At 49.2% G+C, this 72,089-nt stretch overlaps 2 protein-coding genes across 2 annotated transcripts; one reads left to right on the top strand and one right to left on the bottom strand.

The window, feature by feature from the left end:
- Nucleotides 1-27,627: 27,627 nt before the first annotated feature.
- On the top strand, nt 27,628-60,590 carry LOC123137191 (uncharacterized). The gene is made up of 3 exons (XM_044556817.1): nt 27,628-28,111; nt 51,367-51,447; nt 59,827-60,590. The coding sequence occupies exons 1-3, from the start codon at nt 27,769-27,771 to the stop codon at nt 60,258-60,260; spliced, it is 858 nt and encodes a 285-aa protein (XP_044412752.1). The 5' UTR covers nt 27,628-27,768; the 3' UTR covers nt 60,261-60,590.
- LOC123137189 (uncharacterized mitochondrial protein AtMg00810-like) lies at nt 45,367-47,449 on the bottom strand. The gene has a single exon (XM_044556816.1). It carries the CDS (start codon nt 46,753-46,755, stop codon nt 45,484-45,486), a length of 1,272 nt encoding a protein of 423 aa, XP_044412751.1. The 5' UTR covers nt 46,756-47,449; the 3' UTR covers nt 45,367-45,483.
- Nucleotides 60,591-72,089: the final 11,499 nt, after the last annotated feature.

Below are 72,089 nucleotides of genomic sequence, written 5' to 3'. Positions count from 1 at the left end.
TAGCGGCGTCGCAGCGAGCGCACAAAGGCGCAGGAGGGGATCCGACCACCTGAGGAAGTGCCTTATTATTAACGAAACTACTGAACTAGCCTAGTGGCCAAGTGACACTACCCGACAGCTGTTCCGCCCGGGTTCGATTCCACCTGTGCAGGGAAAATATCTCCAAATTTTTTGCCTCCGCCTTTATTGACATGTGGGTCCCCATTGTCATCTACACACACCACGTCCAACACTTGCCTAAACTTCGTCCCTCGTTTTCTTTGTGTTTCGCACACTCGACATTGTGTGGGCATTTTGAAAATAGCATATCTTTTTGACTGTGCATCATATGAAGAAGTACTATGCATGAATGTTGATCAGCATGATGTTAACTGGCTGGTAGTTCCATTTTCGACCATGAATAAAACTTCCATCATGATGTTAACCCTGTTTGAAAAGGCTGTGTTAATATAAATGCTCTGCCTCTGAAAGTTGCAGTTTTTTATTTGAAACTAAACTTGCAATTTCTTATCTGAAATTGAACTTGCAGTTTCTTATCTGAAACTGAAACTTGCAGTTTCTTCTCTGAGAATCACATTGTCTGCACTTTTATACTGCTATGAAACTACATTTTTTTAAGTGCTAAAAATAGATCTCTAGAATTCATAAAATACTTCATATGCTCAATACTGCAAATCTGAAATTCAAAAGACATTCATATCTGAAAGTACTCTCAAAATACACAACACAAAACACAATTCACAACCTGCAAATACTGACAACCCTAAGCTCCTCCTGACAATTCACAACCTGCCTGACTATTGGGCTGGGGGGGCAGTCCCCTCCGATTCCTCGGCGGCAGACAACCGCCTTGTGAGACGATGTGAACGGCGAGGGAGAGGATGGTGGGGAAGCATTGTCGGGCCAACTGCTTTTCTCCTCTTGCAGTTGGGTTCAGTCGACGAAGACTCCACCAGCTCACTCTGGCAGGACACCCTCACAAACGGCACCCTGTAGATGCTCGATCCTTCAATCTCTGGTGGATGCTCCATCTGGGATCAATACTCCCACCACCGCTCCCTCACGATCGGGTTTGGTGAATCTATTTGCTCCATGGCCCAGAGGAGCAGCTCTATGTACTCCCGCGCGACTCCCTCCAGGAGTATCGCCACCTTTTTGCTCTGTTGCAGATATTTGGCCATGGATGTCGCCGTTGCCGCTAGTTGGTCCTTGTTGTCAAACCAAGACTGCATCTCCAACATCCTAGCTAGCTTCACAGGGTCGCCGTCTGCGAACCTCACGTATCGGTTGTACTCATCCATTGATCTACTTCTCCACAGCACCTTCACTCACCGGCGGTGGTTTTTGAATGGAAGAGGAGAGGAGCAGCACTGGTTTTGGATTAGAACCGGAGAGGTGCGATGCTGGTTTAGAACTGGAGCGGGAGAGGAGGGGCGGTGGCTTTGGAATGGAAGAGGAGAGGAGTGGCGCTGGATTTAGATTGGAACAGGAGAGGAGCGACAGTGGTTTAAGAGGAGAAGAGCGGAAGAGCGGTGCTGGTCTTGGAAGTATTTTTGTGTTTTGAGTATTTTTGGGTCAAAGTTTGACCACGTACTGTATTTGACAAGCAGAATGTGAATGCATGTCACCAAAAATTGTATCGTTTGGTTCGTATCTGGATGTACTTTCAAATTATATTATTTTTGTAATGTATAACATATATTTTATTTGCAAAAATCATGGTCAATTATGACCCAGAATAAAAGGGAGACTAGTTAATATGGGGTCGCTTTCTTAATTGAAGGGTAAATTGATTTTCATTTTGATCCAGTCACAGCGCGTCGGCCCTCTCGTCCAATCCTAAATTGTTGCCACACGCTCCTCTCCCTCTTCTCCATGGCAAAACCACCTCCTCTCCTCTCCATCATATCCATTCCAAAACCACTGTCTCGCCTCTTCCTCTTCTCCATTGCAAAACCGCCTCCTCTCCTCTCCATCATCTCCATTCCAAAACCACCATCTCGCCTCTACCTCTTCTCTGTTGCAAGACCACCGTCTCTCCTCCCATCTTCCAAAGCTAGCACCGGACCACTCAGAAGGACATCTATGGAGAGGATGCAGCAGCGAATCAGGCAGATCGCCGGCGGCAACCAGGCAAAGTTAGCCAGGTTGAAGGAGATCCTTACTTGGTTTGACAATAAGTGGGAGATTTCAAGGACGGTGAGGGCCATGTGGCAATGTATGCGAAAGAGCAAGACGGTGGCGATGTACATGTACTCCTCGGCGGCAGTCACGCTGCAGTCCTCCGAGTTCATTGAGTATCTCCTCTGGGCGATGGAGCAGACAGATTCGCCCGAGGCGACAGTCAGGCGGAGGTGGTGGGCGTACAGGTCGAAGGTCGAGCACCCAGAGGATAACGAATCGATCGAGTATGGTGTGCTGTTTGTGAGGGTGCAGAGCCAGCCGGAGCCACAGGAGTATTTGTTCTCCCACCACAAGAGGAGGTCGGATGGTGCGACATCGCTTCCCCACCGTTCTCCACGGTTCCCTCGATGCTCGCCTCATTTCAACGGCGGCGGTAGTGTTTAAGGTAAGCTTCGCACTAACCTAATCTTCCACCTGCTCATGCTTACAATCAGTGTGACAGCTAATGAAAATCATGCTTACAATCAGTCTCCGAGTACTACGCCAATCACCCTAAAATAGCTCTGGACCTTTGGGTCAAAGTTGTGACACAGTGTACAAATAAAGAAAAATAGATTGGTGCTTCTTTCAGAAAAGAGTACTCCCTAGAAAACTGCCAATATAAGCTACTAGATTTGGTTAGAGGATTTGCTGCCGAGAAAGATCCGTCCACAGAGAGCGCCACACATCCCACTGGTGGTGGATGCCAATGCGTGCATGGAGCATGGTCGGTGTCGGTAATTTTTACTTGGCACACCTCGCACTCTGCATATATGCCGGTTCCATACGTACAGTTGTGCAGTTCCACCAAAATGCAGTTGAATAACCCTGTTTGCACAGATAATGAAAAAGCATGATTACATTATAGTGGCACTAGTTGATGAAACACACAAAAAAATAGAAGAAAATATTGCGATAGTATCATAGTATGCCATGCTGCGAGGGCGAGATGGGCCCTGCGACGCCTCATACGGTACACCTCATACTGGAAATCGTCCCAAGTCTCCCAGATACACCTTCTGCCAGTGATGAACATCAGTGTACAGAGGTAGTACAAGGAGGCACCTTGAGACATTCAAATCTCTATTTTTGTACAGATCAACTAAAATTAAGCACCCCAGTTTGCAGAAACACTTAAACATTAACAATGGGACTAGTTGATGAAACATACATTAACAAAGAGAAGCACTTTCTTTATCTACGTTGGAAATGAAATGATAGAGAGGACACTCGCTCTATTTTAACTGTATTATTACTTCATTTTATCAGTGACACTAGGATCGAGCAGGTGGCAAACAAGGTGTACCGTGCGTCACAAGGATGGAGGCCGGGGGTGCTTAGACTGGGATGCTGAAGCTGGCTCTTTCAGTCACCAACATGGATGATTCAATTCATGGGACATTTTGGTGCAGTTCACCTAAAATGAAGCAATGTCCCGTGAGCTAGCAGCTTCTTCTTCAATTTTTTTTGAGAAAAGGGCTCCAGCCCCAATTCCATTTCCATCAGAAAGCGAAACCCACAGAGCTTCTTCTTCAATAGTTGCAATAAAATTGAGCAACATCAAGGTTGGTTGTGAAGCTCCTAGAATGTTCAACTATAATTTGGATATCATTTGTGCAGTTAAACTAAGATCGAGCATGAAATGTATATTTCTGTTTGCACAAAAAAGGTGGAAAGGAGGGCGCTAACAAGTGATGAAACATGCATCAAATGAAAAGAAGCATGTTCCTTATCTGAATGGCAATCCTACAAGGATAGTAGCAATTTCTAAAGCAGTGGCATTGCTAGATATTAGTGTGGCCATTAGGATTAACTATGACAACCGTTAAATACGACATTACTTTGGGCATGGGAGAGTAGGCAGACCAGGACAGTTGCATTTCTAACGAAAAGAAGCAACTTATCTTAATGGGAAATTTAGCAAGACATGTAAAAAAGTGCCATTGATTCATATTACTGGAGGCATTACATTGAAAACAACATTGGTTTAACGTGTCCCTACTTTTAACAGTGCGACTGCTACATTTTACCAGTGGCATTACATAAGAGTTGCTCGGGGCAACAAACATCAAAACAGGATATCTGGGTTGGTCCCATTTTTGTTCGGTATAGCCACCTTATACTGTGTGAGGCTAGCAAATCTAGTGCTGGACTTACTCTATTGACTTGTCCCCCAGTCCCCACTTTCTTTCCTTTTTCAACCAATATATCAGGTTTATATTGAGTTTGTATTGCGTTTCCCTTTATTTCCCTATTAGACCTAGAGACCAGTTGGATAGCCAGTCTCTGCTACTTTTCGCCACCATTATCTCCTCTTTCGACCAAGTCCTAGATTCAGGTAACAAATCTTACCCCACCCCCACCCCCTTTCTTTCTTGTTTGAACCAAGTAGTACTAGATTCGAGTGCATGAACTAGTTTTACCTCTTAACCATAAAAAATTAGGTGGTTTTCAAACAGCCGATCGATCGTATCTACGAGGGGCCTGTGAAATAGTAAAAGATAGAAATGCAGCAACGTCGGGAGCTCGGGAAGTAGAGCAAGGCCGGTTTCCAAGGAAGTTATACCTGATGGTCGCCGGGATGTCGCTAGGTGGGCGGCGAGAGGCCGGATCTGCCCACACTACGGCAACGAGGAAGAAGGGGTCGGAGGCCCTCCCTCGCCAATGGTGCTTGGGAGAGAATGGCAAGGCACGCCATTCAGGACGCACCGGTAGTGGGTAAGAGCCGTTGCCGAGGACGACCGCGTGAACGTTGCACCTTCTCACCTTCCTTGGCGGAGAGGATCCGGCTGGATCTGTGCCAGCGGTGAGCAGAGAGAGAGAAAGTGTGTGGCCACCACTGTCGTGTTTAGATCTGGAGAGGACGAGACAGTGTGAAGAGAGCAACACTAGAAAGCAAGCGCGGAGGCTCCTGCCTATATAGTGGAGTACTAGTTTTCTTTTGTCTACTGGAGCCGGCTTGACCTCGTCAATGACTGTCGAGAAGTCTTCATGCATGTGGCCCGGAGGCGCAGTTGTCGTCATTTTGATCTAAAGCACCAGATTATAACATATAACACGAAAAAATGCCACATGACAAGAAATCATAACCTCACTGCCCAAAGGAGACAACATGAATCCCGACGGACAAACTAGACGAGGATCAAAACTCAAATTAAAGATAAACTCGTAGAAAAGGGGTTCGTCGATAGATGTCCTAATTAACATAGCTGGCTTGACCTAGATGGCAGCTGAGTAGTCTTCGTGCATGTGCCCCCAATGACTAGCCCAACTCAGGTGTCGTTGTTTAACCCTCGCAGTGATCCGAAGCACATGACACCTAATTTTGCGAGATGACAAGAAACCTTTTTTTAGATTTCTCACCAGAACTACAACCCTGTACAACACAGCCTGCATGATATGTAGACGATAGCCAATCCAGGCGTGTCTACTGGAGTCTGGTCACATGCATGGACGAACTGATCTTCCATGTCTTGCAGGGATCGTCCAGGCACCAACGTAGTGCTTCCAACGTCTAGGTGAGTAAGTCATCTTAGGTTGTGCACCATGACCAAGAAGGAGGGGAAAATGAGAGAACTTAATCTTTATTTGCTAATTAATAGCATTGCATGCAATGAACTGACCACTGCATGTTGTGTTTGGTAGTCTCAAGTCATTAAAAGCATGCACACCCCAAATCTCTAATTAGTTGATATGTCAAGAAACAAGAAACGAGGTAGAAGTTAATGCACCACGCCTAAGTGTTTTGGGATTATTTGGTTTTCGCAAGATGACTTACACACCTAGACGGAGGGAGTATAACACTTCTCTAGTACTATTGCTCGTCTCTCTCTTCTATTAAGTCACCCGACTTGCGGGGCCGGGGAGTGTGCCTATGGTCGGTTCTCAATTGCGGTCTCACATGTGTGTGCAAACGCAATATGACGCGCGTTCCATTCGGAGAGTAGCGTGCCAGACCGACTGGCCGTCTAGGGTGCGACGTGAACGCGACGGGTGTGCTGTATACTCCATACATGCGTACCGCCGTTTTCTTGAGGCTTTGCTCCATGGTGCAATCCATGGATACAATTAGTATACTGTACTATTTAAAAGTCAAGGGCGGGGCTTTTCCTGTGAGGTAGGCGGGGCAGTTCCACCTAGTCGGTTCGACAAAGACGCGAGAAGATGAGGGAGTAGGCTGCTGCAAACGTAGGGTTGTGTGATTTGATAGCGAGTTACTGCTAGATAGGTGGGGCCCCGTGATTTGACTTGCCATTATCATTTTAACTGCGGCGCTACAACCGACGTGAGTCTCCCGATTCCTGACCACCTCCATACAGGTGCCTCTCCCAATGCTCCACCATGTAGAGGCTCGCTCTTGCATGAGAGCCCACTTCTCCACCTTTTCCTTGCCTCTTTTCTCCACATATGCAAAAATGCCATGTAAAGCGCACTATTGTACTTACTTGCTCCTACAGGTGCTAAGCTTGCCACATAGGCATAAAGTCTGATGTGGCAAGTTAACTAAGAAGAGAGAGACTAGTTTGGTGACCCAAGGAAGAAACGGTGCTAAGCGCGTGTACCTAGGTGAAAAGACAATTTTGAGTCTATAGCTAATTAAATGAAGCAAACTTAGCAACAAAAAACTAAGCACCTATGCATTGGGGACTTGATTGCTACGCCATTTAATGCCCTTAGCGCCTCATCTAAGCACCATTTCATTGGAAGAGGTCACTCCTTGGCAAATGCAATAAATACTACAAAGAAAGACATAGAGAGAAGTGAAAAAATACACTTATGGCCAACCTTATAACCTTGTTATAGTATGAGTGACTAAGTGATGACATGCCAACATCAGATAGCCTAACGCACCGTGTTAAATCTCCAAGGGCACGACCGCGCGAGCGACGCGACGGTCGTGGTAGGCGCAACCATGATACCGGTTATTGGCAGCCCTTGGATCTAAGATCGAACGGTCGCATGCTAAGTTGCTGAAAATTTATAGAATAACCCTCCAGGATAGGATATTCACCCATAGGTCTAGAATCACGCCATGCAACTGTTCGATCTCAGATCCAAGGGCTCTCGGAAGCCCGTATCATGGGAGAATGGAAAGCCACTACCCTGCTATTCGCACGCTGGCAGTTCGCTCCTACTCGTCCCTGCACGTCCTTTAATATTATGGCGGTTCCCTCCTAGTCGTCCCGTCCTTTCACATTACGGCAGTTCCACTAATCCTAACCCTCCTCCCAAATCCAAGGCGTCCCAAATATCCATGATCGGCGGTGAGTACAAGGTTAGAACCATCACCGGCGATGAGTTCGACGTCATCTACACCCGTTCTTCCACGACGGTGAAAGGATGCCTTGCTCGCTTCAGAGGCATGTTCGGAAACTCATATGATGAGTGGGTCGCTGGGCTAGATGTTGAGTACACCACAGTCCTAGGACAAGAGAAGGATCTAAAGTAGGAAGAAAGGAAGAAGCCCGCCGTGATCCAGGTTTGCGTGCATGACTTATGCTTGGTCTACCACATATGCCATGCCGACATTGAATGCCAGGATTTTAAGAACTTCCTCAAGAGCGACCTAGTCAAATCATTACTGTAGACTTTAGAATGACAAAAGAGTCCAGGGTCAGATAGGCCTCGTTGTAGGCAACCCCTTTGACCTCCAGAAGAATCGGCTGCTGCCCTCCGGTGGTCAGCCTTCAATGCTGACCCTGGCAGGAGCCATGGTTCATCCTTCGTACGGTAAACTGGAGAAACCTCATTACACATTTCATATCATGCATGGTAGCAGAATGTACTAGATATAGACCACATCCACTACACTGCAATGGATGGCTACCTTTGTTTCAATATCTACAAGGGTTGGATGAAGAGCAAGAGCCAAGTGTGTGGTTCAAGCAAAGAAGTATCGGCCAAGAGGAAGAGGGACAAGGACGAAGTCGAGGACATGGACGAGGACTCCGAGTAAGGTGGCAGTGTCGTTGCTCATGGTGGTTCTAATGCAGTGTCTACCAGATTAGTTGCATAGTTTAATTTTAGGTGTGATTAGTTTAATTTGAGGGGTGTGTCATGCTGAGCCCCAGCAGAACTATGTTATGTTTCTTCTTGTTACTTTAACTCTTCAGTACGTACACACTAGTATTTCTTACATTTCATCTTTTAGTTGGTATAGTACTACCACTTGTTTCTTCACATTATATACGTACAATATATATGGCCAACATCATATAGCCAGCTGTTTAGTTGTCAAAGAATTTCAGGGTGCTTAGTTTTGTCAAAGAATTCCATGATGCTTAGTTTTATTTGAGGGGTGGATTGTGCTGGACACCGTTATTGTGACTAGCCTTTTTAATAGTACTATATGCATAATTTGGCGACGAGCACTCTCTATATGCACCACCTTTTTTTAGTTTCAAGTTTTGCTCCATGGCGCAATCCATCGATACTACTACTGTACAAAAGTATACATTTTTTAAAAGGCTAGAGGGCGGGGCAGTCTAGCTTGGTCGGTTTCACGAGCGGCGAGGGCCTTTGTGATTTGACGGCTTATTACTGCTGGAAGGCGGGGCCTTGTGATTTGACTGCTCGTATAAATGTGCCAACGAACTGAGGAGGAGCAAAGAACCATGCGGTATACTCAAGTTTTCCACTGGAGTAGTACTACGACGGAGGAGCATGAAACACGACAGCCTAGTGCCATATGGCGATAAAAAATGATCTAATTTGCTAGTCATCTCATTGTTAGCATTGTTCTATTCATGCCTCGCAGAGAACATGACACGTGCGGCAAAACACCCGAAGCAAAAGATGAAACACGAGAGCAAAAGAAGAAGGAAGATTATCACCCCAGATGATCTAATTCACCGCGGAGTCGTAACTGCTTCTTCATCGCCTCCACGACCTCCATCTCCTCGCACGTCTCCTCCACCATCTTCTTCATTCTGTCCATGACGCGAGATTTCTCGACGCGAGCCTTCATCATCTTTTCCACGATCGCATTACGTACCTTGACAGCAGTCGGGTGCTCGATGCGGAGCTTCGGCAACTCCTCCTTCTGTTCCATGACGAGGGCCTGCAGTATCTTCATCGAGGAAGTACTTTCTCATGCAGCTTCTTCCAGCCGGCGTTCTTCTCCTTCAACAGGTCGAGCTCGTGGCAGAGCTTCGCCTTGTCCTCCCGAAGTTGCAGGACTTCACTGATCGCCTTCTTCTCTGAGGCAATGCTCTTCTTCAGCAGCATCACCAAGCCGGCGGTCAACCCCCCCCCCTGCTTATTGAGCTCAGCGGGCATGTCGTCGAGGCTCTCCTTCAGCAGCTCCACCAAGCCGTGGATGAACTCCTTCTGCTTATTGAGGTGCTTATTGAGCTGATCGGGCATGCCGTCGAGGGAAAACGACTCCAGCGCCGCCAGATCAGCATGTTCGCCTCCACGGCTAGGGTGCTCCTGGGAGCCATCGCCTTCCCGTGAGAGATCTTTTGAGGTCTCTGCGTGGCGGCGAGCCCTATTTTTTTCGCAGCCTTGGTTGCCGCTCCCTTGTTACGAGTAGTACTCGACCTAGAGCTCTGCTCACCGGCCATGGCAAAGACAGACGAAGAAGAAGCACTTATGAGGAGGAAAGGTAGAGTAATTTTCGGTTAGGTAGTTCCCCTTTTTATAACCTAAGTACTAGCACTAGTACTAATACCTGCATAGTGGGAACACGTTCAGGTTTGGTACGTACTAGTAGGTGTGAGCAGGCTTTCGAATGGGATGGGAACAAGGTAAAGGTTAATTGATGGTTTTGGTTTCGAGGCCTAAAACGGCTCCCGATGAGTTTAGTGGAACATAAATTTCAAGTAGACTACACTGCTCAAATGCGTAAATATTATGTTACTATCAAAAATTGGCACAAAATACGAAGGAGACCAATGGAAGTACTACTAGCAACCCATGATTTAACTACTCGCATGCGCACAGTGGAGTAGTAATGTCTTTCTTCCGCCCTCACGTCCACTCAATTTGCATGCACTATATTAATTGACCATCAATGAAGTGAACGACTTTACACGCGTCAAATTATCACATGGGGTGGATCTTGGTACAAAAGCGTCCGCCCGTGTACCCGTGTGTGCGTGCAAGGGAATGAGTGTGTGCATGGCGTGCGTGCACATCTTCGCTTCGTGCATGTACCGACAGTATGGCTCAGGGAGGACGAGTACATTCTTCTGGAACCAGCAGCACATCACTGTGATCAATCCACACAAGGAGATTGCGACAACTCCTCCACAAGTGCCACGTGGCTTCATGAACTGTAAGAGAGACACTGTGTAGCATGCCATTGGAATTCTAATTTACGTGTTTTGCACATACTCGAAGTACTAGTAAGGTACACGTGCATTGCACGCATCAGATTTTGCAACCAAATTATGAATAAATACCACACTATAGCATGTAAGCTCTGAGTCATATATGCCTGATGTAGACCTTTGTTTAATTATTATAGTTCATCTCATTCAAAATCAATTAGTTTTTATAAAAGAGCTAGGGCCTCTTGGATTCGTAGGATTTCGAAAATGCGGGAATAGGAAAAGCATGGGATTATAGTGGAATGTCATCTTGAATCCTACAGGATTGTATGAGTGTTTGATTGTGCATAGAAAAAAAAGCAAAATTCTTTCGAAGAGGTTTGAGTGGATGGGATGTTTCCTATGAAATCTATTGCAAATGAATCATATGGAAAAATTCCTATTGTTTACAATCCTATGAATCAAACAACCAAAATAGGAAAAATTCCTAAGGATTAGAATCCTCCAAAATTCCTTTGAGAATCCTTTGAATCAAAGAAGCCCTTAATCTATTTTATGATTCATGGAATTGTGCATTGTAAATAATAAAGTAAAAACAAATAATGGCAATTCAACTAGAAAAAAAGTTTGGGCAGTTATGATACGGAAGATTCTAGAACAAAGGAGAACCACTATTGTTTTGAGATTTGTGCATTATGCTTAAGTTCAAATATGGAGTCTGCCAGATTGTACATGTGGCAAATCCGGTGGGGGGCTAGAAGATGGTGCGAGGGGCCGAGTGGAGGGAGATTATGAAGGAGTGCACAAGTGCGAGATCGATATTTAGAGAGAGCGGGCGAGAACGTGCACTATTCGCGCAGTGGCGGAGCCATGAAAAATAAATGAGCTAGGGGGCCAAGCATTGCTAATCCTTTACGAGGAGGGCCAATTCATGAACTTAAACCATTTTTAGCAGCAACTGTCTAATGATCACATTCATATTAGCCTCGATATATAGTGATGTTTGGGGGGGGCAGGGCCCTTGCTGCCCCCTGTCTTCGCCATTGTGCGTGCGTCTGAGAGATGAAGTGGAAGGCATGGATGATGAGAGGGGGATGTTGTATATATAATAAATGTGGGCGTATTGGCTATATATGTAGGGGTTGTTTGGTTCTAGGCCTAGGAGTGACACACTTTGCCATACAATGTTGCCAAACTTGCCTAAGGTTAGTTCTTCAAAATGACAGTCACAAGTTGGCAAGCCTAAGGGAATCTTGCCACACTTGTTGTGTGTATGTGACGTGGGACCATAGTGTGGCTTGCCTAAGATGTGGCTTGAACCATACACACACCTAAGTTGGTCAAATTTGCCTAACCTTAGGTGCGACAAGCTTTGGCAAACTTAGTCTCAAACCAAACAACCCTGTGATCCTATATAGATAGGTATAGATTAACGATGTGGACGTGGGAAAGAGGGTGAGACCTCACTGGATATATCGATTGATCGGTTTGTGTGGAAAACTATGAGAGACCTAGCTATACACACACACACATAGAGGAACATCGATCGTTGCGCATGCACGTGTGAGAGACAAAGAATGCCCGATATGATGGAGAGGGGGATGTGTGTGGGTGTGTGCCTTCATGGGAGACCGACCTGAAGAAAAAGATTGCATGTGTGCAATGGATAATGCCGACTGGTAATGTGTGTGCATGCATGCACGAGAGAAAGTTAGTGGTACAATTCTAAAGAGAAGACGACTGTGTGGGTGTAAAAGACTAGGTGAGGTCATAATCAATGTAAAGTTGAATTCAAATATTTGAACAAGAGATCATGATGTTTGAAACCCATGCATGCATGAATATAATGGAGATTTGCGCGTTGTGGTTTGGAAACGAGCATGTTGTAATGTATACACATTGAACAAGGTCAGACTGATTTGAATTTGAGATACTGATGGCAGACATCCTTTGGCCACATTGCATCTGTGCATGGGCACACTATTCTAATTGGAGATGATGGGTGGCTTTTGCATCACATATCTATATCTATACCCCTATATATATTATATTATATTATATATTTTTTATATTGTGTGCGGGTTGGATGAGGCGAATCCGATGGTGCAGAGATGGCAAATTTGAGCACTACTAGCCGTTGGATATTATCTAGATTCCACCAGATTTCGCCACATGTACAATCTAGAAGACTCTATGGTTGAACTTCAGCATAATGCACAAACCTCAAAACACAAGCACTTCTTCTTTGTTCTAGAATCTTCCGTACCAGAATTGCCCAAATGTTTTTCTACATGATTTGCCATTATTTGTTTTTTACTTTATGTCTTACAACGCACAATTCCATGAATCTTAAAATAGATTAGCTTGCTTATAAAAACTAGATGATTTTGAATCAAATGAACTATAAGAATTAAACGAATATCTACATCATGCATATATGACTCAAAGCTTACATGCTACAATGTGGTATTTATTCATAATTTGGTTGCCAAATCTCATGCGTACAATGCACGTGTACCTTAGTAGTCTAAATGGTGTTTGTGTGTGTGTTGTGCGTGTTGAGGTGCAAGTTGTCTTTTTTGGTACACGTTAAGCTTGTTCTCCCGAAATTTCAAGCCGCGCCTTGTTATGCCGAAATTTCAAGCTAGCGTCTCTGTCTATCATGCTGCGAAACTCCCGCATCTTCAACCCGCACCTTGTTACCCCGAAATATTTAAGATATATCTTTGTCTCGTTGTGCTCCGACAACTCCCTCCATCTCAACTCGCACCTTGCTATTCCAAAATTACAACGTGTGCGGAAACTCCCACCTCCTGTGAAATCCAGACACGCAAAATGCCCGTGGTACCCCTGAACTAAAAGAACCGCCTCAAATCGGTGGGGGTACTTTCATAACTTACCCCACATTTCGGACAAGTGTGTCTCTAAGCCATGGTTCCCCACTCCCATCCCATCCGCCCACCCATTCATGCACCGAGGCCGTGAAAACCCGCGAAGCCCCACACCCTCCTCCATTCGCCACCCATCCGGAGCCTCTTCCACGACGACGTCGTCCACATCAACACCTCGACGTCCCTCATCCACCGTACCGGATGAGGATCCGTCGTCGATCTTGTTATCCTGCCGGTTCAGCCACCCCATCCTCCACCTCCAAGGAGCTGCCCCAACGTTCCCCTCGTCTTTCGCGCCACCTCCATTCCCACACCGCCATCTTCACCTGCACCACCGGAAGAGCATCATCATCACCGTTTCCTCAGATGAAGCTGCGGCATAATCGGCGCCACCAAAGAGGTTGTACACTAATCACCGCATTTTCTTCTTGATTCAATCTCATGATGCTGCCGGTGCTTGGTCCTGAGCCGACACGGCGCGGCTCCATCCACGGCGGCATCGCCAGCCACTTCCTCCACGGCGTCGCTCCCTCGGCGGCGACGTCTACATTAGTAGGAGCTGCTGTTGCTTTAGCTCCCGCTCGCACTGCTGCTCTGCTCTTGCTCTCGTTCCCCTGCCTGGTCTGCTCTTGTTATTGCTCTTGCTCGCTCTGCTGCTCTCGCTCTTGCTCCTGCTTGCAATGCTGCTCCGATTTAGCTACACTTCAGTCGACTGAATCGACTTTTGGGTCAGTTAATTTTCAGGGGGTGGGGGGGGGCTCGCCGGAGTGAAGGAAGGACCAGCCGCAGCGGAGAGGGGGGATCGCCGGAGAGGTACCCACTTTCTATCTTAGGGTTCAGGGTGGGGGAGGTGGTCGGTGGCGGTGGTGGGGCGGTGGCATGGGGATTGCCGGAGAAAAAGCTCGGCACGGGGGGGGGGGGGCTAGAGGGATGGCAGGGGCGGCGGCGGACCGGCGGTGGGGAGTGTTTTCGGGGCGGGCGGGGTGGCGCACCGTCGGCCGCGGGCGGCGGGGGACTACTGTTTGGCCGGTGGTGGCCGGCGGCTCAGGGGGGTGGAGGTTGAAGATGAACTGCAGGCCCTTGATTTCATATCCAACGGCTGCAAAATCGACTGAACACAGATGAAAAAGTCAGTCGACTGACGTGTAGCCTCACCTTGCTAGTGCGTTCAGTTTCGACAGTAAAATTCAGTTTCGACAGCAAAATTCAGTTTCGACAGTTAAGTTCAGTTTCGATAGTTAAATTCAGTTTCGACAGTTAAGTTCAGAGATGAGCGGCTAGTTATTTTACATCTAGCACCTTGTGGTTATGTATTTTACGTCATCTATTGGAGATGCTATTATAATTCACTTAGGTTAACATTGTCTCTCTTGTCCTGCTTCAGTCTCGGCGTCGTACAACTCATCGGAGCTACTCCAACGATGAAACCCTCCATCACAGCGGAGCAGTTTCTCGGGCTCCATCTCCAGACGCCTAAGATCTTCTTCCCCTCCTCCGACAGCCAAGTCATCCGGAGCATCCTCACTGGCCAACCCAATCACGTTGAGATCGACATGGCTTCGCCAAGGAGGTTGTACACTTGTTGCATCTCTTTTTTACTCTACATGTTATATATATTGTCCACTTAGCACACGTAGTAAGGTGAAATACGATTATTTTATCCTACTATATGACAAGCAGTGACCAGGAAACTTAGCTATCCATGATGGACTCTCTTGAACACCATCATTATTTATCTCTGCGCGTTTGAGCTGTGCATTTGTCGATGGGCCTGGGAGTTGAGCTAGTAGGGCAGTGGCCTGGGTCCAAAGTAATAGAAGTAGCACAAAAACATTTTTTTAGTGTAGGATTTTCCTTGCTCAAGCCTGCCTACTAGAATCGCTAGTGCTTGAAAGGAAAAGTGAATGAAAAACATAGGAATTGGAAAGTTTCCTATGGTACTACTTTTCATGAATTTGGTGCAAAGGAATGGAGCAAAGGAAAACTGTAGGATTTGTTCCTTTAGAGTCTCCTTGAAAGAAAATCCGTAGGAATTCTAATTTCCACTTGTCCTCCTTTTCATATTCCTATTCATGAAGCACATGACTAAGAGATAGTAGCATAATAGCATTATAACCATACATTTTCTTCTGGTTTGACTTAATCTCACCATGCTTTTTTTCATCCTGTGATCTTCCAATTCTTGTGAATCAAACACCCAGATTGGCAAAAATCCTGTGTTTTTAAATTCTCTGTTTTGCATGTGCATTCCTATCCTATTCCTGTCTACTTCCTATCCCTGCATTCATAGAATCCTCAAATTCAAACAAGCCCTTACACAATTACTTCTGTTACAGATATGTGTCAAAGAAAACCTTGTGTGGTTTGTCCTGCTCCTGCGGTGTTGTGTTCCACCCCAGCTCAGCTGCTCCAACGATGGAAGGGTTCACCACAGCAGGGATCCGCTCTGTAGACTGTCTTTCGCCGCCTCAGATCTTCTTCCCCGCCGCCGGTAGCCACGACAACTGCATTACCATCATCAACTAAGCAGATGACCTTGAGGACTACACGGGTCCGCAAGAGAGGTCGCACTCTTCCGTGTCTGCTTACGTTATGCATCGCTTAATATGATCACATGCTACATTATCGTCGTGTTCACCTATTAGACTCCGAGTCAGGTACAAACTAATGCTAAAACTTGAGTTTTTTAAATGGTTGTGGGGTACATATTGGGGCAGCAATCAGTACTATCTGTCTACTATCTGGTTAATCTCGGGTGCCTATTATGAGTTTCATGTTGGGTGCAAACAAACATTAAAGGAGCCATTATCTGTATTTTTTAACTAAAGTTATTATCTACCTGCTATCATTGGTTCTGGGTCTATCCACAGTTTGCTACCATCACTCTGGATTTGTGCATGCACTCCTTACATAATCTCACTATGTTTTATTCCTATGCATGCCAGTTATTGTACACAATAGAACTGATCATGTAGAGCAAAAGAGACGGGCCTTGCATGGCAATAAAATTTCATGCAGACGTCGCTCCATGGTGGGCGCAAAGGCAGCCCCCCTCCACCCATTTCGGATCATAATCAAGAGGAAGATAACTGTTCTAAGGGGGATTCAGAAGGAGAAGACCACTCCTATTTACCCCATGAGGTCTTCGCTCTAACTTGGCATGTTGATGTTGGTAATATCATGCATATGGTGCCTTCCATTGCTTATTGTATACATCAAAGATGTCATCTGCTTAGTTTAGACATGCTTTGTGTCAATGCCATTTGTTTAGTTTCTTCATCGTATATGTGAATCATGCAATGCCATCTTGTTTAGCCAGGCATCATATATGTGAATTTTGCAATGCCACCCTGGTTAGCCAGTCATCTTATATGTGAATTATATCATGCCATCATTTTTTTATTACGTGTTAAAAAATTTCTCAACAATTTTAGTACATTCAATTACTCTTCTTGTGCATCAGCCATTCGACACGGGCATGGAAAAATCTGGAGTGGAAACAAGGTCTTCAGAGCAGACAATGCTATCTGACGAAGCGCATGTCTTGCTAGTTACAGATAGCTCCTCAGAGGAGGATTCAGAGACAGATGACCAGTCCTATCCCCCCCCTCCCGAGGTGCATGCTCTAACTTGGCAGGGTTATGTTGCTCATATCGTGCGTATGGTATCTTGCATTGCTATGTCATTTGCTTAGTTTAGACATGCTTTGTGTGAATGCCACCTGTTTAGTGTCTAATTACCATATATGTGAATTATGCAATGCCATCTTGTTGCAAGACATTATATATGTGAATTATGCAATGTTATCTTGTTGCAAGGCATTATATATGTGAATTATGCAATGTCATGCTATTTAGGCAAGCGTCATATATGTGAATTATATCATGCCGTCCTTTTTTTGTATTTCTCATTGCTTTTGTCGACAATGTTTGTATATTCAACTGCTCTTCCTGTGCATCAGCCATTTGAATTGGTGATGGAGAAATCTGGAGTGAAAACAAAGTCTTCAGAGCAGACAATGCTACCTGCTGAAGCAGATATCTTGCTGGTTACAAATAGCTCTTCAGAGGAGGATTCAGAGGCAGATGACCAGTCCTATTATCCCCCTGAGGTGTATGCTCAAACTTGGCAAGGTTATATTACTCATATCATGCATATGTTGTATTGCAATGCTTAGTTTTTACATCATATACACAATATTGAATGCCATGTCCTTAGTTGACACATCATATATGCAATTGCCCTCTGCTCACTTCCTTAGTATATAAATCATATATTTGAATTATATCATGCCATGGTGTTTACACAGACAACATGTATCTGAATTATGGCATGCCAACCCATTTTATAAAGACATAATATAGTTATATCATCTCATCCTGTTTACATAGTCATCATATTTTAAATTATGTCATTCTATCTGTGAATTATATCATGCCATCATGTTTCCATCGACGGCATGTTTGTGATTTATGGCATGCCAACCACTTTAATAGACACATCGTATAGTTATATCATGTCATCCTGTTTACATAGTCATCATATTTTGAAGTATGTCATTCTATCCTGTTTAGTTAGCCATCATACATGTGAAATTGTGTCATGTTATCTTGTTTAATTAGCCATCATATATGTGAAATTATGTCCTGCTATTCTATTTGGTTAGACAACATAAATGTGAATTAATTCATGCCCTGTTTTCTTCCCTACTATCCATTGCACCTGTCTATCTTACAATGTCTGTACATTCAATTATTTTTCTTGTTTATTAGCCATTTCAATTGGAGAGGGTGATGGCAATATCTGTGGGAGTAAAAACACGGGCTTCAGAAAAGATCGTGCTACCTGTCGATGCAGATAGAACCACAATTGTACTTGCCCAAGAACCAGCCCCACCACACATAACCCAGACTCACGCAGATTGTACCCCTACCCAGTTGGACAGAGAACCAGCTACACCCCTTCTAACCCCAACCCCAGCAGATAGTAACCGAGTTCCCGTTGACACAACACCGTCTCCACCATAGAGCACCCAAACACGACCAATTAGTAAGGCAACTACAGTGCCCAAAGCACGAGGACCACCACTCCGAACCCCAAGTCAACGCTTAAAGCAGAAGAAGAATTGTTCTCACGTCATGTTCCGTAGCTATGGTTCATACTACTTTGCTCTTGCATCACTGTATTTACTCATACCAACTAATTTCAAATTTGAAGGATGCAATTGAAACTCCAATGGCGCAACAGGTATGTTTTAAACCTGTTTCTTTAACGTGTTTACTATTGTAACTTGCTCTATGTTGATTTCAGTTTCAATTGAATAAACAGTTATGTTCTCCTGCCATGCACATTACAAGTGTTGTTATTGCTGTGTAGTTTCCCACACTTATATTCTGTCTATGCTTAGATATGATTCGAACTGTATCTATCTTGATTTGGCAACATAAACTAGAATGATATAGACCATACAGTGACCATACTACATAGATATATTTGTTTCATGCTATTATCCTGTCCACCTTACTACTGAACTAGTTTACCAAAATGAGTTTCATATACTACATTGTAAACATGTGATGTGTTTGTTTGTTTCTCTTCTAGAACGCGGATAAAATATTGGAGAAGAGTACCCCGTTATGAAATGGTAAAGGACGTAATGCAGATAAGGTTCAAGATAGTGAGACATCCCTGTTGGTCTCCAAGAAAGCTGATAAAAACTATATTAAAGACACTGAGACAACCCCAAAGTCCTGTGTTGATGTAGTGTTCGAGTTACTGGCTACTACTGCTGGCACCAGCTCTTCGAACTCGTTGCCTGGATCAGTTCGGCTTCTTGAGTCTCAACTTCAAGTTGAAAGACATCAATCAGATGTTATGTGACAGGAAGCCGAAGGACCGAGGAAGTCCCTGCAGAATTCAAATGCATACTTTCTGGTGCAACAACAAGTGCTGGAGGATTTAAGCGCCAAACAAGAGAAAGTTAATAAGCTTGCTAAGCATCTTGCTAGCATTATGGGTACCCAGGATATTGTTTCTTGAGCTCTTCTGAAGTGGTTTCAGTTCTGGACTTGTTTTGCTGTGGCGTTTATATGCTGATGTGTTCCCTATATTTGCACTGGTGGCGAACTTTGATGCCCACTAGATGTAATATGTGTAATAGCCGTGATAGCCTAGCATAAGTTGCTTGCTTATTTATTTCCTTATTGTCTTGTTTATTTCTTTGCTTGTAGTCAGTGCAGTTCTTTTTCCGTGGTTTGCTAGTGGCCGCAATAACCTATTTTTTAAAACTAGGCCACAATAACCATGGGCTACATATTTACTGTAGTTACCATTTCCCTCCTACAGGCAGTAGAAACAATGGGCCTTCTACGTGTCGTCGAAACAATGGGCCTTATACGGGTCGTAGACACAATGGGCCTTCTACGGGCTGTATCATCAATGGGCCTTCTACGGGCCGTATGACCGGTTGGCCAAACATGGGCCAATAACAGACTGCATTATGGTCGTAAACGGGCTAGAGTTGGAATCGTCTGTTCATGGGCCGACCATAACAAGCCGTCGTTGTCCGTATTTGATGACGCTATGAAAACGGCCCAACATATTAACGGGCCACAAACGGGTCGACTGTAACCTCGGGCTGAATTTAGCCCACAAGCAGAAAATGATAGTAACGGGCCGTAAGTAAACGAATGCTGGAAATGAGCCCAAGAATAAATGAGCTCTGAGAAGGCCGAAAGATAACATGGCCTGAAATGGCCCAACAGAATAACAGGCCGTTAATGGGTATAAAGTGATACACTGTTCATTATGGGCAAGTTTCACCACGGGCCATTAACGGGTATAAAGTCATACACTGTTCATTACGGGTCAGTTTCACCATGGGTCGTTAATGCGCCAAGAGTTACAAAGGGCCTCATATGGGCCGAAAGACGTCATGGGCCATACATGGGCCAGAAGTGAAAACGGGTTGGGATCATATTGGATGGCCTAGATGATGCTACTGGGCCTAATTCGGATAGGGCATAACGGGCCCTGGGTTAGCGGGCTGTAAATGGGCTATATGCGAACAGGCTGTTAACAGGCTTTCCATGGGCAGGCCCGCCATCTTTTGACCAAGTCAAACGGGCCGGCCTTTTCACAGGAATGGGCCTCTGTTGGGTCGTGCCATGTGTCAATGTATCATAGGCGCCTTCTGTCCAATGAGTGGATGACATCTGTCCCAACGGTGAGCCGACACGTGTTTCCTCCAGCCAATGATGATTTTAAACATAGAAAATCCCCATTGGTCGGGGCTGTTAACGGGTTATCGGATCCAAAACCGGACCCGATAGCTTAACAGCGCTCCGTTATGGTGGATGCCACATGTCGGTCACCCTTGACGAAAGCACTTCTGTGACACGCGATTTATCGTCATGAAAGTGGACACTTTCATGATGATAATTTTGGTAATGTCATGGAACACTTCTATGACAGCACATGTATGACTATCTTGATTCTGTCATAAAATCGGCATGGATGTACATGCATGACAGAAAACGTGACCTACTGTGACAAACACGTATCATCATGGAAGTGTATTTTTTTTGTAGTGTGTTGATGACGACCAGCGCTGCCAAGCTCGACCTACTCCGGACCAATGTCGCCGCGAAGAAGAGGAACACCGACCTGGCTTTCCTGATGGGAGGGGCGAACATGTCGACCATGGACGATCGGGTCAAGGCGTGGTTCCTGGCGGGGCGTGGCCTCATCTTGAACCAGATGCCGTCGACGGCGGTGCCAACTCCCACGCTGACCCCAACGCCGCTACCAAGCCCCAGCAACGCCTCCACGACGCCCAGCACAGAAGCCGCGCCGACGCCGACTAGCCCGCACACGCCGACTCCCGCCAGTCCGACGACGGAGGACGTCGCCATCGTTTGATGCAGTGCGCCGACTAGCCCATGCTCACAGTCCTTTCTTTTGAACGTTGAACTTTCAAGTTTATTGATCACCAAACTGTGGCATGGTGATTGCTGGACTTGTGGCGTTGATCGCCTGACTTGTGGCATTGATCGCATTTTTTTGGTAGGCAGGAAACGTATGTTTGAATTTAACCGTCTTGGGAGCCGATCCCTGGGGGCGTGGCTGGGACCTAAATCGCACCCAGGGCCTGAAAAGCGTCGGGCGATGGGGCGAAATAGCGTCGGCCGCTGTGCTGGGGGCGGAACGACTCCAGCCGTTTGCCCCCCCCCAGGGGGCTCGAAAATCGCCACCTGGAGCGAACCGGCGCTAAAATCGGCCCGGGGCCGATCGGGGTCCCAACCACCACCCCCAGGGTCGCCCCCAGACGCCTATTATAAACTTTTTTAAAAAGGAATTCGGCTAAATTTCGGCAAGCAGGACATTAACTTCAGCGACTTAAAGCAGTTTTTACATAGCAAACTTAAAATTTACTAAAAAAACAAAGGCCGCGACTACAGGCCGAAGAACTCGCTGAACACAGCATAGTCGCCGTTGTCATCGCCGTCGGTGTTGTCCTTCTCCTCCTTCACACGGACGCCACAGCTGGACCCCTGTTCGGGGTTGCTATAGCGGACCGGCGGCGGTGAGTCGCCGTCACTGTCATCGAGAACGACGACGCCTCCTCGTCGCGGCCCCGACACCGAGTGGCGATCTCCACTATGGCGCGGCTCTGGCGCTCCAACTCCAGCCGCGCCCAGTCCTCCCGCGCCCACTTCATGGCCACCGCGTCATCGAGCCCCAACTCTGTCTTGACACCGGCGAGACCTGGCTCCGTCTTCACGGCGGCGAGCCCCGGTCATTCTTCGGCTTGATGAGGCGGGGAGGAGCCGAGGAGGAGGAGGCGCGTCCGCCCTCGTTGATGATGATGTCGGCGCTACGGGCGCGCCGGCCGAGCGGCGTCTCCGTTGGCTCGGCCTTGACGCTGAAGAGCACCGGTGACCTGGAGGAGTGGAAGGAGGAGCGGGACGAGCAGGAAGAGGAGCTGGTCCTCCTCGGCATCCATTGGCCACCGCTCTGGCGGGGGACCAGAGCGGCAAGGTACGTCAACGGCGGCTCGTTTCCGCCCTCGAGGTGCTAGAGGGCGGCGTGGAGCATGCGGCCGGGGGCGCCCCACCACAGGCGGTGGCCGTCGATGTTCCTGGTGCCCCGCACCAGAGGTGCGTTGTTGGTAGAGGCCAACCGCGCCGCCTGCCGGCGCCCGAAGTACGCTGCCCATGCCTCGTGGTTGCCGGCGGCGTACTAAGGGAGGGGCAGCTGCTCCTCCTTCAGTGACGCCCACACGCGCTCGACCTCGTTGTTGAAGTAGTCGGGGCGCGTCACGTCGGGCAGCGGGGGCACGGGGACGCCCCCGACGCTGAGCCTCCACCGCCCCGGCGCGCGCATGTCGGGAGGCGCCGGGATGTTGGCTTCAAACAGGAGGTGGGCTTCCCACTCGTGCCGCGAGCGGCAGCCGAAGCCATTGGCGTCGCCCCATCATCGGGGAACCTCTCGCCCATCGTCTGCGTCGGCTTTGAACGGGGAGAGGGAGGAAAGAGTTCGTCAGCGGTGGCTGTGCACGGGGAGAGAGGGGCTACGGGCGGGTGTGTCCTCCGGCGAGGGAGATGCTGCTTATATAGTGGCAGGGGGAGGGGGCGGCGGCGTTGTGTGTACACGTGGCGCGAGGGGGCGCGTCGCTGCACCGTGCCGGCCCGTGGCGAATCAATGGAAGGTTGACCGGCGTCAGCCTTGGCATTGATTCCCTGTGGGAAACCGAGGCATTGTGAGGACGACGAGGCAGGGATCGCTGACTCGGCGGGCCCGCTATTCGCTCGTGCCAAAAACGATAGCCCCGGTGCCCCCGAGCGCTCCCAGCATGCCGGGTTTGGCCTGGGTCCGCCGGCACCAATTACGGGCCTAAGAGCAACTCCAACGGGCCGACCCAAACGGACGACGCATTTGTCCGCTTTATGTCCGTTTAGGTCGGCCGCCCGCCTGGCGTCCGCCCTGTTTTGCATTTAGGTCGGTAGTGCGCCCAACGCGCTGACCCATTTTTATGTCCGCACTCAATTTTTAAAAAAGGCCTGCGGCCATAGATCATGCCAGGGGCCATGTCTCATGCCGACACCATGCGAGCGCCGGCATACATTGTTGGCTTCAAAAAATATCACCACACAGTTCATGCTGGCGCACTCGCCAGCGGCCGGCACATATGCCAGCACACAAAATGGGTGGGACTTGAGTTCGACCACGCCATCACGACCCCGTGGTCATGCCAGCGCACAAGTCGACATACAAAAAAGAAGGCGCTCGCGGCCATGAGATCACTCGTCAGTGAACTTGAGCTTATCGGCCTGCATTTTCTCGAACCACGGCCTCTTCCTTGGCGACACGGTGTTGAGATCCACCTTCATGATCTCCATCCCGGTCGTCATGCTTGTGAGAGCCACTTCTCTGGCCTTGGTCTTGGCATTGGCGGCCTGGATCTCAAGCATCTTGGCTTGCTTCTCCGCCTCCAACTCAAGCATCTTCGCTTGCTTCTCCGCGTCCATCTTTAGCCTCCTCCTTTGGATCTCCATGAAGGCGTTCATTTGCTCCTCTTTGAAACGCCGACGCTCCTCCTCTCTTGGGTCCTTCTTGTTCATCATGCCCTCCACGCTTGCGATCAAGGCGTTCAATGCCGCATCCCGCTTGTCCTCCTTCTTGGACTTGGTCTTCCCCCGCGGCCGAGCCGACTCGCCATCCCCAGCCTCCTCCACGTCTTCCTTCCCCCTGCGCGACTTGAGGGCGGCATATTGCACCTTGAACTTCTCCTCGTCTTTGATGACCCTATAGCAATGGGAGAGGTTGAAGCACTTCCCGTTGTGTTGGACCTTGAATGCCTCCAAAGCTTGAAATGCCTACAAATGTTTTCATGCAAGCATGTTGGCACAAATGGTATGCAAATGAACACGCAAGCATGAACTTGATGACACAAAAGAGGGCGGCTTGCTACCATACCATGTCTTGCACGTCGATGCCGCTCACGGGGTGGGCCTTGACGCTCTCAAGAGTGGCACAAAACTTGTTGCACTCTTGTTGGATCACTCTCTATCGCTCCGAGATGAACACCCACCCACGTGTGCTCACAATTTGGTAAGGAGGAAACTTCTAGCGCTCATGAAACTCCCGGTGGGCACGAATCCAAAAAGTTGAATGCTTTTGTTTGGCGCCGGTCTTGGGGTATTGTCCAATGTCTCTCCAACACTCGCAAAGAAGCCTGTGCTCGACGCCGTGTATGACTTCGTGCGCTTGCTCTTGCACTTCGGCTTCGGCCCGGCGGCTTGGTTGGCGAGCTCGTCCTCAAACAAAGGCTCCACTTCGATGTCGCACTCGTCTTCTTTCTCTTGACCGTAGTCGTCCGAAAACTCGTGGTCAAGTGGGAAGCCGTCTAGGTCCATGCCGACCTAATCACGCATGAAGGCCGACTGATCATAGCCAGCGCCCGACATGAACACCCCGCGGCCGTCCTCGCTTTGTGTCTCGTCGGGGTCGTAGCCAGTAGCCGGCGCACCGTCCTCGAAGATGAGGTTCTTCATGTAGTCCTTGTCGTCGGCGACCGGCATTTAGTCGAACAGGTTGCGGGCGTCCGGTAGCACGTCGACTGGCATCTGGCGCGCATGTTTCCTCACGCCTCCGGATGACGAGCCACCGGCTACCGGTGTGGTGTTGAGGTCGATGGGCGCGGGCGCGGGCGTGGAAGGCGCCACCACGCTCACGTTGGACGAGCACTCCTCGAAGAAGCGGGAGGCCCGCGGGTACATGTGGAAGTCGGGTATCGGGGTGCAAGCCGATGCACGGGGTGAGTCGGGCAGCACCATCCGAGGGAATGCAGACGACCCGGTGCTGGCCGCGGCGGCCACGGCGGCGTTGACGAGGCCGTGCTGGCTAGGGTTTAACTCTAGCATATAGAACGCCTCCCTCATTTCCGCCGCGACGCGGGCGTTGGTGACCTCCTGCTGCGCGGCGGCGGCGACGGCGGCAGCCACGACGGCTTCACCCCTCGCGTCCGCGGTGTGCCTCCGACTCTTCCTCTTGGCCGACTCCGCCGCCCGCTGTTCAGGCGTCAGCGTCTTCTTTGGCTTGGTTGCATCAGCGGTCCTCGCTGGGCACGAGGCTTGCCTTTACCGAAGGGGGCGGTCTTCATGCCGGACGAGGCGAGGGAGGCAAGGCCAGCGGTGGCATCGAGGTCGAGGTCATTGTCCATGGCGGGTATGGGGCGGGAGCGCGCGCGGGCGGGAGGGTTTTGGGGAAAATGGGGGAAATGATGCTTGCTGCCACCGACCGCCGGGCCCGGGGAGAGGAGTAGGCGTGCACACGTTCATCTCGTGTCCACGCCGACGCAAATTCGGCTAAAAAATGGGCCAAGAATGGGTCGCCCGCGGACAAAAAGCAGACGCGCGTCCGTTTGGGTTGGCGCGTTAGGCCGTCTTTTATGTCCGTGCCGACCCAAACGGACGGCGGCGAACGAAATGGGTCGCCCCATTGGAGTTGCTCTAACCGGCGAAAACCGAGCTCTCGGGCCCCTGGGGCGCGGCTGGAGTTGCTCTTAGGCCAACTCCACCGCACGACCCCATCCTGTCCGCGCGCGTTCGTTTGGGATAAAACGGACGAACTAGACGACCTAGCGCGCGGGAACAAACATACTTTTGTCCGTTTTGTGTCCGCTTCCGACCCATCCCCGACCCAAGTTTGCGCCAATTTTTGGGTGAAATGGACAGCGCGCGGACAGGCGGGACGCGCGCGCTTGTCCGCCCCTGGCCGGCCTGTCGGTCGCACAAAGCAACCCCCCCCCCCCCGCACCCCATTTGGTGCCATTCCCCCAAACCCTCCCACGTCCCGCCGCCTCCTCCCTCCCCCGTCCATGGCCGACGCCCAGCCGAATTCCGGCGGCCTGGCCGTCAACCCGCCCGGAATGGTCAAGAAGAAGAAGGCCAAGGCGCCAAGGAAGCCGCGGTCGAAGTGCACGCCGGAGGAGATCGCCAAGTTGGACGCAGAATCGGCGAAGAGGAGGAACCGGGGGGCGGTCGTCAAGGACAATGCCACCGCGCCCAAGTTTGCCGCCGAGCGCGACGCGATGGAGGCCGGCGCTGCGCAAGGCCGAGGTCAAGGAGAAGGAGGCCATCGTCAACAAAGCGCACGCCCTCCTCATGCTTGGCATTTGTCGTCCGGCAGGTTTCTCTGTAGCGGCCGTCGGCCCGGCGAGCACATGCTCGTCGGTCGCCCGGCCTCCGCACTGCCAGTCGCCGGCGTCGCGGACCACGCCTATGTCGCCCGACTTTCCCCCGCCAAGGCACGACGGCCAGACCCGTTTCTCGGGGTCGCCGGACGTGGGCGTGATCATGCCGTCCACCCGGAGTCCCTGGGTCCAGCAGCGGCGGCCGGCTGTCCGTCGAGATGCAAAGAAAGCAAGCACGACCGTCGTTTACGGGCACCATGCCGTCCCCCCGCGTCTTGTTCAACGGAACTCCAAGGTGGACGACATACGTGATGCCTTATCCATGGCCTTGCATGAGACTTTGCATGTCATGATGTCTCAAAAGGACGTGAGGGACGAGAAGAAGCGGCAAAGTAAGGACGAGCAAATGAAGCAATACCTAGAGTTTCAAAGGAAGAAACTTGAGATGGAGGAGGCGGCCAAGAATAGGAAGATCGACATGGAGGAGGCAGCTCGGCAAAGGCAGCTCGACATCGAGGCCGCCAATGTCAAGGCCAGGCAGAGGCAGCTCGACATCGAGGCCACCAATGCCGCAACGAAAGCGAAGGAAGTGGCCCTTGCGATCATGAGCGTGGACTTGACCAAGATGAACGAGAAGACGAGGAGCTGGTTTAAGGCCAGCCAGAAGGAGATGTTCGACGCCGATGGCCTGAATTAGGTTGTCCGATCTGCCGTGGCCGTTTTTTTTGTAGGCTGGCATGGGTGCCGCCCGCTGGGCCGCTGGCTGTGTGCCGGCGAGAAACAGTTTATTTTGGAGGCTGGCTGTGTTGCCGGCCGTTGGCTGTGTTGCCAGTGAACAAAACTATTCATTTTGGAGGCTGGCTGTGTTGCAGGCGAGGGCGTGTAGGCCGCTGGCTTTGTTGCCGGCGTGAACTAGGGCCGCTGGCGTGAAATAGGGCCATTGGTATTTGAAACGTTGTTCTCTTTGGAGGCGGACAAGACGAAACCAAGCGGGATCCCAGGACACGCCCGGACACGACCCCATCGTCCTAATCAAACGGACCGAATTCGGATAAAACGGAAGTCCGTCTGGGGTCGCGTGGTGGAATTGGCCTTAGGCGCGGAACAACGCAACACCAAAATTCCCGCACCAGCTGGCAGCGCAGCGTGTCCGCGTCTAGGGTTGTAGCCTCCACCCACCGAAGCACCGAACCGTTCTTGCACCACCGCGACGGCGCTGCTCGGCGACGCTCTGCGGCAGGCCATCATGCCGCGGGGTGAGTACGAGGCGCTGCGGGACGAGGAGCGCGCGCTGCCGCTAGCAGCGGCGGCTGCCGCCTGCGTCGCCTTCGCTACCGTTGCCGCGGTGGGGATCAGCCTCGGGATCGTGTTTCCCGCCGAGCCCGCGGACCGGCCCTTCTGCCGGGAGCGCCGCATGCTGGAGGCGCTCCCGGCAGCTGCTAGCAGCCGGGAGGAGGAGCCCGAGGCGTATCGGTACCGAGGCGGGGCTTTCTACATGACCACGGCCGAGGCTGCCGACTTCTACTGGATGGTCGTCTTGGTGCCATCCGCTGTCCTCTTCGCCGCATCCGCCGCTTACCTCGTATCAGGTGAGTCAGTGCTCGTGCTGTTTGTCGTAATGCTCAGATTTAGCTGTTTACAGTGTTAATTTTCTTACCCGGTTATCTGTATTTGACGATTGGTGATCCCACTGCTTCACCGCTCTTTAGGAATTCCAAAAATCATGAAACACCTCCCGTATTGGAGATTGTGTTGTTGCATGCGAACGATTTTAGTGGTAAAACGAGGTATCTCTGGAACTCTGGATGCAGTGGCGGAGCTTGACAAAAATCTATGTGTGTGTGTGTGTGGGGGGGGGGGGGGGGGGCAATAGTAAAAAAGAAAATTAAAGAACCACAACAAAACAGAACTTGTGGCCTCCTGACAAATTTATCAGTTTAATATCCTTTTGAGTCCCAAATTAAGACTCAAGAGAACAAATCTGCGATGCAAGAAACAAAACAAATCCCCAATTAGATCAGATGAATAGGCATCCTAATTACTCCCTCTTTAGTGGTCTAAATGAACTTGTATTTCTTTACCGAGGTAGTACTAAATTTTAGTGTTTCCCCAACACTTTCCCCAATTTCACTGTCATACTCTAATATGCATCACTACACACAGGGACGGGATCCAAATTCTAATAGTTTAAGGTGGGTACAGGGGACTAACAAATTCGTATGGGCCGGAGCGGCCGGTGACGATGGGTAGCCGGCCGGCCAGCTGACATAGACGACCACCGGACCGGGCAGGCCAGTGGCAAAGAGCCGAAGAGGAGCGGCCGGCCTCAACATGCTTCGTCGGGATGTTTGCCGCCGCCGGCGCACGGATCAGGGTGAGCTTCTAGTCGGCGTCGGTGTCAAGGGAGTGGCGGCAGCGCAGCTTGTTGCCTGGTTCATGGATGGAGGCGAGCAGACATGCGTGAGCGTGGTTGCCTGGTTGGGAAACAGAGACGAAGCAGCAGCCGAGCCTGGAAGTGTGTGTGGCTGCGTGCGTGATGATGCCAAGATGGCTTGTGCGTGCTTGTGGAGGCATGATGGGCCATTACTACTAAGTACCTAGTGAAAAAAATTCTAATTTGGGCTGGGGGGGGGGGGATGGCTCCCTCAAGGTTCTACGTAGCTCCGCCGTTGTCTGGATGCACAAAGTGGTTGAATCTTCATCTTGCAGTGCGCTATAAGCTTGGCTAATACTTTATGATGCTGGGTCATATGTGCATTTTACCATAAATGGGCACCCGAAGACTGTTTTTTGTTTATGAAACACGTTTTGCTGGTGACATGTGTAAACCATTTCTTTGAATTGCATGATTGAGTGATGCGCTATAGCTATGAATAGAAGTGCAATCTTGGGATAGTACACTTGCAAAACAAATATTATGGCTAGGACAGGGAGAAATGGAAGACATAAGGTTTTGGGGATCTAAGGCGACATGGAAGAAGAAGAATCAACCAGGTAGGATTATAATATTAAGATGATATTCTAGGTAAGCAGACCAATCACTTTTAGCACTACCGCAACACCAAAGGAGTCTTTCCTGCTTGATGATTGCCTTGGTCTTTTAGCACTGCGTGACTTCTCTGTTCAAGACCCTGCTACTACGTTCTTTCTAACTTATTCAAGTGACGAGCATTACAATTACAGGAGTATTGAACCTCCTTTTCTTGATGATGAACATTCTGGCTGCTTTGAGATTGAATTAACCGAAAAAGATGAAATTTGATGATGCTGTTATATTGTATTTCTAGTTATGATTTAGAAGGTACATATACATTAAGCAGAGACAACTAGTTAATAGAAGAAATTTCCAAAGATTAAGTTTTGGTAACATCTGCTTACTATACCAATATACCGTCTCACGTATTTGCTTTTACTCTCACGATCTCATCACATCGCGATGTGGTTATCACTTGGTTTCGTAAGCCCTTATTTTTAAGGGACAAAACCCTTTTCTAGTGTCCTAAAAATCATAGTTCAAAAAAGCGCTAGGCGTTAATTGTGCATTTTGCCACCGCCTTGCACTTTACTGACCAAAGCGCATGCTTATGCGCAGTTATGCACAGATTAAGCGTAGTTATGCGCAATGCGTTTTGCCAACGCCTAGAGCTTAGGTGCGCTTAAGCGCTCGCTTAGGTGCGCCTTTTTTAACTATGCTAAAAATGCATAAATGATTGGTGGGTAGCAGGTGGTACGCAGTGTCTGTTCAGACGAGGTGGGAGGATAGTGCTTAGCGCCTATGCATGTTAAGTGGCTGTTTTTACAACAGTGGTATTTATATCTCTACTTCAGGATTCTTAGCTGCTCAGGGGAATATATGTTGATGGAGCAACGACCTTTAAATAGAATAATGTGACAAATAATGATGAGATCTGTGCTGCTCTGACTGATCAATAAACCACCCTGATTGTTTTCCTCTTTACACATGTTTTCTGCCTATTAATGAATGTAGTAATTCACATGGATCTACGGTAGTACTTGTTACAACCAGAAAACTCCAGTGTGGAATTCTCTTGCAGTGACCTTATCTAATGTGCTGCGTAAATTGTATGTTTTTAGTTACCACCAAATCACGAACCTGTAAACTTTGTAGGGCCGGAATATTGTGCAACCCCCCTCCCCCTAAGAGTTGCAGCAGAATTATTCTACACCCCCAATAAACAATTCCTCCCCTGTCTTGTTTCTTTTCCTGAAGGGAGCGAGTTAGCTCTGTTTTGCTCTTGGCTGCAGCGATGCCATGCTCGGCCTTCCCCACGTCAGCGACCGTGTGCTTCCCCTCCGCCTGGTTCCAGGCGAGCAGCCCCATCCCTCACCTCCCCATCCTTCTTCCTCGTTTTTGACCACCGCACCCTATCTCGTATCACCAACGCCAGCCAAAAAAACCCCCTAGCCGCCCTCCTTCTTCCTCCCCACTCCCCCTGTGCTCCAGATCCACTCCCCGTGCCTCCCACGCACCGGTCGAGCGCCACCTCCAACACCTCCCCAGACCATGCGATGTTGGCGGATCCGGTTGCCCTCCCCTCCCTTGCCACCATTGTCCCGTAAACGCGCGACGGCCAGCCTTCGGCCTCTAGCACTCCTTCCCCATTGTGTCTGGGGTCCAGTTGACCCATGTCACCGCCCGCCATTGGCCGTCTTCGCCCTGCTACCCAGCGAGTAGGAGCACCACGGGCTGGTGGCGCCTTTCACGAGCCGCGACGCTCCTGGCTGCCATCTGCCTTGTTATTGCTCACCTTGGGTCTCTGACCGCGGACCGCAGCATCCTGAGGCGTTGGTCCAACAGAAAATGGAAGAAGAGCTAACCAACAGAAAAAATGCTGCCAAGAATTCGGCTGTCATGGCAGCCGAAAACCGTTGCCATGGCACGCTAAATCAACTGTGTGCCTTGCGCTTATTTAGCTAAGGGGCGGGGTGACTAGATTATGCTAACAAGCGTGACCCAGATAAAAAGTGAACGAAGCAAAATATTAGTATCTTTGATGCCGGCAGTTAGCTTAGTCATCCCCTGGCAGTTAACGTGTTCCGGTAGCACTCCAGGCATAAAAGGTCTGACAATGCCGTTAGTTTTTCAAAACTGCTCTTAGCCCGTAGGGAATTTCGGAAAGTGTTCTACACGAAAAAAGTTTCGCCTAATCAATATCTTTCCAATGGTATATTGTCTGCCTTATTCCAACAAACAATTTTTTTGATCAAAATACAGTGCATTGGGTTAGCAGGGAGGCGAGCTGGAGCAACTTGGGATATGGCTGACGTTGACCGGGAGCCGTGTGGGACCTCCATATGAGTTTTTAAGGTCACGGTGAGGCTTTGGAGGCCTCGTGCAGGAGGGATATAGCCCGTCAATCCGTGGTCAAATTCGACGCATCAAATATAAAGGGCAGCCCGGTGCATCGTAGCTCCCGCTTGCGTAGGTCCAGGGAAGGACCAACCACTTTGGGTCAAATTCAATGCATCACACGACCAAAAAAAACTATGGCCATGTGGATAGCGTGGTTGCGTGGTACCTCGTGCAGCTTTTCCCTTGGGGAATATAGATGATGCATATCCTCCATGGAAAGAGATCTAGTTCATAGAACATATCCTGAATGGAAAGAGATCTATTTTTTTAAAATAATACATTTTTTATTAATTTACAGAAATAATGCATGGTTTAGATATATTACACAAATAATACGGCGCCGTCTTGGGGCAAGACAACTAGAACTAATCGTCCTCCTGCAAGATGATTAGTCCTAGTCGTCCTCCCTCAAGATGATTACCACTAGTTGTCCTCCCTCAAGATGATTACCACTAGTCGTCCTCCCTCAAGACGATTGGAACTAGTTGTCTTCCCTCAAGACGATTGGAACTAGTCATCCTTCCTCAAGATGATTGGTTCTAGGAAAGTTGCACTCTTATGCTGTTGCTTCTTCCACCTTCGATGCAACGTGAGAAGTTCTTTCCGTATTGTCGGATTCAGGGCTCTGCAGGCCCAAGAAGGTTCGAACTCTGGGGCGTGTGCGAAGATCTCAACCTCTCAAGGTACGAGCTCATCGCCCCACAGCCTAGCCTTGCCGGATTCACGTGAACTGGGAAGATGAACACAACAGTTTACCCAGGTTCGGGCCACCTTGCGGTGTAAAACCCTACTCCTGCTTTGTGGTGGATTGGCCTCATGCGGGGCTAAGGATGAACAAGTGCAGTGGATGAACAGCCTCGCGAGGGCTATGGTTGTGAGGGTGGAAAGGGTTTGATCCCTCTCTACGGTGGTGGCTAACCTATATTTATAGTGGCCTTGGTCCTCTTCCCTCAAAACTTAGGCGGGAAGGGATCCCACAACGGCCAATTCGAAAGGGGACAAGTAGTACATCTGATCCTGACGAAAGGTGGCCTTCGCCTGCAAAGCTTCTGGTTGTGACGCAATGGTGGGCCCGGTGATGACATCCGTCCTGCCGAGCCCGTGGTCTTGGTCTTGTAGCACTGGAATGGAAACCTTTGGGAGATTCCTCGGGAACCCACGCCCGTCCTTGCCTCCTTAGCACCAAAGAGGAAACTGCCTCCTCTGTGCCCACTAGCGCCCGCCTGGCCTTGGTCTTCATGGCTCACGTCATCGTAACCTCGTGAGGCTGGGTACCTGCATAGAAATCTCCGCTCCTCAGGAGGCCGCTCCCTCTGGAGGTCTTGGTGTCATGCCCTCGCGAGGGTCTCGTCTTGGTGGTCTTGCAGATGGGCCGTACCAAGCCGTCGAGGGAGCCACGCCGTGGGCCGCAGGCAGGCAAGTCTGGGTACCCTGGTTCCCAGAATGCTGACAGTAGCCCCCGGGCCCAAGGCACTCGGGCTGGCTTCGAGGCAAAGCCAAGGGGCAAGGATGAAGCGCCGCGGGCCCCAACCGCCTGCGGGCCAGGCTCACGCGTGGCGCTTGACGGGACGAGGACGCCTTTGCTTCCCCACGTCGCCTCGGCAACCGCTTCGAGTTGACAACAGCCTGGTGCATGCAGCAGGCCATCATCACTCGGAACGTGGAGGGACGCCGGTTGTCCTTCCTCCGCCTATAAATGAGCGAGGGGAGCGGAGCCCCCTGGCCCATCTTCGTCTTCTTGCCTTCTCGCCCTCCTATCTCCGCCGCGTCTCCCACCTTGCCGAAGCGACCATGGCGCCAGCAGGGAGGTTCTAGGCAGAAGAGAAGGGCAAGGCCTCTCAGGCGGGATTGGAGGCGCCGCCACCCGAGAGGGCGTGACCGTCCTCGCAAATCCGCGGCCGCCCCGGCAATGTCTTCACGGGGGCGCGGGCGTCCGCCTTTGGCGGCTCGCGATGGCTCCAACAGCCGGGGGAGGGGCCTCCCCCGCGGGGGCGGTCACGTGGGCCGTAGAAGCCATGGCCGGGGGGAAGGCGTGCCGCCGCCAGCCGACCACCACGTTCGCGCGCCCGCTCGAGCGACTCGGCCTGCGAATTCGTCGTGCGGGTGGAGGGCCCTCCGGGCACTTGGCTTCTGCTTCCAAGCTCCTTCGCGGAGGAACTAGGGATGGCAGTTTTGCCCATGGGTATGGGTACCCGCGGGTACCCTACCCGAATAAAATGGGCATGGGCAAGACATGAAGAGGTTTTGTACCCATGGGTAATGGGTATCCATACCCGCAAAATATATGGGTAGGGCATGGGTATGAAATTGCACCCATGGATAACCCAATGGATACCCACAAAAAATCAATAAATCAAAATAAGTCCTATGAGATGTGGTGTCAACATTCAACTCCCATGGCCCATCCCTAAATCTTGTATTCCCTAAACCGGCCATAGCTCATATGCTCACACGCGCTTTCTCGCCACTCCCCCTACATCATATATGTCTCCTCGAAAAGATGAAATCTTGAATTCTCGTCGTCGAAAACTCCTGTCCATCTCTCGATCCAGCGATCCCCAATTCCCACAGCCGTCTCCCACTACGTCGAGATTCCACCAACCGTTGCTCATACTCGCTTGATTTCTCCCAGAGTCCACCCACCGGAGGAGGCCGTGTCGGTGCTATACTACTCGCTTATCATCACTTGAATTTTAGACTCATTTCTCTACTTTTTATAAATTTAAATACCATAGATTGTACCCATTGGATACCCATTGGGTATAGGACACACGATGGGTATGCGCATGGGTATTGATTTATACCCATGGGTATTGTAGTGGGTGGGTATAGAAGGTTTCTATGGGTATGGGTTTGGGCAGAAGGAGGTTGTACCCGCCCATACCCTACCCATTGCCATCCTTAGGAGGAACTGCTGGCAGCGGGACCCGTTGGGCTGTGGCTGCAGCCTGACGGTTGCTGCAACGGGTCCTCGTGGGCGGAGGTCGAGGTCAACTCCATCTCCATGTGTTCTTGACCTGCAGATGGCAGTCGTTCGCCAGCGCACGCGATCTGAAAGGGAGGCGCACCCTCCACTTCAAGTATGACGGGGCGGCAACGCTCTTTGCCAGGGTCTTCGGGGAGGACGGCAGCCGCCTGGGGTGCTGCTCGGAGGGCGACGACGATAGCGACCACCCTTGGACGACGATGGCCGGCGTGGCGGCGGCGTCCTCGGCGATGAACTTGCCCTTGGCCGCCGCACCTCCAGCAGCAATGACGACGTCTCCTCTAGGGGAAGCTCGAGTGGCGACGACTACGACGAGCCGCCTCGTCGCCGCGCCTGGACCCAGGAGGGCGGCAAGCCGCCACACCGCCTTGCTCCCGCTCAGGGGAATGCCGAGCCGTCTCACCACCACGCCCCTGTCAAGCAGGAGGAAGACTCCGACTGAGTACGGGTGGTGATGGAGCCAAGCCACATGCGCGGCGGTCCTCGGGAGGCCGCTTGTTTTGCTTCACCCTTTTTTTATTTTCCTGCATCAAGAGTTTGCGAAGAGCCCTGCAGGGCGTGTAATGAAATGCGGCGCTTGCGCCTTCATATTAGTGTTTCTTGCTCACACTCCAACATTGTATTACCGTTAATCGAAAGGCCGCTGCCTCGCGTAATTAGAATAACTTAGCTTGGTGCGTTCGTGACCCTTAGCGGGTCCCCTTGTGGGGGGGGGGGTTTCGTTCCTCTGGAGCTTCTCCTGGTGATGGTGCGGTTAGGGCGCCAGAGCGACCTAAGGGGGTAGGGGCCACTTGATGAGCTTCGGAGCCTTGAATGGTACGCCACCCGCGAGGCCTCTGGGGAACCCACGAGGGTCCAGAGCCATCGGGGTGCAATTTGCGTAGGGTTCCTTGGCATGGGGGCCTTGCATAGGCCTTTGGAACTCCTGAGCGAGGGCCGACCGCCATCAGCGCGCCGGGCACAATGCTTGTCAGGGCCAGGAGGTGAACACTCATGAGGCCGAGGGGCCAGTGGCTCGCTCAAGAGCGTAGCGCGAGGATCTTGCCAAGGTTTTGACAAGGTGTATGCATGAGCAGGCCTGTCGCCAGCATGGTCTAGGCCGGTTCAGACATATACACCGTCTCCAGCCCTCGCTCGCGGGACACGACAGAGGGAGCTAGGGGCAGCTGCCACACTTCTCAAAGACGAAACTTAAGAGAGGAAACACTACTGGAAGAAGAAAGAGAAGAAAATCCCCCCGTTTTTTGAATAAAGACGCGAGAACTGCAAGTTTCATTCGAAGAAGTAGCAAATGGGTTACAAAAGCAAAGCAAAAGAACAGCCGCGTCTGGCACCTACGCTAGTCTTCTAGTCTTCCCACCAGCGCGGAGCATGGGGCTTCCACTAGGTGTGGGCATAGTCGCTGATTGGCCGTGTCGTTCGCCAGCGCGGAGCATGGGGCTTCCACTTGGGCGTGGGTGGGAGCCCACGTGAGGCCCAGGGGTGACACAGGAGACTCCGGGGCGTGTACAACCCCATTCATTAGGAACACCGAATCGGCTCACGAGGCCCTTGATGAACTTAACGGCCGAGCCAGCGGGGATGGTGCGTACGGGCTTCACTTCTGCCCATTTGGTGAACTTGTCGATGGCGATGTAGAGGTAGCAGTATCCACCGGCCGCTCGAGGGAACGGTCCCAGGATGTCCAACCCCCAGACCGCGAACGACCATGAGAGCGGGATGGTCTGGAGACCTTGCGCGGGCTGGTGAATCTGCTTGGCGTGAAATTGGCAAGCCTCGCAGGATCGCACCAGCTCGGCAGCGTCATCGAGCGCCGTCGGCCAGTAGAAACCGCTACTGAACATCTTGCCCACGAGGGTGCGGCGAGGAGTGGTGCCCGCAGTCCCCGCCGTGGATGTCAGCCAGCAACTCGCGCCCTTGCTCTTCGGATATGCACCACAGCGAGACGTCGTTGGGGCGTTGCCGGTACAGCTCGCCGTCCTGCAAGCAATAAGCAGTGGCCTGGCGGACCACGCATTCCGCGTCCTCCTCCTCCGGCAAGGTGCCATGGAGCAGGTACGCCTTGAACACCTCAGTCTAGCAGCCCGCCTGAGGTTCCAACGCCAGGAGCAAGCAAGCTCCTGAGGTCGGGCCACGGGCCGGGGCTCCTGAGGTCGGGGCCGGCGGCAGCTCCTCCCTGGGCAACGCCGAATCCGCGGCCGGGGGTGCCGCGGACGGCTTGTGGAGCCTCTCAAAGACGCCAGGCCTCTGGGGCTCATGGCGAGACGCCCTCTTGGTGATGTCGTCTGCTTCCTTGTTCGCGCCCCACGGGATGTGCTGCAATTCCAAGCCCAGGAAGCGTTTCTTGATTTTACGTACCTCTTCTAGGTAAGCCTCCATGTGCTCGTCCTTCGGCTTGTACTCTTTGTTGGAGAAGTTGACGAGGAGTTGGGAGTCGCCCTTGATGGCGAGACGCTTGATTCCCAGGCCTGCCGTGGCCCTGAGGCCAGCAATCAAGCCCTCGTACTCTGCGATGTTGTTGGAGACCTTCTCGCCGCGCTGGAAGCAGAGTTGTACGGCATAGTAGAGCTTGTCCTTGGTTGGCGAGACGAGCACGACTCCAGCCCCCGCGCCCTGCCGCGCAAAGGCACCATCGAAGTGCATGACCCATTTGTTGGGTGCTTTGTCGCCGGGCGCGAGGGATCGGCCCTCGTCCAGCCCCCGATCAGGAGCGTCGGTCCACTCCGCCACGAAGTCGGCCAAGGCCGCCCCCTTGATGACCCTGGTCGTGCTAAACTCCAGCTGGAAAGCTTGCAACTCGATGTTTTATTCTGCAACCCTCCTGACGGCGTTTTATTCTGCAACCCTCCTTGTTGGCCCTTAGAAAGCCTAGCAACGCCTCCTATTGATCCTGAGGAAGGCCCGCGCCAATGGTGAAAGTGGCGCCCGAGCCCCCGACGTTGACAGGCACCAGCTTTGTCTCGGTCCGATCATGAGAGACCAACTGCTTTTTCTTTGCAGGCGCGGCCTCCTGAGACTCCGCGGCGCCCGTGGTGGCAGGGCACAAAGCGGCCGTGGCCCTGTAGGCGAGCCTGAGGACCCGGACTGCGTCCTTCGTGTCCCCGACCACCGTGATAACGCCGCTGCTGCCCGGCATCTTGACGACGTTGTTGCCCGGATGGGTCGCCGCCATGAACTTGGCGAGGGCCGGATACCCCAGGATGGCGTTGTGCGGGAGGCCGATGTGGGCGACGTCGAAGTCGATGAGCTCGGTGTGGTAGTTGTCGCGCGTGCCAAAGGTGACGGGGAGGCGTATCTGCCCCAGCGGAGTGGCCGAGCCCTTGACCACCCCCGAGAAAGGCTAGGTGGGGAGGAGTTGGTCGTACGACACTTGAAGAGGTCGAAGGCTTCCACTGAGAGTATGTTCAGGCCGACGCCTTTGTCGATGAGGGTCTTGGTCACCGCGACGTTGCTGATGGTCGGCGTGCACAGCGTGGGGAGACCGCCCGCCGTGGTCGTGGCCTTGGGGTTGTCTCCGGAATCGAAGGTGACGGCGGTTTCGGGCCCGATGCCGCCCTACACAGCCCCGCGCTGCGGCTGGGCAGCACCTTGCCGACGGAGAAACTGCTTGATGTGACGGCCAGAGGCAGGCGCCTGCGGCCCGTCGATGATGCACGCGACCGCATGGGGCGCCGGAGCCGCGAAGCGTGCGACGAACTGGTTGCAGAGTTCCTCCCAAGAGGAGATCGAGGCATGCGGGAGGCCGCTGAGCCAGGACCGAGGGGCCTCCATGAGAGCCAGGGGGAACCAGTTCGCCATGGCCTTGTCGTCGCCGCCTGCTGCCTCGATGGCATGCGCGTATGATCGGAGGAACTCTTCGGGGTCCGCAGCGCCGTCGTACCGTGGGGCATCGACGGCCTGAACTTTGCAGGCCACTGCACCCGACGCAGGCCAGGGGTGAAGGCAGGATGACCCGCGGTGATCCCGAGGGCGTCCCGTGGCCAGGTTGGTGAAACGGCGTCCGCCATGGGAACAACGAGGCGAGGGCGGAGCGCAGAGGCGAAGCTTTGACACGCCCTACATGGCGCGCCAAATGTCGGATTCAGGGCTTCGCAGACCCAATAAGGTTCGAACTCTTGGGCGTGTGTGAAGATCTCAACCTCTTGAGCTACGAGCTCGTCGCCCCACAACCTAGCCTTGCAGGATTCACGTGAACTGAGAACAAGATGAACACGGCAGTTTACCCAGGTTCGGGCCACCTTGCGGTGTAAAACCCTACTCCTCCTGCTTTGTGGTGGATTGGCCTCACGAGGGGCTGAGGATGAACAAGTACAGTGGATGAACAGCCTCGCGAGGGCTATGGTGGTGAGGGTGGAAAGGGTTTGATCCCTCTCTATGGTGGTGGCTAACCTGTATTTATAGTGGCCTTGGTCCTCTTCCCTCAAAACTTAGGCGGGAAGGGATCTCAGTACTTCTGGTCGTGACGTAGCGGTGGGCTCGGTGATGACATCCATCCTGCCGAGCCCGTGGTCTTGGTCTTGTAGCACTGGAATGAAACCTTTGGGAGATTCCTTGGGAACCCACGCCTGTCCTTGCCTCCTTAGCACCAAAGAGGAAACCGCCTCCTTGCGCCCGCCTGGCCTCGGTCGTCATGGCTCACGTCATCGTAGCCTCGTGAGGCTGGGTACCTGCATAGAAATCTCCGCTCTGGAGGCCGCTCCCTCTGGAGGTCTTGGTGTCGTCCGCCTCTGGAGGTCTTGTCTTGGTGGTCTTGCAGATGGGCCGTACCAGGCCGTCGAGGGAGCCACGCCGTGGGCCACAGGCAGGCAAGTCTAGGTACGCTGGTTCCCAGAACGCCGACGCGTATCTCCTCAAAGGTCCTTGCAGGCCACCCACACCTACTTAATGCGTGACCCAACTCATTTAGTATGGTGTCACTACTGATGAGTTCGTCCCATTGAACTATCCTATTGTCTATCCTGAAATTGATGGCTAACCTCAAAAGACATTTCGACATACTCAGGTGGAAACTACGATCGAAAGGATAATCGGACATCTTGACGAGACTACAATGCACTGCTTACCAACCTTTCTATAGGGGGGGGTTGTTATACGCCGAGAAGAGAAGGATGGCGGGAAAGAAGATGGTGGGAACAAAAGGGTTGGCGGGAAAGAAGATGGCGGAAAAGGGATGGCGGGAAAGGAAGGGTTGGCGGGAAAGAAGATGGCAGGAAAGGGTTGGCGGGAACATATTATGAAAAATTGTTGCGGAAAATTAGTCCAGGCTGGAGTGAGGACCAATCATCTTGAGGCGGGATGACTAGTTCCAATCATCTTTAGGGAAGACGACTAGTTCCAATCATCTTGAGGGAGGATGACTAGTGGTAATTGTTAGGGATGCAACTTGTATTATTAGGAGGTCGAAGCCAGCATATATACACATACATGAGGATGCCAAAAGGCTACAAGAGGATGCCAAGAGACTAGAATGAAAGGCCAAAAGCCATGACTAATATAAAACACCCCCCCCCTCCTCAAACTCATGGTGGATCCACAACACTGAGTTTGGAGAGGTAAAATCCATGTTGCGCTCCAGTCTGGGCATTCGTGAAGAGGTCTGCAAGCTGTAACTCAGAAGGCACATACTGAAGAGCAATAACATGATCCTGCACAGCAGCACGCACATAATAAGCATCAACACCAATATGCTTGGTAAGCTCGTGCTTCATGGGATCTCGCGCAATACTGATAGCACTTGTACTGTCTGACAAAAGGGTGGTAGGTTTAGTAACATAAACACCAAAATCCTTCAGTAACCATCGTAACCATGTCACCTCTGCCTTTAGAAGAGCCATAGCTCGTAACTCAGCCTTTGCACTCGAACGGGAAACCGTGGTCTGTTTCTTCGTCTTCCAGGCAAATGAGAGAACCACCAAGAAAAACACAGTAAGCAGAAAGTGAACGGCGATCCGTAGGATCACTAGCCCACTTAGCATCTGAATAGGCCTGGAGCTGTAACGAGCTAGAACGAGGAAAAACAGACGATGAGAGATCATGCCACAAAGATATCGTAGAATACGAAAAAGATGACTATAGTGCACTAAAGTGGGAGCAGAAACAAACTGACTCAAAATGTGGATAGGATAGGAATATCTGGACGAGTGACAACAAGATGACGATAACGCGTCGGATCAGACAAGGGCTCACCATCAGAAGCGCGAAGTTGAACATAGAGCTTCATAGGAGTCTCAACAATGCGCTCATCACTAAGAGCCGCACGAGTAAGAAGATCCTGAATATACTTTTCTTGGGAAATAAAAAAGCCATCAGAGGTGGAAGAAACCTCAATCCCAAGAAAGTAACAAAGAGGACCAAGATCAGACATAAGAAACTGCTCACTTAGACGGGACTTGACAAAGGCAATGTACTCAGAATCGTCGCTAGTGATGATCATGTCATCAACATATAGAAGAAGAGTGCGGCCACGAGCAGAAAGGTGTACAAACAACGCCGGATCATGAGCGCTCGCTGAAAAGCCAGCGACAGTCACCAGAGAGGCAAAACGCTCGAACCAGGCGCGAGGGGCATGCTTAAGGCCATAGGGGGAGCGACGAAGACGACAAACCATGCCATCAGGAACAGAATACCCAGGTGGTGGCTGCATGTAAACCTCCTCACGTAGCTCACCATTAAGAAAGGCATTCTTAACATCATGCTGAGATACAGACCAGTGACGAACAGAGGCCACAACAAGAAATGTGTGAACAGTGGTCATATGGACCACAGGAGCAAAAGTCTCATCGTAATAACGCTCAAGAGAACCATCAGAGAGAGTCTTAACCTCGTAGACCCACTTACAAGTGATGGGACGAACACCAGGAGGAGGAGAAACAAGATCCCATGTGTCGGTGTGCTCAAGAGCAGCAAGCTCCTCGGCCATCGCAAACTGCCATTCGGGATGAACAATAGCATCGTGATAAGAGGTAGGCTCAAGTATAGCCGAAAGACCATATTGGGAAGGGGAATAGCGGTCAGGAGGAGGACAGGGCCGAGGTCGAAGACCATAAGTCGGCTAAGATGAGGAAGAAGGTACACCAGAAGTACATGGCGCATCAGTGGACCCATCCATAACACGTGGACGGCGAGTGTAATGGAAAGGAAAAGAGGGACGGGTAGGAATCACCGGAGATGGAGATGGGGAAGACATTGGTGCTGATGGGGAAGGAATCGTTGATGAAGATGGAGATGAAGGTATCGGGGATGAAGGTGGAGAGTCATGCGACGAGGGAGGAGAAGAAACTGTGGAAGAGGATGGCGCCGTATCTGCAACAACGGGGGAAGGAGTAGGAATATGGGGCACAAAGGGAGGTGTATCGCGAAATGTGAGAAAAGAGATGTCCTCCACAGAAAAGGTCGAGGAGGATGGTCGTGGGTAGAAAGGACGAGACTCATCAAAAGTCACATCCTGGAAAATACGCATCCGACGACCGACAGGATCCCAACACCGACAACCCTTATGCTCATCGTTGTATCCTACAAAGACACACTCAACAGACTGAGCGGTTAGCTTGGTGCGTTCACGTGGGGAAAGAAGAACATAGCAAACACAACCAAACAAACGAAGCGCCGAATAATCAGGAGAACGATTGGAAAGACGTTCGAAAGGAATACCACCCTGCAAGGCAGCAGATGGTTGAATATTGATGAGATATGTGGAGGTGGAAATGGCCTCAGCCCAAAAGTGAGGTGGAAAAGAGGTAGCAATCATCATTGCACGCGCCGTCTCAAGAAGGTGACGATGCTTGCGCTCAGCCACACCATTCTGAGCATGAGCACCAGGACAAGAGAACTGGGGAAGAGTACCCTGTTCAGCAAGAAATCCTCGCAATGCACGAGAGATACACTCACCGGTAGAATCTGCGCGAAAAACATGAATGGGAGTGGAGAATTGAGTATGAACCATGGCAGCAAATTTTTTGTATATAGATAAGACCTTGCTATGAGAAGACATGAAATAGATCCTGAGGTAGCGAGTAAAATCGTCTATAAAGAAAATATAGTAGCGATGACCCCCTTTCGAAGCGAAGGGAGCAGGGCCCCAAACATCTGAGTGAACCAGATCAAAAGGACGCTTAGACACCGACTCACTGTGAGGATAGGGTAGCTGAATTTGCTTACCAAGCCTACAACCTAGACAATCCAATGAAGCATTGCCGGAGACAGACCATAGAAAACCACGATGAACTAAAGATGAGAGACGAGAACCACATAAATGGCCAAGACGATGATGCCACTGCTGAAAAGAGCTAGCAGATGCAGCAACAGGGGCCACGAGACTGGCGGCGGTGGCATCGGAGGGAAGACGAAGCCAGTCAAGCTCCCAAAGACCATGATGGCGTCGAGGGCCAGCACCAAGCAGAGCACCTGTGCGACGATCCTGAACGGAACATGAATCAAAGTCGAGATTGACCCTATCAACAATCTGACTACCTGAAAATAGGGCTGCGTGAAAAGTTCGAGGCTCGTGAGCCGCTCGAGATCGACTCGTTTTTTGGCTCGACTCGAGATCGACTCAAAAAGAAATGAGCCGAGTTTAAACACTTTATGTAGCTCGACCGAGAAACATGACGATCTTGAGCCAATACTGGCTCACTCAATGTTAGCTCGATAGCTTGACATAATACCATTATGTTAAATGATCACGCCATATATTAAATGAATAAAATAATTTGTTACTACCACATATGATGTGCGTGATTTGTCTCCATTTTATTTACCAGCAAACATGGAAGCTTAATTAAGTGTAGAGAAGATTTAGGTTTAATTATGGTACGTGGTCGACTTCGTCTTAAATTTCCTGTTGTTTTGGACAAAAATTACCCAGCATATGCACCTTTGTTTTCTTGTTTTTCGTCCACGAAGACCATCATCTCTTGCTAGTTCGCCCAAGAGACCAAGATGAGCTCTTGCCCTACAAAATTGTGTCGTGTTGTGTCTTTATCTAGTTGGAATAATCACCATAGATTTATAATTTTTACCGTCTCATTTAGCTCGAAACTAGCTCGAGATCGACTCGAGATCGTTATAAGCTGAGCACGAGTCATGTTCTAGAGCTCGATCTTGAGCTTCACTTAGTTTGAGCTCGCCAAACTTTAATATGAGTTGAGCTGAGCCAACTCCAACTCGCTCGAACTCGACTTGTTTGCAGCCCTACCTGAAAAGAGTTGCATGCTAAGTCGATGAACATGAGTAACCGAGGGAACAAGAAAAGAAGATGTGCTAAGAGTGCCTCGTCTAGCGACTGGGAGGGGAGTACCATCAGTAGTATGAACACGAACAAGAGACTCGATAGGTCGAACGGATGTCAAAGTGGAGGAATCATAAGTCATATGAAAAGATACTCCAGTATCAAAAATCCATGAGGAGGTACCTGAATGAGTAGAAGGTGGTCTCTTAGTGCCCGAAAACTTAGGCGCAGAACCAGCAGAACCTATTGGTGAAGAATCCCAAGTATCAAGAAGGCATCAAAGTTGCGCAATCTCATGTGCAGACAGAGACACAGTGGTAGACGTCGAGGTAGAACCATCTGCTGACGAAGAGCGGTTGCCACCACCTGTGAAAGCCGTGTGTAGAGTTGACTGAGAGTAGCAAGTCGACGTAGAGCGGTCACCGACGCGCGGAAGCGGCAAGGGTAGTCGGTGTAGAGCAGGCACCACCACCACTGGCAGAAGCCGCTAGAAGAGTCGACGAATAACGACCATCACCGCCTGCTGAAGACGTCATAGAGGGCAACATGAGAGGCGGGTAAGCACCGAGCGGCGGCGCATATGCGAGACGAGATCAATATAGGGAACACCATCGGTAGACTGCGAGCAGCGACGGAAATGCAGGCCCGACGGAAACGACATTTCTCTTTTTTTTACTCTCTCTTTTCTCTCTCTTTCTTTTTTAGAAGAACAACCAACAGATCTGGATCACGACCAGACGTGAACCAGCAGCAACAGTTTCAGGCAACACCGCGTGACCCGTGAGCGCTCGCGAGCAGCCAGCAGCACAACCGTGCGGATGGCAGGACCGGACGGGTGACTGGCGGCGGACGAGGCCGGCGACCGGCAGCGACACCCTGGGGACGCCCGGCGGCGACAGGCGGCGGCAGCCTGGGAAGTCAACCGGCGGCCGGCCTGAACGCAGCTTCGTCCAGGCTCTGGAGGTGGCAGAATCCTGCAGTTAGCGGCAGGATGCAACAGAGATCGGCGGCTGGAGGCTTGATTCGGGAAGAAGAGTGGCTTGTTCAGATTTGTAGTGGCGAAGGCGAGCAAGAGCAGCACACGACGTGGAGCAGCACAGCCGGAGAAAGGAGGAACGCAGCGGCGCAATTGGATCGGAGCACAAGTTGCGGTGTGCGATTTTTTTTTGCCTAATGTTGAGATGAGAGGGGGAGTACCTACAGAGAGGAGGGCCGGTGGTGTCTTGTGACCTCAGAGTGGTTCCTCTTGTGTCTGGCGGCTCACACTGGGGCAGGGGGAAGAGGGGCTCCTCTTCTAGGTCAGCACCTCTCATGGGCTTGGGCCCAAGAGACAGATCTTGATGGGCTAGGGCCCATACCGGTTCAACACTCCCCCTCAAGATGGGTGGTAGATATCTATCATCCCCATCTTGTCACACGCCAAGTTACAGTCCTTTGTTCCCAGTCCCTTTGTCAAGCAATCTGCAAACTGCTGCCCAGAGCTGACATGAGTAAGGCTGATGATCCCAGCATCAAGTTTCTCTTTAATGAAGAAGCGATCAATTTCCACATGCTTCGTCCTATCATGTTGAACTGGGTTATTAGCAATGGCTATAGCTGACTGATTGTCACACCACACCCTTAAGGGTCCCTTCCTCAAGAGTTTCAACTCGCATAGTAGGTGCTTCACCCAGAGCATATCACACAACCCTTGAGATAATGCTCTATATTCAGCTTCTGCTGTTGATCTAGACACAACATTCTGTTTCTTGCTTCTCCATGACACCAAATTTCCTCCCACAAACACACAGTAACCTGAAGTTGATCGTCTATCATCTTGACAGCTAGCCCAATCAGAGTCACTATAGCCATCCACCTCAAGATGTCCACTCTTCGCAAACCACAACCCTTTACCCGGAGTCCCCTTCAAGTATCTCAGGATTCTGTGAACAATATCAAGATGCCCTCTCCTTGGTTCATGCATGTATCTGCTCACCACCCCCACGGCATACGTAATGTCAGGCCTAGTATGACACAAGTACAATAACCTCCCAACCAGCTTTTGATAATCTTCCTTATTCACTAGCTCACCTGATTGTGCTGTTACTTGATGATTTTGTTCAATTGGAGTAGGGGCTGCACGACATCCCATCATGCCCATGTCACTCAAAAGATCCAAGGTGTATTTTCGTTGGCACAAAGATATTCCCTTCTCTGTCCGGGCCACTTCTATGCCAAGGAAGTACTTTAGATTTCCTAAGTCTTTTACCTCAAACTCCTTGCTCAGACACCCCTTCACTCTCTTTATTTCCTCCTCATCATCTCCAGTGATGATGATATCATCAACATACACTGCAACAATGGTGATCTTCTTATTAGTGTGTCTATAAAACACCGTGTGGTCACCATTACATTGGCCATACCCCATATTCCAAACAGCTCGTCTGAACCTATCAAACCATGCCCTCGGCGATTGCTTCAGACCATACAAGGATTTCTTCAGCCTGCATACCTTCCCCGTAGTCTGTTCTGTGCCAAAACCTGGCGGTATCTCCATGTATACCTCTTCTTTCAAGTCACCATGTAAGAAGGCATTCTTGACATCTAACTGGTGCAATTTCCACCCAAAGTTTGCAGCACACGAGACCAATACCCGTACCGTGTTCATCTTTGTAACTGGAGCAAATGTCTCATCATAGTCAATTCCATAAGTTTGACTATATCCTCTGGCAACCAATCTAGCCTTATACCGTTCCACCTTGCCCTCAGGATTCTGCTTCACAGTAAAAATCCACTTACAACTCACTGCTTTCTTTCCTGCCGGCAATGTGGTTAGCACCCATGTCTTGTTTTTTTTTCAATGCTTCTAACTCCTCTATCATCGATTCACGCCACTTTGGATCTTGCTTTGCAGCCTTCCAATCCCTAGGGATAGACACAGTTTGCAGAGAGGCAACAAACGCCTTATATGAAGGTGACAAAGCCTTGTAAGACACAAAATTGCCAATATCAAGGTCATCACAAGCATCATCCTTTGGCAGAGCCTTCCTTGCTACCTCACCCTTCCTTGCCGCTTCACGTGTAGGTTTTCGCAACGCAATGGGCAGCTCCACTGTGTCAGATGAGCTTGCCTCACTGCCTTGCTGCTCCCCCTGCACTCTTGCCTCACTGCCTTGCTGCTCCCCCTGCACTTGTGGTTGCCGCCGAGAGTACACCAGGGTATTCGTCTGCCATCGATCCCGAACAGGAACCTGGAGAGCACCAATCTTAAGTGTATCGACAGTTGGCTCGACATGAGCCCGCACATCATCATCAGTGATGGTACTAACCGGAATTGTACCCACTATTGGTTGAACCTGAGCCTGCACATCATTTTCAGTGTTAATGTCCACAGGATCACCGTGAGTATGAGACACATCCTTCTCCCCCTCTTGACCATCATGCACAGGGTGTAGGTGGTCAAGCTCTGCAAACAACAGACTGAGATCAGTCGGCTCACCATAGAATGGCTCAGACTCCCTGAATGTAACGTCCATACTTACAAACCTGCGTTTTTCAGAGGGACACCAACATTTATACCCCTGCTGACTAGACGAATATCCCAGAAAGACACACTTCACTGCCCGAGGATCAAGCTTGCCAACAGATGGTCGGTGATCACGAACAAAGCAGGTACTGCCAAACAACTTTGGGGGAACAACAAACTTATTATCTCCAATGATCAACTCAGACGGAGATTTCATGCCAAGTATCCTGGAAGGTGTTCGGTTGATCAAGTATGTGGCTGTCATAACTGCATCATCCCACAAGAACTTAGGCACATTCATGGTAAACATCAACGACCGAGCAACCTCAAGAACATGACGATTCTTCCGTTCGGCCACTCCATTCTGAGGGGGGGTGTCCGGACACGAAGTTTGATGAAGAATCCCATGGTCAGCCATGAAAGCCCCAAAAATGTTGTTCACATACTCCGTTCCATTGTCCGTCCTGAGCACCTTGACCTGTACCTGAAACTGGTTCTTTACAAGAGCATGGAAGTTCTGAAAACAGCTAAACACCTCATCCTTGTGACGCATCAAGTAAATCCAAGTCATGCGAGAATAGCAGTCAATAAAGGTAGCAAAATACTTCTTCCCATTCATTGACACCACTGGGCTAGTCCATACATCCGAATGAATAAGCATAAAAGGAGATATGCTCCTGAGCCCCTTACTCACATATGAGGCCCGTGTGTGTTTTGCATATTCACAAGCATCACATGTCAGCTTGCCTTTGCCTATTCCACACATAACATCCGGAAATATTCTACTCATCTTATCAAAAGATACATGCCCCATCCTACAATGATGGATCATCGCCTGCTTCTCCTTATCCTCCATGGCCGCAGCACACACCAAGTCCGGCTGCACCTCCTGGTCCATGTACCAGAGCCCCCTACGCCTGGTGCCAGTCCCAACCGTCTGGCTCGTCTGTCGCTCCTGAATCAAGCAACCGAACTTGTCAAGGATCACACGACAGTCCATTTGATCAATGAGTGCACTGAAAGAGACCAAATTGACAGGAAAGGCTGGCACATGTAAAACTGACGATAGGGAAATGGTCGGAGTACACTTTACTGTACCAACCCCTATGACTGGTTGTTTTCTGCCATCAGCCGTTTGTATAGTGCCCGTGTGAGAGGGAGGATGCTTAGTGTAAGATTCGAACACACATGAGTTACTAGCAACATGCTTAGACGCTCCAGAGTCAAGAACCCACTCTAGAGCACTCTCATTAGTAGCAAGAGATGCTCTTTCCGGATTACCTTCATCGGTGGAGGCCCAGTGAGCAAAGTCTCCATAGGCAACATCATCTACATCTTTGCCTTTGGACGTCCCAGTGTCTCCTGCAACGGCCATGTGAGCCCTCTGACCCCCTGAGTGTCCTGAGTAGCCACCTCTACCTCTAGAAGCCTGGCTCCATGAGGTCTCTGAGTATCCACCTCTGCCTCTAGCACTTCTACCTCTGCCTGCTCCCCCTCTGTTATATCCCCTGCCTCTGCCACGAGTTGGACATCCTCTCTTCCAGTGACCTACCTCCCCACAGATATGACATTTGGTGGGATCTCCCCACTCCATGCGCTCAGTGACTGCAAATGTCGAAGCTGGCACAACCTTCATGTCTGCATGCTAGGGATAGGCGCACCTCCTCTTGAGTCATCGCTGCAATAGCCTCAGGAATGGTAGGCAGACTAGGTTGGTGCAACAGGGAAGCCTTCCTGCCATCAAAGCAACCTTTGAGGCCAGCCAAAAATTTCAGCACACGCCTGCGTGCCATCCACTTATGCCCTGACTCGATTGAAGCCGCATCATAGAGTTCCAAGGGATCACAGTTATCCTGGTCAGCCCACAGAGCCTGCAGTTCTGCCACGTATGTCATCACTGACATGCCATCATCTTGACGCAGCAACCTAATCTTGTCCTCAATCTGAGCAATGAGCATGACATTGCCCTTGCCAGAGTATTGAGTGGACAGAATCTTCCATATCTCAGCAGGTGAGGATAGCCCCTCCACAGAGCGTCCAATGGAGGGCACCACGGAGTTCAACAACCACACCATAAGTACAGAGTGGATGACCTTCCACCTCTTGCCCTCTGCACTACTCGTGTCCCTTGGTTCTACAACGGTGCCCAACAAATATCCATCAAGCTCCTTCTGCTCCACAGCCCACAAAGCCCTTCTGGACCAGCTCAAATAATTTGTTGCCCCCTCTAGCTTCATGTCCAGGGGCGACATTTCAAGCTTTTGAGCCACTTCCTGTCGAGGAACGATGGCCCCAGAGTTGGACTCCGCGAGGATCTTAGCGAGCTTCTCCAAAGCCTCGGCAAGACCAGTTGGTTCAGCCATTGTTTGGCGGGATAAGCAGCAACAGCAAAACTCAGCAACACCTCTTCTTCTCTTTCCAACCAGCAGCAGCTCCTCGCAGGAATAAGCTCCAGCACCTCCTCTTCCTTCTCCCCCTCAGCAGCACCAGCAGTAGCAGCAACAGAGTCGGCAGCAGCAAACACGCAGCCTCCAGGACCACAGCGCCCAGCAACAGCTCCTCTCCTCTCGACCACTCCCCTTTCTACTCTCCGCTCAGCAGCACCACAGCGCACGCAGGACGCACGCACTCCTTCTCTCCACTAGTGCCCCTCCTCTGCTCCTCTGCCTGCTGCCGCTCAGCACACGCACGCCAACAACCACCCCGCCAGCAACCACCCCGAGCAGCTCCTCTTCCTCTGCAGCCGCCCGAGGACGAGGAAGAGCCCGAGCAGGGGCTCTACCTCCGGTCCAAGAAGCAGCAGCAGCAGCCGCCCGCGCAGCTCTGCCGGGCCGCTCCCCGCGTCTCTCGTGCGTGCAGCTCTCCTCAGCCTCCCGCGCGCGCGCCAGATCCGCCGCCACCTCGCCGGACGTCGCCGCCGTCTCCTTAGGCCCCGCCGTCGCTGGGCTCTGATACCATGTTGAGATGAGAGGGGGAGTACCTACAGAGAGGAGGGCCGGTGGTGTCTTGTGACGTCAGAGTGGTTCCTCTTGTGTCTGGCGGCTCACACTGGGGCAGGGGGAGGAGGGGCTCCTCTTCTAGGTCAGCACCTCTCATGGGCTTGGGCCCAAGAGCCAGATCTTGATGGGCTAGGGCCCATACCGGTTCAACACCTAAAGCTCTAATACCATGTTAGGAATGCAACTTGTATTATTAGGAGGTCAAAGCCAGCATATATACACATACATGAGGATGCCAAAAGGCTACAAGAGGATGCCAAGAGACTAGAGTGAAAGGCCAAAAGACATGACTAATATAACTCTTGACAGTAATCATCTTGAGGGAGGATGACTAGGACTAATCATCTTACAGGAGGACGATTAGTTCCAGTCGTCTTGCCCCAAGACGCCGCCGTATTTTTTGTGTAATATATCTGAACCATGCATTATTTCTGTAAATTAATTAAAAAATGTATTATTAAAAAAAATTTAGCTACAATTTTTAGAGGTTGTGGTACATTTTTAGATTTTCTGTTGTACTATAATTCGAGTATCTATAGATGATGCACATCGATTTTACGTCGTGAATTCCTTCTTTTTTCCAGCTTTTATATGTAACTACAGTTTTCTCTGCAAACAAAATATTTATGTATATTTTGCATTAGGCAATATATCTTTCTTTGTGCTGTGTCCATTTTTCTCTGGACTCTGGTACAAAGTCTTCTTTCCTGCTCTTTAATGCTCTTTAATATTAAACTAATATATATTTTTTCAGGAATATCTGTTGCATATGCTGCTCCAAGGAGGCATCCGTTCATTTGCACTGTCGAGAATAACTTCTGTGCTTCTAGAAGAGGTGAGTTTTCTTTTTCTGACATTAGCTTGTGATAACCGTTACATCATTGATAAGGAGAGAAATCTTTGATGATATTTCAGTCCTTCAGATATCTCTTTACTGATTCCTTCCGTGTTAAGTTTGGTTTACCTTGACCTCTCTTGACATTATCAGTACACGTTAACCGTCTGCTACCCACTTCTAGAAAGCCTGTGCTGTATATGCCCAAACTAACTCTGTGCATTTGGTTTATATGGTTTGGTTTATACGGTTTTCATTTTGTATGGTATTAATACTTCGATAAGTATGGTATGGATTTAAGATACGGTTTGATTTTGGTATATACCAAATTATTTCGTATGGTTTGGGTATGTACCATATAACGCAAATTTAAAAATGACATACACCCTCCGATCCATATTACTTGTCTTAGATTTGTCTAGATACAGATGTACATAAATTTATGACTTAAAACACATACCTTTTTATGCAAACAAACAATATATAAGTATATATGCATGTGCTTAGCATTATTTTAAGAGAAAAATGAATACGCTACAAGAAAATGGACCTGCTTAGCAGGGAATCTGGCTCCTGTACAAGAAGAATGACTACTTGTATGGTTGTTCACCTCAAGAAATATAAATATATTTTTTACTTCGGTTAACTGTTCGATTTTTCGGTATATACCATAAAAACCGAAATTCAAAACCGTATGAAAAGTTCATACCATACTGAAACCAGAAACCATAAAAACCGTAAAATTGTTTCGGTTTCGTTTATTTTTGATATGGTTTTCGGTTCGGTTTTAAAATGCACAAGTGAGCCCAAGCCATCTCAAACGATGTTGGACGAGCTTCTCTTCAATCGGTGCCACATCAACGATCGCATATATCATCAATTTGGACCCGATCCTTTCTTGTGCGGCCACATATCCATCACAATATGCGCATCTCTGCCACACCTAGCTGTTGGATATGTCACATTTTAGTTGGTCAACATTCAACGCCATACAACATCGCATGTCGAATCGCCGTCCTATAGAATCTGTCTTTTAGCTTTTGTGGCACACTCTTACCACAAAGAACACCAGAAGCTTGGCACCACTTCATCCATCCAACTTTGATTCAATGGTTCACATCTTCATCGATACCACCATCCTTCTGCAGCATTGATCCCAAATATTGAAAGGTGTCCTTCTGAGGTACCACCGACATCAAGGTTAACTTCCTTCTCCTCGCGCCTAGTAGTACACGTCATGTACTCAGTTTTAGTTCTACTAAGGCTAAAACCTTTTGATTCTAAAGTCATGTCTCCACAGCCCTAACTTTCTATTAACCCTCGTACGACTATCGTCGACTAGCAGCACATCATCCGCAAAGAGCATACACCATGGGATTTCTCCTTGTATATCCCTTATGACCTCACCCACTACCAAAGCAAAAAGATAGGGGCTGAAAGCTAACACTTGGTGTAATCCTATTTCGATGGGGAAGTCATCAGTGTTGCCATCACTTAGAACACTTGTCGCAACATTATCGTACATGTCCTTGATGAGGGTAATGTACTTTGTTGGGACATTGTGTTTCTCCAAGGCCCACCACATGACATTCCGTGGTATCTTATTGTAGGCCTTCTCCAAGTTGATGAATACCATATGCAAGTCCTTCTTTTGCTCCCTTTATCTCTCCATAAATTGTCGTACCAAGAGCATGGCTTCCATGGTTGACCTCCCACGCATGAAACCAAACTGATTTTTGGTCACACTTGTCATTCTTCTTAAGCGGTGCTCAATGACTCCCTCCCATAGCTTCATTGTATGGCCCATCATCTTAATTCCACAGTAATTAGTAGAACTTTGAACATCCCCTTGTTCTTGAAGATTGGTACTAATATACCCCGCCTCCATTCTTCGAGCATCTTGTCTGACCAAAAAATGAGATTGAAAAGTTTAGTTAGCCATACCATCGCTGGGAAATACACATGAGCTCCTTACCCCTATATAACTATTAAATTTAAAAAATACCAAGAAAATAAAAAGAACCTTGCAGTTTTGGGATTAAACTGGTGTAGATTTGGCGCCTAGGTTTGATATCCCAAAATTCCAGTTTCTTTTTGAAATTCTCATGTTTTTTTTTGAATTTAATACTCATATAGGAGGGTTGGAGCGCACCTGAGTGCTCCAAATCCTCTTCCTACTATCGCTATGCCCCCAAGGCCTCTACACACCTTAATGGGGATACAATCAGGGCCCATTGCCTTGCCTCCTTTCATCCTTTTTAAAGTCTCCCAAACCTCGGGCTCCTAGATTTGTCGCACAAAACGTCTCTTCGTATTGTCGAAGGAGTCGTCCAACTTAATGGTAGTGGTAGGAACTGGATCCCTACCAGGGCGTGGTCTCAGGTTGTAGGGGTGGAAGGAGGGATGGCGTGGTCGCCGGCGCTGGGGCGCCGTCGTTGCATGCGCGCGTGAGAGAGAGAGAGAGAGAGCGCAGCGGCGGCTAGGGTTAGGTCTCCCGGCTCCCTAAGGAAGCCAAGCAAATATGATTGCTTCTTGCTTAATCCCAAAACAGGTCCTTACACGAGTTTATATAATCCTCCTAATAAGATAATTGGGCTAAGCCCCTAATAACGATAAGATAAACTGTGCCACAACTAACTGGGCTAAGTCCCTAATATGCCGGTCATAACATCTCTCCCCGCCTGCACAAACAGCTCGTCCTCGAGCTAGAAGGCGGGGCAGATCAACGGTCGCCAAACACCTCCGCGCCAACTGGGGCGGGCTGGTCGCCGAGCCCGGCGGCAGCGGGGTCCTCCTCAATGTAGTCTGCAGCCTCCAGGTAGAAGAGTCGTGGGCAGACATGGCCCGGTACGTAGGGCTCGTCGTAGTTGAAGGACAACCCTTGGCGGCGACGCTCGAGTTGCTCGGCCGGGGTGAGCCGGCGGAACGGGCGTGCCGCAGCCGCGGTGATGTGCGCCACGGAAGCCTGGGCAGGCAGACCCTGCGTGGGAACTTTCGTCCAGGGTGGCGGCCCGGGGCGGTGGCCCCTGCTGGATGGCCGCCGCGCGACGCTCGAACGCGCGGGCCTAGTACATGGCCCTCTGGAGGTCCTGTGGCCCGCGCATCTCCACATCCACACGAATGTGGTCCGGTAGGCCGCCGACAAAGAGCTCAGCCCGCTGACGAGCCGAAACGCCAGGGGCGTGGCACGCCAGTGCCTGGAAGCGGTCGGCGAAGTCTTGCACCGAGGTTAGGAACGAAAGACGCCCAAGCTCCGCCAGACGGCTCCCGCGTATAGGCGGACCGAAGCGCAAGAGGCACAATTCGCGGAAGCGCTCCCATGGTGGCATGCCGCCCTCGTCCTATTCGAGGGTGTAGTACCACGTCTGCGCAGCTCCTCGGATATGATACGAGGCGATCCAGGTGCGGTCGGACGCGAGCATGCGTTGTCCCTGAAAAATTGGTCGCATTGGTTGAGCCAATTCAGGGGGTTGACGGTGCCGTCGTAGGTCGTGAACTCCAGCTTGGAGAATCTCGGCGGCGTCTGGACATGGACGACGGGCGGGTGCACTTCGTCAGCACGGCGCAACGAGGATGACGATGCCGAGTAGGCGGGCATCAGGGTGCCGCCTTGGAACAGGGGCCCGTCGATGCTGGCGAAGGGCTCGACGTAGCCCGAGGACCTCCCAAACTGCATGGCTGGGTGCGTCACCGGCGGAGGCAGCACGTGCGGCCGACCGAGGCCGTCGTGTAGACCGGTGCAAGGGACCCAGCGAGCCAGACCGGTAACGGAGACGGCGACGGGGGAACCGGACCTGGTGGATGGGCACCGCCGGGCCCGTCGTCGGGATGCCCAGGGCCGCGGTCGCCCGTGGCGGCAGCTGCAGCTGTTGCCCCTGCTGGGGTTCGTCGTTGGTGGCGGCTGCCACGGCAGCTGCTGCATGGCGGCGGCGACGGGGGTCGCCGAGGACGACGGCTACCACGGCGGCGGCTGCGGTGGCGGGATGATGGCGAAGGGCACAGGCGGCTGTGGCCCATAGGATCTCGCGAGGAACGTGTAGATGCCCGTGACCGCCTGGGTGAGATCCCGGATGGTAGCTGTCATCTGCTCCGGGGTGAAGACGACCGGGACAGGCGCGGCGGAGGTGACCGGCACCGGCAAGAGCGGGGCGCTGGCCGTGGTGGCCATCGGGGCGGTCGTCGCGATCGGCAGTGGAAGGGTCGGGGTGGGTGGCGGCGAGGACATGATCGCACCGAAGCTCTCTGATACCAAATTGGTAGGAACCGGATCCCTACCAGGGCGTGGTCTTAGGTTGTAGGGGTGGAAGGAGGGATGGCGTGGAGGAAGGCGTGGTCGCCGGCGCTGGGGCGCCGTTGTTGCGCGCGCGCGCGCGAGAGAGAGAGAGAGAGAGAGAGAGAGAGAGAGAGAGAGAGAGAGAGAGCAGCGGCAGCTAGGGTTAGGTCTCTCGGCTCCCTAAGGAAGCCGAGAAAATATGATTGCTTCTTGCTTAATCCCAAAACGGGTCCATGAGTTTATATAATCCTCCTAATAAGATAATTGGGCTAAGCCCCTAATAACGATAAGATAAACTGGGCCACAACTAACTGGGCTAAGCTCCTAATATGCCGGTCTTAACAGGTAGAGCTCTCATTCTCTCCATTGAACAACTTGTCGAAGTACTCTCGCCATATATGCTTGATCTCCTTGTCCTTCACCAGAAGTCGATATGCTCCGTCTTTGATGCATTTGATTTAGTTGACGGCCCTCGTCTTCCTCTCTTAGATTTTGGCCATCTTATAGATGTCCATTTCCTCTTCCTTCGTGTTTAAACGCTGGTGGAGGTCCTCGTACGCCCGACCCCTTGCTTCACTTACAACTCGCTTTGCAGTCTTCTTCACCGCCTTGTACTTCTCTATCTTGTCTACACTCCTATTTAGGTGTAGGTGTCTGAAACAATCTTTCTTCTTAATAGCCTTCTGGACATCATCGTTCCACCACCAGGTATCTTTAGCTTCGCTTGTACTACCCTTGGTCAACCCAAACTCCTCTGTAGCTACCTTTCGAATGCAAGTCGCCATCTTCATCCGCATATTGTTTGCATCACCTCCTTCCTCCCTCTCCTTGAAAGCCTGAGCTGCCTCCCCCTTGAGCTTCCGCTACTTCGTTCTAGCGACTTTGGTGCGCTTATCCTGTTGGAACGAATTCGAAAGCGAAAGTCTATGTTGAGGGACAACACTCTCTCCAGGTTCCACCTTACAATCTAGGCAAGTACGTCTGTCTTCTCTTCTCTCTTCTCGAGAGGAGGAAATCAATCTGACTAGAGTGTTGTCCACTACTAAAAGTCACTAGATGGGATTCTCTCTTTCTAAAAAGGGTGTTAGCTACGATCATGTCGTAAGCTAAAGCGAAGCTTAATACATCCTCTCCTTGATTCCCGCTGCCATATCCAATGCCCCCATGTGTCCCTTCAAAACCTATGTTAGATGTAGCCACATGGCCATTAAGGTTTCCTCTTATGAAGAACTTCTCGCCAATAGGTACACTCCTAACCATGTCCTCCAAGCTTCCCGACCTTATCCAGTGCAGCGACCCGACCTGATCCGCTCCAGGTCGCCCGCCCCGCGCTCCAGGCTCCCAACCCGATTCGCTCGCCATGACGCTCGCGCTGGTCAACGCCTCGTCCCGCCGCCCTCCAGATCAGGCTGCGCTGCCTCACTTCGCCGGATCCTCGCCCCATCCGCCGGATTCCACCCTCAGCCGCCCGGAGGCTGCTAGGGCCTGATCCGGCCGCCTCTACTCCAGCTTGACGACCTGCGCGCTGGCCACCGCCGTTGCCACTGCGTGCTGCTCCCGACGTGCCACCCGATGCCCACTGCCTCTGCGCTCTCCCGTCCAGATCCAGCTGTGCTGGTTCCACGTGTTTGCGTCGCCCCTAAGGGTCAATGCTCCTGACCAGGCCAGGAGCGGCTGCACGTGTCCAGGTCTTCCGCCCTGCAGGTCTCTTGCTGGAGGTCTCCCCACTGGACCAGGTCGCCCTTCAGGTCGACCAGCTCATGCTCGCTCTGGTCCGCTGCTTTGCCTGCAGATCAACGCCTGGTTGTGTGGCGTCTGAGTGCTGCTGGTTTGACTGCCGCTCGTCTCAGTGCTGCGTGCTGCTGGCGTCCTTCCCACGCCAGTCCTCCGTGTCGGTCCATAATCAAGTTGTAATGTGGGTGGTGGTGGGTGGGGTGTGTGTGTGTTTGTGGGGGCTCTCTGGAAGAGCGACTACCCTGCTTATTCCTGACTTCATTCCATCCCTCCTCCTTTCGATGAGCTGTTTGAGAGGATGGGATTTGGTGCAACCACAATTGACGATAGCCTTGAAAGATAGAGCACCTTGATCTGCGACGACCTGCTTCCCTCTGAGGTCAGACACCATGCCATACACCTCGGCCATAGGGCGCCTCCTAGAGTCAACCGACTCCGGGCAGAAAGCACCAAGTCTTTGCCCGCCGATCCAAGCAGCACTGTGGCAAAGTCAAAGGACACGCTCACGGGGGGTAGTCGGTGTGAGTAGGCTTGGGGAAGGTGGAGCGGAACGAGTTAGTTTGTGGAGGGAGGTGGCAGCAGGCACCGGGATCGGCTCCGACATGGGACTGGAAGTGCAAGATTTTGTTTGAGAACCCTGTACAACTGACTTGAGAAGGGCTTCTTACTCTCCAGCCCATAAAAACCTCTCATTCCACTCCTTAATCCTCCGATTCACTCAGATCAACTAGGCACAGAAGGCAGTCAGTTCTGTCCTTGCCCACTGTAGCTGGCAACCGCAAGTATCTGTCATTAAGTGCCTCAGTCGTAACGTTCAGGGTTCTACAAATATGCCCCTTAACACCACTTCAGTATTGGGGCTGAAGATAAAACACTGGATATTTCAATGCTCACCCTCTGGCCGTCCTCGCAACAAGACTCGAGCAGAGATTTTGAACACTCCACATTCTGGTTATGGGCTTTCATAAGAATCATGGAATCATCCGCAAACAAGAGATTTCTGATATCCTGAGCATTCTGACATACCCTAATACCATGCAAATTCCCATTTTCTTCTTCGTGGGATAATAACAGTCAGTCCCTCTGTGCTCTGTGCATAGCAGGAAGAGGTAGGGTGACAAGGGATCTCCCTGCCTCAGTACCCTGTAGGTTAAAAACTCGTGGTCTCATAGTTGAAACGATCACGGTGCTCCATTGTTGAGACGCAATGCATCATGAGATTGACCCAATTCTCATGGAATTCCAGTTTCAACATTATCTCCTTTAAGAATGTTTACTCAATTCGATCATAGGCTTTGTGCTTATCCAGTTTTAAAGCACACAATCCTTTCCCTTCCCTCTTATTCTTAATGGTGTGATAGCTTTTGTAGGCCACCAGGACATTATCTGTAATCAGTCGCCCTGGCATGAATGCAATCTGTGTCGGGCTGATCACCTGTGGCAGATCTGTGTCGGACTGATCACCTCTGGCAAGATTAGCTTCAAACTGCCCCCTACCATCTTAGGAAGTACTCCCTCCGTAAACTAATATAAGAGCGTTTAGAATACTAAAGTAGTGAACTAAACACTCTTATATTAGCTTACAGAGGGAGTACTTTATAAACAGCGTTGCATAGACTTATCGGCCTGAATTGCGTCACCTTTTCTGGGAGTTCACCTTTGGTATCATCACAATCGCCATGTCATTCCAGCCGTAAGGTGAGTTACGTTAACAAATCCTTCTCTGCTTAACAGTAGTATTAACTACTCCCTCCGTCCCATAATATAAGAGCATTTTTGACACCCTCCACCCCATAATATAAGATTGTTTTTGACACTAGTTTAGTATAAAAACACTCTTATATTATTGGACGGAAGGAGTATTAAACACAGTTATAAGTGGAGAAAATCTATATCTCTGGATTTGCACCTACTAGATTTTGCTATTAGTTTGCAACAGTTACTCTGGCAATGACAAGTCTCAGAGATTGTTCACTCTCGTGAACATCACTTCCATTGCTTTGTAAAGGCAGAGATTCCACAAGATCATGAGGAGCTTGAATGAAGAAATACTCATATATTTATACTAATTGCATTGGCATGTCGTAAGAATGGGGAGCCAACTGTTTTTGATGACTCTGTCTCTTGAATCTTTTGTACCATCCGATGGCCATGATCATGTTGCAGATTTGTTCTGATCAAATATAAAACGACTTATCACCACATCAGTTATAAATTGACATAATTTCATATGGCTGATAATTTCATATAGCTGTGCTTTACACTTTCTAATGCAGCTTGGTAGTATTAGTTCCATATCAGTTTGTGTAGGACCTATTACGCACACATAACCATACTTGTCATAGATAATTAATATCAACTTTGAACTGCAGGTGGTATGCGTTGCCTGGCTATAGTGAATGCAGCTTTCGCCCTCATATTTGGTCTCATGGCAATAGTCTTTGGATCAATGCTTCTGGCCCTTGGAAGTAGTTGCTCGATTCCTCTCTTCTGGTGCTACGAAATTGCAGCATGGGGTTTAGTTATCCTTTACGGTGGTACAGCCTTCTTCTTGAGAAGGAAAGCGGCAGCGGAGGGCGATTATGCTAGCCATATTGTGGGCCTTGAGATGCTCGAGACCACAATTGAGGTGACCTCAGAGGCGCAGAGGCGTGTAAACGATGGCTTCAAAACATGGATGGGGCCATCGCTTCTATCTTCAGACGATGAGGAGGAAGCTTTGGATGACTATATAGAGCACAATGCTCCTGCCCCGAAAGCTTCAGTTCAGCACAGGAAGGAAAATGATTTACAAGAGCTGACTTAATGTATAAACAAATGTACATAGTTCACTTATTCCTTGAGGTTTGGTGATGTTGTAAATGCGTGGCTCGAGTTCCACGGCTTAAAGTGTGTTATTTCGTTCGTTTTCCACTGGAGAGCAACGAAAAGAGGGGTTAGTTAGCAAGCCAAATACAGGGATCCTTCTTTCGATCACTTACTATTCGTCCATTTCAATCCAGGGACGAAATACTCCCTCTGTCCGAAAAAAGTTGCCCCTCTAGCATTAATACATTCATTTGAGGGACAAGCTTTTCCGGACGGATGGAGTAGTAAATAGGAATGCAGTCCCTATCTTATGCGCATTGTTATTTTACTTTGTACCCATGTCGGTGGAATATGTTGAGTTTTTCCCACAACGGGTTGATGGGACGAGATGCTCTTGTAGCGGGCCCATGTCGCATTTGGGTTGGAAAAGCTGAATAGCAGACCTGAGATTGCCTCACAGTGATATAACAGTGACATAAGAGCGCAAATTTGCAGAAGTAAAACAGGACATATAAAAATTTACATCTCCAAAAGGTGGTTTTTGCATCTTCAAAAAAGTGCCAACTCTTACATCTGCAAAAGGTGCTTTTTGCATCTTCAAAAAATGCCAACTTCAACAGGTGATGCAAAACGGAGAAGTAAATGCCTTGCCAGCTGGGATATGATTTGCAAGCCAAAAAATCAAGGAGGCCTTGGTGTACTGAATTTGAGAGAACAAAACAAAGTCCTCCTTATCAAACATCTCTACAAATTCTACAATAAGATGGATATTCCATGGGTCAAATTAATTTGGGAGGCACATTATCAGAATAATGAAGCTCCTCATACAAACCCCAATAAAGGATCAATTAGTGGAAAGACTGCATGAAAATGTCAGACCTATTTAAAGAGATGATAGCATGTGTGTGATCAAAGCAGGAAACTCATCCATGCCGTGGGATAACAAATAGAATGGAGAGATCATGAAGTTGAAATACCTTGAGCTTCACTCTTTCTGCCTTTAGGAGAAAATATCTATTGGGGCAGCCAAAGGTACTGAAAATCTTTACAATTTGTTCCAGCTGCCTTTGTCCATTACTGCACACCAGCAATTTCATCTTCTATCTGACCAACTAGCATCAGATTGAATAATGATCATGATATATGAAATTTCTCTTGGAGCAACAGTATAAATATGACCAAGAGGATTTATAATTTCTTAATGAGAAATGAGGATGCCAATGTGACCTTCAAATGGATATGGAAAACTTGCTGCCTACCAAAACATAAATTCTTTTGTTAGCTCCTACTTCATGACAGAATAAACACATGTAATCTCCTGACCAGGAAGAATATGCATCTTGATTCCACTCATTGTGTATTATGTAATGCTGAGGATATGGAAGACAGAATGCATCTGTTATTTTCCTGCCCATTTAGCCAGGGATTTTGGTGGAACATTGGTTTTGAATGGAACACTGATCTGAGCATTCATGATATGATAATCGAAGCACAACAAAGATATCATCTTCAATACTTCATGGAAATTATGATTGTGGGTTGCTGGAGTATATGGAATCAAAGAAATGGCCTGATATTTGATGGAATCCCATGATCAATCAATGAATGCAGATATGACTTTATCAGATCTTTCAAATTAACAATGCCGAGAGCTAAACCCAGTCTCAAGGAGGGCATGTCATCTTGGATTGACAATATTTAATTTTCTTCATTTCTCACTATGTAATTTAATAAGTCCTTGGTTGCCTCCCCATCAACCATTGTAAAGACTATGTTACTTTCTGTTTATTTATATGAAAATGGCACATAGTAGGGCTTTTGCCTTACTGTTTTATGGTAAAAAAACGGAGAAGTAAAAACCAAAAGGTGCTTTTTGCATCTTCAAAAAATGCCAACTCTAACAGGTGATGCAGAACGGAGAAGTAAAAACGAAGAAGTAAAAGTGCAACTCCAATAAAAGATGCAAACTGATGTAATACCGGCCGGCGGTACAGCTGCATTTGCACATAATTTTCATAATTCTACCAATAAAAAGTGCATCATCAACCATAGTTTTAAATCCTACAAGCAAAATTTTACGAAGAAGTAAAAGTGCAACTCCAATAGAAGATGCAAACTGATTGTAAGTGCATCTAGTGCCCCTTAGTGATTTTGGTGTATTGAAGACTTATAGGTTAAGGGACTAATGTGTTTATGAGTGTACACATGTCTATAAGTCTATGAGGAGTTTGATATTTACAGAGAAAGTCGACCCCTAAAAATGAATATCTTCGACTGAAGATTTTGGTATTCCTGAAGACTTTCATGAAGACTTTGAAAGTGAAGAAATTGGTGTGTCCGTGAAGACTTGATATTCATGCAAGGAATATGAAGCTTGAAGACTTTCGTTTTCATAGTTTTGTTTTTCTCCTTCTTGAGCCATAGGAAACACCGTACTGTTAAAGGAGGTCGAGGAAATACTAAGGAAAAATTTCCATATGATGCTCAACTCAAAATCCCACACCTACCAATCCCTTCGAGTGAAGCCATTGGAAATCTCATACAGTTCAGTCAATTTCTTCAGTGACAGAGACGAAGTTCTTCTGGTCGCTGAGGAATTTATTCTGACTGAGGAGTTAGGAATTCGCCAGTGCGGATTGCCTACACAGTGAGGAACATGATAGCCCTGAGGAATTTGAGAGTCAAAATTCCGACCGTTGCTATGCTGCGCGCTAGCTGTCCCAAAATATCTTATCCACCTAACGGTCATATCATCAAAGGGCATTTATGTCTTATCATGTCGGGCTGCTCCCTAGGCTATAAATAGCCGCCCCCTACAACCACTAGCTGGTTGGCTGCTCCGAGAGAAACTGACACTTGTCATTTGAGAGCAACCCATCCTCCGAGGACTTTGAGCGAAAATTATCGAGTGAGGAAAACCCCAAACCCAAACACCTACAAACCCAAAGTGATTGAGCATCATTGAAGAGATTGATCCTGCGTGGATCCGACGCTTGTTACCTTTGAAGACTATGCTTCTTCCAGACGGTTAGGCGTCATGGTCTAGAGCATCCAAGAGAAATTGTGGATCGCCGAGTGACCGAAGTCTGTGAAGGTTTGGAAGTCGCCTAAAGACTTACCACGAGTGATTGGACGAGGTCTGTGTGACCTTAGTTCAAGGAGAATACGGTGAGGACTTGGTGTCCTGAGCTGCGTGCTCAGCGACTGGGTGTCTGGGACTGTGTGTCCTCGAGTTTAAATACTCAGCCGCTCCAACCAGACGTACAACTGAGACATCAGTTGGAACTGGTCTACCAAATCATTGTCTTCACCAACCTTACTGGTTCTATTTCCTCAACTCTTTCATTTCTTCATTACTATGTTGAGTGATTGTTCATATCTGTGTTTGAAGACTTTGACTAAAGACTTTCTCAATTTCCTCAGTTCAATTTCTTCAGTCTGTTTGTCTTCATCTTGTGTTATCCTGTGTTTACGCTTTCTGTACTCTGCGTTTGTCTTCATTTCATTATGATGACTACGTGTGTATTCCGTCATGCTTACTTCTGAGTACTTATTCCGCTGCAAGTAGTTCTTCGCTAAGGAATTTCCTCACCGGCAAATTCCTCAGTGAAGAATTCATAAAAATCGCCTATTCACCCCCCTCTAGTCGATATAACGCACTTTCAATTGGTATCAGAGCAAGGTACTCCCTTGTTCTATGTGATTTTGGTTTAACCACCTGGAGTTCTAGTTATGTCGACTGCAGGATCGAGGAACGTTTCCTACCCCATCTTTGACGGTCATGAGTATCCTCGGTGGAAGGCCATGATGAAAAAGCGACTCATGGCTATGGGCACCGAACTGTGGACCGTCACCAAGATCGGTCTTACCGATCTATGCAAGATGGCTGAGGCTGATGACATTCGCAAGTACACACTGCTTAACCTCACAGCAAAGGATGTCATCTGCTCTAGTCTGTCCCGAAATCAGTTCAAGAACGTCATGCATCTCAATCACGCGAAGCTAATCTGGGACCGTCTCTCTGAGGTCTATGAAGGTCATCGGACTCGTCATGATCCTTGGTTTGAGGATTACAAGGAATCTCTCAATGCGATGACATTCGAACCAGAATCATCATCGTCTACCCCCTGCCTTATGGCAAACAGTGCTGAGGTAACCGAATCCTACCTATCCGAATCTAGTGATGATGAATCTGGCGATGAATTTGGACCTAGCTATGTCAAACTTGCTTCCCTTGCCACTAAACAACAAAGGGCCTTGGAAAAAGTTCAATACATGCTAAATAAGAGCGATGATATGTTGGGTGAAGAAATGGATCAGTCAAAAGCCTTGGCTGAAAGTCTTCAGGGACTCCATTCCAAGTTTGATGACCTTCAAGGTCATCATAACGCTCTCTTATATGATCACGAGAAGCTTTCTCTTGAACTTCTTCAAAGAAAGCAAGATCTTGAGAAGCTAAGAGTGAGTTATGAAGATCTTCAGAAGGAGCGCGATTCATTACTTGCTCAACAAATCAGCGCTACTCAGGAAGAATTTGATCATCCATGCTTAAAGTGCATTGAACGTGAATCTGCTAATTCTTCACCTGAATGTTCAAATGCTTCAAATGTTACAAATTCTTCACCTGCCTCTGCTATCACTAATTCCTCATCTGAGGACATTGCTAGTATCACTGACGATGCAGGGCTGAAGGAATTGTATATGACAGGCATGTACAAAAGCCTCAAAGGGAATCAGACTCTTTGTGATGTGCTTAAAAAGCAGATCCTCAACAGAAACCCTAGGAAAGAGGGTATTGCTTTTGAGAGGAAACTCAATGCTGATGGAACATATTGGAAGCCTGAGCAGTACCCCAAAACCTCATGGGTTGCTGCAAAGGGACCTCAAGTTGATCCATCTAACTTATCTGGCTTTACATGTGAATCTCCTCATTCTTCTAATGAGTCATTTGACTCCAACTATAAACTGTTCAAAAATCAGAATGGTGAAGTATTTGCTAGATATGTTGGCACTAATTGCAGGAACGGTTCCCCTATGAAGAAAATCTGGGTTCCCAAAAGTTATGTTGAAAGTCTTCAAGTGAATGTCCTCATGACACCACCAGTGAAGAATAGGAACCCCAGATCAAACTCTTCATATGGACCAAATTCTTCATATGGATCCAAGTCCTCATACGGACAAAATTCCTCACGTAGATCAAATTCCACAAATGGATCAAAGTCCTCATATGAACATCATCGTGCTAACCCTTCTGTTTCGCAGGGTAGAGCTGAGGGCTATGAATATGTGCATTATTCTTCAAATCATTATGTTCATAAGTCCTCGAAGAATTTCTCTGCTTATTCATATGCTTACCCTAACCCCTCTTATGTGAAGCGAAGTGGACTAGCTTCTATGCCACCTTTCTCATATGGTGCTCTCAGAGTGATGAATTCTTTGCCACCCCTTCAGATGTGGGTGGTGAAGAAAAAGAACTAACTTCTTCCGCAGGGTCAGGTCTCCAGACGTGCTTTAACGTCTGAAGAATTTGCTGGGGGCCTGACAAACTGCCTGAAAGGACGCAGGCGAATCATGATGAAATGAACTTTCATTTCACACGTCCTCACACTGCTTATTTGTGCTATTGATTGATGAAATTGAACTGATGAAATTGACGTCATATTCTTCACTAATGAAGTATATGAGTTCGTAAGATGCACTAATTCATGTGCAGGATGATCAGCCCAAAGCAAACGAGTGGGTCCTCGATAGTGGATGTACAAATCACATGACTGATGACAAGAACCTATTGATGGATGCTCCCTTAACACCGTCACATCTGAAGCATATCATCTTCGCTGACAAAGGAAAAAGTCAGGTATTGGGTCTAGGTAAGGTTGCGATCTCAAAGGATCGACACATGGACAAAGTCATGCTTGTCGAGTCCTTAGGATACAACCTCATGTCTATCTCAATGCTTTGTGATCTCGATATGGTTGTTGTCTTTGGAAGATATCGTTGTGTTGTGATCATGGAAGCTGACCATTCCAAAGTCTTTGAAGGCTTTAGGAGAGGAGATATGTATATTGTTGATTTCTCTACAGGACCACAACCAGCCGTGTGCTTACTGGCAAAAGCTTCAGAAGGCTAGCTATGGCATCGATGACTTGGTCACGCAGGCATGAGGAATTTGCACACGCTTGCGAAGAAGAAGCATGTCATTGGCATTGAGAATGTCAAATTCCTCAAGGATCACTTGTGTGGTGCCTGTGAAGCTGGAAAAATGACCAAGGCCAAGCATCCAGCGAAGACTATCATGACCACTACTCGTCCATTCGAATTGCTTCACATGGACCTCTTTGGTCCTAATCATTACTTAGTAGTCACTAATGATGCATCTTTATATGGCTTTGTTATTGTTGATGATTACTCTCGTTACACATGGGTACACATTGTCACTTACAAACATGAAGTGCAGGAAGTCTTCAAACGATTTTCCTCGACAGCTTCAACCAACTTTGGTGTGAAGATCAAGCACATCAGGAGTGACAATGGAACTAAGTTCAAGAATTCCGGTCTTAATGACTATCTTGATGAACTTGGTATTACTCATGAGTTATCTGCTCCTTATACTCCTCAGCAAAATGGCATCGTGGAGCGCGAGAACAGAACTCTTGCTGAGATGGCTCGCACTATGCTTGATGAATACAAAACGCCTCGTCGTTTTTGGATTGATGCAATTGATACCGCGTGCCACATCATCAACAGAGTATATCTTCACAAATTCTTCAAGAAGACTGCCTATGAACTCCTCACTGACAAGAAACCCAATGTGAGTTATTTCAAAGTCTTCGGTGCTAAATGTTGGATTAGGGATCCTCATCACAATGCTAAATTCGCACCGAAAGCACATGAAGGTTTTGTGCTTGGTTACGGAAAGGACTTGCACACCTACAGAGTCTTCAACAACGCTCTTCACAAGGTTGTTGAAACTGTAGATGTGCGGTTCGATGAAACTAATGGCTCACAAAGAGAGCACCTACCTTCTATGATAGATGAACCAGCACCTGAGGATTCTATAAAGTTCAAGGCTACTGAGGATATCATTCCTACCGAAGAATCTATTGAAGAATTCATTCCAGAACGTGAAGATCGTCGAGCTAATGCACCTGAGGAAAATGCTAAAGAAAATGGTGCTGAAGAAAATGCTGATCAAGTTCCTCGACGACAACCAGCTCATCCTCGCGTTGCAAAAGAAGTGCAAGTTGAAAAGATCATCGATGACATTGAAGCACCAGGTCCTCTCACCCGCTCAAAAGCTTCACATTTATCTAACTTTTGTGGGCACTATGCTTTTGTCTCCATCACAGAGCCCACTAAGGTAGATGAAGCATTTCTAGAGCCTGAGTGGATTCAGGCCATGCAAGAAGAATTACACCAGTTCGAGCTCAACAATGTCTGGGAACTGGTCAAACATCCAGATCCTCGCAAACATAATATCATTGGCACAAAGTGGATCTACCGCAACAAGCAAGATGAAAATGGCCTTGTGGTGAGGAATAAGGCACGACTTGTAGCTCAAGGCTACACACAGGTTGAAGGAATTGATTTCGATGAAACTTTTGCACCTGTTGCTAGACTTGAGGCTATTCGCATATTACTTGCTTATGCTAACCATCATGATATCACTTTATATCAAATGGATGTGAAAAGTGCATTCCTCAATGGTAAGCTTGAGGAAGAAGTATATGTTGCTCAACCCCCAGGTTTTGAAGATCCAAAGAATCCCGACAAAGTCTTCAGACTCAACAAGGCCCTCTATGGCCTCAAGCAGGCCCCTCGGGCGTGGTATGATACTTTGAAGGAATTCTTCGCGAAGAATGGCGTCACACCCGGTTCACTCGGCCCTAGTCTCTTTACTAAATCTTATGATGGTGAACTGTTTGTGTGCCAAATATACGTTGATGATATTATCTTTGGCTGTACTAACCAACGTTATAGTGATGAATTTGCCTATATGATGAGTGAAGAATATCAAATGTCTATGATGGGAGAGTTGAAATTCTTCTTAGGTCTTCAAATTCGTCAATAGCACAATGGCATATTCGTATCTCAGGAGAAATACCTCAAGGATGTTCTGAGGAAATTCAGCATGCAAGATTGCAAAGGAGTCAAAATTCCTATGCCCACAAATGGCCATCTATGCACTGATGAAAATGGTATTGACTTCGATCACAAGGTATACCGCTCCATGATTGCTTCTTTATTGTACTTATGTGCATCTAGGCCAGATATAATGCTTAGTGTTTGCATGTGTGCCCGATTTCAAGCTACACCGAAGGAATCACACCATAAGGCCGTGAAGCATATTCTTTGATATCTAGCTCACACACCAACTCTAGGACTATGGTACCCCAAGGGCTCTACTTTTGATCTCATTGGATATTCTGACTCTGACTATGCTGGTGATCGTGTGGACCGCAAGTCAACATCTGGTACTTGTCATTTCCTCGGACGATCTTTAGTCTGTTGGTCCTCGAAGAAACAGAACTGCATATCACTATCTACTGCGGAAGCTGAGTACATTGCTGCTGGGTCTTGCTGTGCTCAATTGCTGTGGATGAAGCAAACTCTCAAGGACTACGGCATCAACGTGAAGAATGTGCCTCTCTACTGTGACAATGAGAGTGCCATCAAGATTGCTCACAACCCAGTTCAGCACTCGAAGACAAAGCACATTCAGATTCGTCATCATTTTCTTTGCGATCATGTGTTGAAGGGCGACATCTTTATTAATCATGTGAAGACTGAAGATCAGCTAGTCGATATCTTCACAAAGCCCTTGGATGAGAAGAGATTTAGCAAGTTGCGGTGTGAGCTAAATATCTTACAGTCTTCGAATGTTCTTTGAAAAAGGACACTCATCCTAACACTTATGCAAAATTGATGACTTAGATGTGCAACACATGAAGAAACGTTTTTCTTCAATCAATGAAGAATAACACTCTAAGTGTGAAGAAATCAATGAAGACTTTGATTCTCAGAACCCTGCGACAATTGTACACGGTGTCTGAAATCATCATTCTTATACGGTGGGTCACGCCACCACCAAAGTTGAAAATCTTTATTTTTGAAATTCTTCAGTTTTTTTAAATTCTTCAACTTTGCAAAATCTTCACTGTTTTCGTCGTTTTTCTTCATTGGCTATATATATATGAGTTTATGTCCTATACAACATTCACTTATGGCTATTTCTTCAAGTTGCATTTTCTGCTAAGTGAATGTGATCGGACCCTTCCCCTCTATGCTATACTCAACCCAATCTATTCACAAGTTCTTCATGTGCGTTCTATTTTAAACTCGTTCAAAATCTTCACTGTGTCCTTGTCAGCTGAAGAAATTGCGAACGAAACTTAAAATCTTATCTTATCCAAATTTTTGGTTTTGCCGCTCAAACCGTCCCGTATCCCACGATAGAATTATCTATTCACCCACGATCTCCACTTTTCTGTTCATGGGTGACACATGTCAAGTGAATGATAAGGGTCAGGGGCACGTTCGTCCTAAATCTTCGGGCAAACAGTTTCTCACTGCGACTATAAATACCCCCCTCACCCCTTCCTCACTTCCTTTACTCCGCTCGACCGCTCTCTCTATCACTCGAGCTTCTCAAACCCTAGCGCCGCCGCTACTCCATCATCGCCGGTGAGGAAGAGCTTCACTGCCTCGACCTCGTCGCCGTCGTACTCGCGCCGTCCGGGGAAATCTTCACTCCGCCGCCGCCATAGCTGTCTTCCTCCGCCAAGTTAGGGCGTGGAAGATCTGAACTGACGAGCTTCAAATCTACACTTCTCAGTTCGTCGTGTTCTTCATCAGGGTAATTAAAAGTTACTTTTACTGCCCTCTTTGATTCAAATTTTCTCAACAATATCTTCAAAGGTGTTTTATTCTTCAAATCCTCACACACAAAACACCTCACTAATCATCTGCTCTTGATTCGTTTCTCTAAGCATCATTTATCTTCAAGATTCCTCAATTGTGTGGATCCTCAATCTATACAACTCTGGAACCTAAGACGAAGAACGCTTAGTGAAATTCTTCAAGACTCATCTGGTCAAATTCCTCAAACTTGTTCTTTTTGAAAACCTTCTGAGTATGCATATGACCTCTTCAAATTCCTCGCAACTATACTCTGTTCATAGGTACTCATGTCCGCTGCTGAATCACTAGGTTCTCATCAACTTAACTCATTTGCAGCGTTCCTCGAAGAAAAGTTGCATACTTCTTCAGAGAATTCGATTGTTCAAATCCCTCAACTGAAGAATATGGCAGACGGTAAGAAACCACAGAAAGGAGGAAAGAGGCCTAAGGTCATGACTGCGTTTGAAATACCTGAGGACATCTATGCTGACTATTGCACACCTGATGAGGCTAAGTTCAGAAAGGAGAACAAAAATCAGCACAAGGTGCGCATACAGAGGATTGAAAGGAGATGGGCAAGAGAATGGAGGGAGTACAGATATGTAACTCCAAAGTATATGAAGAAATTCGCACTAAATCTTCCATGCCCAAGAGCTCCATTGGCACCTGGCCAAGAAGCTGACCCCACCAGCATCAAGCGTGGTGAGGATTTCCCTGAAGAATGGGCCAAACGCCAAGCCAAGTTGGCAAGACAAGCCAAAGAAGCAGTGAGGAAATTCAATGAAGACTCTGCTACTGCTGCTGCCACTGAGGCCTCTGTCAGGCCTAGAAAATCAATGGCAAAGAAGCCCGCTCACAAGCCAAGTGCTTCACCAACAGTGCCCTCACGACCAGTTCCTCATGCTGCTCCTGCTCCTCCAAAGTCCTCAGCTCCTCCCCCAAAGTCCTCAGTTGCTCCGGCAAAGTCCTCAACACCTGTACATCTGGCCACGTGCCAAAGGACTGCAGGCATCTCTATTGCCTCTGGTGTCTCAGCGAGTTCCTCAGTTGCACCAAACTCTTCATCAGGCCCCACTCTGCTGAAGACAAAGGCAACAACAGGTCGAGGTCCTCGGCCAAATCTGAAGAAGAAACAGGTTGCCTTCCAAGTGCCATCTGACGATGAAGCTGATGATGATGAACTTGCAGAAATCATCAGAGATAGGCAAGAAAGGGTCGCTAGAGCCAAAGGCACAAATGTGCCACTGCTTTTGGATCCAAAGGCGATCCTCGACTACATTGATCTCTGGCACAAGGACCCAAACACTCCTATGCCTGATTTTCATTTGACTCCTGGCCAAAGTCACATGCTGACCCATTTAATCACTGAAGAGAAATGGAAATTTGAGAAGGCTAGACAAATCAAGAAGGCTCAGTTCAGGAAAGAGAAGTTCTTGAGGAAAAACGTTGTCAAAATGACAACTGATGAACTCCTCAAGATCCAGTCTGAAATCAAAGCCCTCAACGATGATTTCAATGCTTATTATGCTGATTGGCAAGGAGCCAAAGTCAGGTTCGTTAAACTGACTGAGAAGTTTACCAATGTTGCAGCCCCATCGCAACAAGAAATTCCTCAAGCTGAAGCCTCTACTCAGCAAACTGAAGAACATGCCAGCACCGCTGATGACTTTCAGGCCGCTGATGAAAATGCTAGTTCTAGGGCTGATGACTCCATTCCAACCGCTGAAGACATTGCCAGGGCATCCACTAGTGGTGCGCCTGAAGAAAATGAAGAAGTCAGGGCAACTGCATCAGTTGTGCCTGAGGAAATTCAAATAGATTCCTCAGCTCCTCCTGCACCTACACCAACTCCTACCCTTCCATCTGCATCAGATGTGAGGAAGACCAAGGCTGCAGAGAGAGCTGCAGTGAAGAAAAGGAAAGCATC

Source organism: Triticum aestivum, chromosome 6B, assembly GCF_018294505.1.
Source record: "Triticum aestivum cultivar Chinese Spring chromosome 6B, IWGSC CS RefSeq v2.1, whole genome shotgun sequence".
NCBI classification, from domain to species: Eukaryota; Viridiplantae; Streptophyta; class Magnoliopsida; order Poales; family Poaceae; genus Triticum; species Triticum aestivum.
This window is presented reverse-complemented; position numbering and strand designations above follow the sequence as displayed.

Excerpts from the sequence above, each read along its gene's own strand:
- LOC123137191 (XM_044556817.1), top strand. The coding sequence starts at position 27,769 with ATGCCGCGGGGTGAGTACGAGGCGCTGCGGGACGAGGAGCGCGCGCTG. Across the intron at positions 28,112-51,366 it reads CGCCGCTTACCTCGTATCAG|GAATATCTGTTGCATATGCT; the intron begins GTGAGTCAGTGC and ends ATATTTTTTCAG. Across the intron at positions 51,448-59,826 it reads CTTCTGTGCTTCTAGAAGAG|GTGGTATGCGTTGCCTGGCT; the intron begins GTGAGTTTTCTT and ends TTTGAACTGCAG.
- LOC123137189 (XM_044556816.1), bottom strand. The coding sequence starts at position 46,755 with ATGAACACGGTACGGGTATTGGTCTCGTGTGCTGCAAACTTTGGGTGG.